The sequence below is a fragment of the Chenopodium quinoa genome, unplaced genomic scaffold, assembly GCF_001683475.1.
Source record: "Chenopodium quinoa cultivar QQ74 unplaced genomic scaffold, ASM168347v1, whole genome shotgun sequence".
NCBI lineage: Eukaryota > Viridiplantae > Streptophyta > Magnoliopsida > Caryophyllales > Amaranthaceae > Chenopodium > Chenopodium quinoa.
Genome location: NW_018744517.1, coordinates 796,162 through 868,104, shown reverse-complemented (window position 1 = coordinate 868,104; position 71,943 = coordinate 796,162). Strand labels below are relative to the sequence as shown.

The 71,943-nt window shown below is 39.2% G+C and overlaps 3 protein-coding genes and 1 long non-coding RNA gene across 11 annotated transcripts; 2 read left to right on the top strand and 2 right to left on the bottom strand.

The window, feature by feature from the left end:
* The first annotated feature begins 18,343 nt into the window (after positions 1-18,343).
* LOC110698360 lies at positions 18,344-25,109 on the top strand. 8 transcript variants are annotated; one of them, XR_002506713.1, is made up of 13 exons: positions 18,344-18,805; positions 18,914-18,988; positions 19,729-19,839; positions 20,032-20,579; positions 20,673-20,755; positions 20,911-20,957; positions 21,683-21,780; positions 22,263-22,354; positions 22,679-22,775; positions 23,439-23,514; positions 23,637-23,816; positions 24,862-24,925; positions 25,006-25,109. It is a non-coding gene; the product is annotated as an uncharacterized LOC110698360 (long non-coding RNA). The 8 variants fall into 8 exon arrangements; XR_002506716.1 differs by lacking the exon at positions 20,032-20,579; XR_002506711.1 differs by having other exon boundaries at positions 20,271-20,755.
* A 1,603-nt stretch (positions 25,110-26,712) lies between these two features.
* On the top strand, positions 26,713-27,849 carry LOC110698385. Its single transcript, XM_021875804.1, has one exon. The coding sequence runs from the start codon at positions 26,713-26,715 to the stop codon at positions 27,847-27,849; it is 1,137 nt and encodes a 378-aa protein (XP_021731496.1).
* A 6,944-nt stretch (positions 27,850-34,793) lies between these two features.
* On the bottom strand, positions 34,794-38,327 carry LOC110698359. The gene is made up of 5 exons (XM_021875772.1): positions 37,130-38,327; positions 35,803-35,924; positions 35,646-35,686; positions 35,472-35,570; positions 34,794-35,280 (listed from the first exon to the last, which is right to left on the bottom strand). The coding sequence occupies exons 1-5, from the start codon at positions 37,557-37,559 to the stop codon at positions 35,136-35,138; spliced, it is 837 nt and encodes a 278-aa protein (XP_021731464.1). The 5' UTR covers positions 37,560-38,327; the 3' UTR covers positions 34,794-35,135.
* A 1,455-nt stretch (positions 38,328-39,782) lies between these two features.
* Positions 39,783-47,198, bottom strand: LOC110698358 (RING-H2 finger protein ATL38-like). Its single transcript, XM_021875771.1, has 3 exons — positions 46,652-47,198; positions 46,178-46,275; positions 39,783-40,839 (listed from the first exon to the last, which is right to left on the bottom strand). Exons 1-3 carry the CDS (start codon positions 46,817-46,819, stop codon positions 40,437-40,439), a joined length of 669 nt encoding a protein of 222 aa, XP_021731463.1. The 5' UTR covers positions 46,820-47,198; the 3' UTR covers positions 39,783-40,436.
* Between the last annotated feature and the right edge of the window lie 24,745 nt (positions 47,199-71,943).

The window sequence follows — 71,943 nt, the reverse complement described above, 5'->3', positions numbered from 1 at the left end:
AAAATAGATCTAGAGTCATTTCCTCTCAAGTATTACAACTTCTCTCACAAAATTATCTTATACTAAATTAAGTCTCGTGCAATGCATGGTTGCTACTAAATATTACAGAGTATTATATAATAAAAAAAAATCATTAATAAAAAGTCATACAACATCTACAGAAGAGATTCGACTTTAACAAATACATAAGATAATGAATCAAATAAAAATTTCCTTCATAAAAACTATGATCCTCGAGTAGATCTTGCATTGTGGAAAATATCCCGCTTATATCTCTGGAAAGACAATCTAAGGACCCTTTGTAGCCTTGAGGATGTTTTCTTTCTTATTCATCTGATTGTATTCGAAAGCTTGATAACCCTTGCGATCTCGCATAATTTTTCTCCAACCAAATAATTTAGCGATAATCATTAGATCTAATATCATGGATCCAAACCTAGGAAATTTCTCCCCCGAAAAGAGGATATAAACCTTGTCTTTCAAAGGAGGTTGAAAAACCCTTGTCTTTCGAAGGAGATCGGAAACCCTTTCTTTCGAGGGAAAAAAGTTCCTCCCAAAAGGAGTAAGCATTATTATAAACCTAAATTTTTTTTTAAAGAAACAAAGATTGGGGCTTTCCACCGGTTAAAACTAATGAAAGCCCCTTCAAAAAACAAAAATGGAGCGAGGCTAGGGTTTAGGAGAGAGAAAGGAGGAGAGAGGAGATTTAAATTATTAAGTCATCTCCTTTTTATTTTGCTATTATTTTTTACACTTATACCAATGTCAAGGCTATTGATCGAAGTTAGGGGTGTAAATTAATTGAGCTGATATTTTCGTGAACTACTCGCGAACAAGCTAGGTCAAAGCTTGGTCAAAACTCGTGTGTTAAGCTAATAAACAAGCTTGAGCAAAAATTTTAAGCTCGTAAAATAGATGAACAAAGCTCGAACAACATCATGTCGACTCGTTAATGTTCATGAACAGCTCGTTTGAAGTCCATTTGTAAGTTTTTACACGCCGAATTAAGACTCGAACAATTTATATATCTTTTATTCATACATACTAATTATTTCATCAGGTAAAGGCATGAAAACTCCGTCATTATCATTTTCTATAGAAAGAATATAAACATCTTATATAAAATTACATGGATGTGTTAAAATTTGAAAGAAACCATTTTTTTAATGATAAATTAGGACTCGTTTATTTAATAAAGCCCGATTTCAACCCGTTCAAACTCGAACTTAAACTCGAAATGCAAACGAGTACGTTCGTAAACAAAGCTCGAACAAGCCAAATCGAGCCCAACTCGAACAAGTTTTTTAAAAGCTTGTTCAAGCTCGAGATGATTCGAACACGAATAATTCTTATCAAGCTTAGCTCGAACATACTAAAACTCGGCTTGATCCGCATCATTTGCAGTCCTAATCGAAGAGCTAGACTTTATTTTTTACAAATTTATAATAAGGTTATCGGATTTTATATTAAAAATAAAATAAAAGTCTAGTTTACTACCGGTGCTATTATTAGTACTACTTTTAAGTGTAAAAAGCAAAGGATATACTTGTACATATATATTTGTTAAAAGAATTTACCAACATAAATGTTTTGATCAGTGAAAGGAGGAGTAAAGAAGAAGTGAAAGAGGATGGGTGAAAATGTCGTAGTTTTACTACTACATCAAGACTTTATTCATAGTAAGATTTTAAAATAAAATATTAGACATTATTGTACTTTTGAGTATATAATTGAGAGCTATAATTGATCTAAATACCACATGTGAACTTTCACATTTGTATTTTTCTCAACACTCCCCCTTGAATGTTCACATGGAATGGGGTGTGAGTTGCCTTATTAAAACCCTTGCTAGGTAAAAACCCTATGGGATAAAAACCATAGCTAGGGAAAAAGGAGTACAACGATATTATTGTATTATATGCTTTGGTATACTGCCTCGTTAAAAACCTTGTCAGGAAAAACCCAGTGGGATAAAAACCTAATCGAAGGAAAAAAGAGTGTTGTGCATATAATGCTCCCCCTGATTTCAGCATAGTTCACGAAGATGTCGCATTCTAATTTTGAGAACTAATAGCTCAAATTTCTTGGAAGGAAGTGATTTGGTGAACAGGTCGGCAAGGTTGTCACAAGACTAAATTTGCTGGATATCTATTTCCTCATCCTTTTGCAGATCATGTGTGAAGAATAGTTTTGGGGATATATGTTTTGTTCTATATCCCTTAATGTATCCTTCAGTTACCTAGAATTTTTTCATTTTCTTCTCGTGGTCTGAATGGATCGTTTTTCATACTCAAAGAACGAACAACCATTGGGAAGTTGATTGGAGTTGCTTTGTCCATGAAGAATCTTTTCAAAACTCTTTCTGTATAGTTTGATTGATGGACAAAAATACCATGACTCAAGTGCTCGATTTGCAATCCAAGGCAAAATTTAGTTTTTCCAAGGTCTTTCATCTCAAATTCTTTCATCAAGTATTTTGCAGATTTCTCAAGTTCGTTTGGGGTTCCAATAATATTCAAATCATCAATATAAACTGCAATAATAGCGAATCCAAATTGTGATCGCTTTATGAAAACACAGGGACTAATTTGGTTGTTCTTAAACCCTTCTTTCACAAGGTATGTATTCACTGAGACGATTATACTACATCCTTCCAGATTGTTTCAATCCATAAAGTGACCTTTTTAGTTTTATGGAAATCAATTGTCTAGGTTTGTGGTTTTCTGGTAGTTTTAGTCCTTCGGGGACTTTCATGTAAATGTCTATATCAAGTGACCCATACAAATATGCAGTCACTACATCCATTAATCGCATTTGCAGTCCTTTTGTGATTGTCAAACTTACCAGAAATCTTAATGTAGTTGCATCAACTACTGGAGAATATGTTTCTTCATAATCAATCCCTGGAATTTGAGAAAATCCTTGGGCTACAAGTCTTGCCTTGTATCTAACTATCTCATTTTTCTCATTACGTTTTCTCACAAATATCCATTTGTATCCAACTGGTTTTACACCTACTGGTTTAAGAGTTATTTTTCCGAAAACTTCTCGTTTTTCAAGTGACTTCAACTCAGCCAACATTGCCTCCTTCCACTTTGGCCAATCACTACTGTGTCGACATTCTTCCACTGTTCTTGGTTCAACATCATTTTCATCAGACACAATGTCGATTGCAATGGAATTTGCAAATCTTTCATCCACGATAACATCTTTCCTATTCCACCGAGTCTTGGTGGAGACGTAATTCATTAAAATTTCATTGTTATCGATGTTTTGAACATCTTGTTCATTCCCCGTAGGGTTGTTTTCTTGTTCATCCCCTTTTGGATTATCATCATTTTCTTCATCCACATTTGGTCTTTCTTGACCTTTTGATGAGGGAACATCATTAGTCTCATTTTCTATTCCATCCAATCTTTTCAATTTCCTTGGTTTAGAATCTTTTGAACCAAGTGGTCTCCCGCGCTTTCTGTGTGCTTGAGATTCATTCTCAATGGCCTTATTATCAGTTGGGATTTCAATACGTGCAGGGGCATTTTCTACTGGTATATTAGATTCACTACAAAATTTTTCAAAATTTTTGATTAGATGACTGTCCCTTCTATTTTTCAAAATTTTTGAAATTACTGTTTCATTGAAAATTATTTCTACCACGTCCTCGGCCTCGTCCGCGATAATTTCCACGGCCATTGTGATTTCCACGTCCACCTATTTGTGTAGCATTTGCCTCAGGTGGATAAGAACTTGTTGCATTTGCCTCATGATGAGTGGCCAAAGACCCAGTTGGTCTAAGATTATGATTTTTCAACAAAAGATCACTATTTTGTTCCACAACAAGCAATACACTCATTAATTCATTAAACTTTTTAAAACCTCTTTCACGATATTGTTCTTGCAACAGTATGTTGCTTGCATGAAAAGTAGTGAGTGTTTTTTCAATCATCTATTCATCGGTGACTGGATTATCACAGTATCTCAATATAGATACTATTTCATGTATGGTTGAATTGTAATCAATTATGGATTTGAAATCCTGGAACCGTAAATTTTTCCAGTCAAATAATGCCTTAGGAAGGAGCACCCTTTTGTGGTGTCCAAATCTTTCATTAAGGCAATCCCATAATTCTTTGGGATCTTCAACCATCATGTATTTAGTTTTAAGGCCTTCCTAAGTAGTGACACTAAGGCTTTTGCCTTTTCTTGTTCAGTAACAGGTTTTTCAACCATCATTGCAGAAGTAGTAGTATCAGTTGTTTGACCATAGAGACTTTTATTATCTTTAACAGTGTGCTCCAACCCTTGAGCTTTTAAATTCCTCATGGCATCCACTTTCCATTCCAAAAATTTCTTTCCAGATAAATCAAGGATGCTGAATTGTCTTTTCATAAGATCTCCCATTTTAACTACAACAAATTACGTGATAATTAGTTTATAATAATAAATCATACGTACATCACATATGTTTAATTCTTCCATATTTTTAGTTTGTTAATGAAACACATGATAATTAAATTTATTTAACAATAATAAACCATAAATAATATAGTTCTTTCTCCCCATTGATTTATTATTGTGAGTAATTATATGATTAGGCAAAAATAAATCATATTAGTCGCATAAACAGCAAAACGACAACAACAACAATAGTAATAATAATTATAATAATAATGGTAATATTATACAATGATGATTAATAACAACAAAACAACATAATAAAACAAAAAAATGCTTTTAATCTACTAAAACGACAAAATAAACAAACATCACTTGTACATCATGACAAAAATTAATATTGCTACTAACATAACCACAAGTGCCATAATTAGAAGAAAATATTGTTTTATCTTCCTTAAATCACTACAAGAAAACAGCTGGATTCCGACGGAATTTTTCCGTCGGAAACATCGGAAAATCCGTCGGAAAATAGCCTTCCTACGGAATTTTATTGGAAACAGTCTGTCGTAATACCCTTTGTAGGAAATTCGATGTTTTCCGATGGAAACTCCGTCGGAAGCCACTTTTTCGACGGAATACATTCTGTCGGAGCTGGTTTTGACTTTAACCAAAATTCCATCGTAATTTTCCAACGGAAAAGTCCGTCGGAGTTGGAGAGGATTTCGACGGAAAATTCCGTCGGAAGAGGTATATTCCGGCGGAAAAGTCAATAAAAAAAAGCCTCCACCAGCCCCACCACCAGCCCCACCAGCCCCACCAGCCCCCCTACCACTTTAACCCACCTCCCCACCGTAACCCACCTCACCAGACCCACCTACCTATCACCTCACCAGACCCACCCACCTCACCGAAACCGACCTCCCCACCTCACCAGACCCACCCACCTACCTCACCGAAACCCACCTCCCCACCTACCACCTTAACCCACCTCCCCACCTCCTCACCTCACCAGACCCCCCACCTCCTCACCTCACCGAAACCCACCTCACCGCCGAAACCCACCTCACCACCCAAAACAACCACCGAAACCACCCAAAAAAAAAAATCCATATTTCACCAACACCATATGTTTCGGGGTTTTCTGATGTCCTGCGGGAGAGTTACAATTCCGAGACTGGAACCGGACGCCTGTACCTGCAAAATAACGGAGACTCCTGAGAGCTCCGCCTCCAACGGTCAAGTTAGTACCTGATTAAGGAGTAATTAATACGGAAATTAAAGCAATAAGATCTCTCTAGGTGAGAGTGTTTAATGTTGGTAATCTGCGTCGTTAGCGAGATTAGCCGGTTATTAGTGTTCCGTAATGTTTCTGTTCTTCTCTGCTTGATTTCTTGATTGCTTAATTAATGAGGATTAATTAAGTATTTATAGCCTTGAGAAGCGTGCCACTCTCTAGGTTTAGGGTAAACCTAGGGCTGACCGGGCCTCTAGACAGGATTGGGCCTTGATGGCCGGTTTTCCCATTTGGCATGGGTGGACACGTGGCGTGCCTCGATTGGTCCGTAGAGGACGTATCTGTGACTGACACGTGGCAGGCTCCTATTGGCCTTCGTGAAGGACACGTGGCGGAACCTGGTTGGTCCACTTGTCAGACGGTGATTGGTGGATAAAAATCCCCTAATCATTTGCCCCTCACAGGTGGCACGTGACTGGCCACGTGTCGCCTGTGACAGGTGTCGCACGGTGACAGGCGACGGCCTGCTACAGGTGTCACCTTGCAAACGGCCGAGAGATTTTCCCGCCCAAATTTTGAATTTGGAAGCGACCCTTCGCCTTCCCACTTTGCCTATAAAAGGAAGTGCTGACTTCGGTCATTTTCACATTTGAGAACTTTGCGAGAACATTCGGACCCCTGAACTTGCTCAAACATTTCGGACCTTTTCTGCCTACCGCCTGTTCTGACAAGCCGACTGCACCGGACTTCCAGAACTTCATCAACCGTCACTCGTTCAGGTAACTCAGTTCTCTTACTCTTAATTTTCTTTTTATTTTTTGAAATGGCACCACGGAAGCACACGACACGATCTAAGTTAGTGATCAGCCGGTCACCGGGGACGGCTGAATCTAGGACTAGGAGTGCCGCCTGCCCTTTTCTGGACCCATCTTTGCCCTTTATACAAAGTCCGACTGTATCTGTGTCTATGCAGAACGTGATGGCCAGAACAAAAAAGACTGCTATGATATCAAACTCAGACGGCTCCTCCCAAAGGGTGCTCCTTAGTGAAACATCTGACCAGGCGCCAGATGTAGAATTGAAACGAGGCGACTGCCAAGCCGACAGTTCTGAGAGAGGGGCCAAGGTGGTCCCTTCCCATCTTACCGTTGACATGTCTAATTTTCCTCCTGCTCCTTCTAAGGGAGAGGAGGCGGGCCCCTCTGGGAGAGGGGAGGAGTCGTCCTCTTCGGACTCGTCAGAGGACGAGTCCGAGTCCAGCTCTTCTGGCCACAGTTCTCCAGGCTCAGAAGAAAGACATAGCCGCCTACAAGAGGCGAGACTTTCTCATGCAGTTGAGAAGGGGGACAATTGGGCGGAGCCGTCCGCCTCTTACAGAGAGGAAAACGCCCCCTACTACTGCATGGTACCCCGGGGCCGGATCGCAACCATGCAAGACAACGTGGCGAGCTTTATTGCTAACCACAGAATGGGCCCGGAATTTTTACTGTTCGTGCCGGATCCAGAAGACACTGTCGTCTGGCCGGCTGGTACCAGCTATGATGACGGCTGCTTTGGCTGCTATGTGGCGGCCATCAAAGCTGGACTGCGCTTCCCATTACATCCGGCTGTTCAGCGGATTTTAGATGGGTATGATTTGGGGTTATGGCAGTTAGCCCCCAACTCTTGGGTAAACGTACTCGGCTATGTGGCCGGGTGCGAAATGTACGGGGTGGAGCCAAGCTTTGAGGCTTTCGCCCACATGAACTATCTCAGCCGGACCCCTAAGTCGGGAGGTACCGGCTGGTATCAATTAACAAGCCATAGGGGTTACCTCATGACGAGAGGTAAGGCGAACAAATGGAAGGATTGGCGGAACACCTTCCTTATCATTGAGGGTTCAGACACGGAGCTGAACCAACGTTTTAACAAGTGGAATAGGGATCCGCCTCTTCTCGCAGGCGGCCGCAGCATGCCGCCTGTTCCCCCAAAGGCTAAAAGAGAGATCCTAGACAAAGGACTCTTCAAAGTAGAGACTAGGGTGAACCCTACTTCAGGGGTACGAGAGCAAGTACCCCTAAACTGCGTCCCGAGCTTCAAGTGGCTCTATGATGAGTACTTTTTGGCCGCCTGTGGCCTCAGCAGTCGGTGCTCTAGAGGTAGCCGGCCTGACAAATACTCTGTTTTTTCACGCCTTGTTTACTTGGGATCTTTACTAATCTTTGCTGTTTATATTTTGCAGCTGACGCCATGAGTAAAATAACAGCATCCAAGACTGCGGCGGCCATGTTGCGGGCCTCTCTCATGCAACAGTCTTATGCCGACTCCCCCAACAAGGGGGCACCCTTGGTAGGCTTCGAAAACTCTTCCTCTTTTAGTTGTCTTATGCATATACTAACTCCTTTTGTTTTCAGTCTGGCACTCCAAGGGCTTCTTCCTCGCAACAGCCGGACCCCAAGGCCCGGAGGACGACTGTTGCAAGCTCTCCTGGGTCTTCCAGGAAAACAGTGGCGGCTGAGAAGCAGCCGGCCACTTCTTCTAAAACCCCGGCGGGGCCGCCTAGAAGTATGGACAATCACTTGTAAAAACTTTCACACTTGCTTCCTTCTTGACTAGGACTAACTTGTTTTTTCCTTTCGCTTAATGCAGCCGGCCCTCAGGGGCTTGACTTGGTTGAGGTAGCCAAGTCCATGGTCAAAGTAGTTCCTCCATCTGAAAGGGAGGCGGTCAGGGGTGCCGGCACCCTTGACCTTGATGGGATTTCAGGGGTCCTTGCTGAGGTATACTTAGCATATTTTTGAGTATTTGAGTTCCAGGACGCCTGTTATCTTTTTTGTTTGGAAACTGACGCCTGTTTTTCTTTGTACTTAGGCCCTGCTCCGAGTCAACAGCCTTCGCAAGCCGATTGATCGGAAAAACAAAGAGGTAAAGGCCGCAAAAGCTATGGCCGCCTCCAGCTGTGATAAGGCAATGTTTCAAATTGCCCAAAAGGAAGTACTGACCATTGATCTTCTTTATTATCAGGCGCAGGCTACCGCCGCTGTTCGGGCTCAGTTAGAGGCGGCCCAGAAGAAGATTGACGAGCTGGAGGCGACCGTCACAAATCTTAAGGCCGAGCTGAAACCTCTTCGCCAAAAAATGCACTCTTACGAAGCCATGGAGAAATCTTTGGCCAACGTAAAAGAACGCCTGGTGAGCCAAGAGAAGAGTCTTACCCAAGAGCTCTCAGAAAAGGCCGAGCAAGAGAAGAAAGAGCTCGTCCGGGAGATGGTGGAAGACTCCGCTCAAATCCAGCGCATGACCTGGGGCCGACTGTTCCCCAGTGCCGACTTTGCCTCATGGGAAAGAACGTACCGCCAGTGTTCGGAAACATATAATCAACAGATCCTGGCGGCTGCTGAAGAAGAGGCGTTGGAAGGTGCGTTGGAGGAGGAGGAAGAGCCGGTTGTGGCGCTTGTGCCACTTGGGGGTAAGGCATCAAAAGAGGGTGAAGCTAAAGCCGAGTCCAGGCGGCAGCTGCTGATACTGAACTTCCCCCTTCTTAAGCTTTAAGTATTTTTTCCACGGCCTGCGTGCCGTTTGCTTTGTAATTACCCGGCCAGGGGGCCGGGGTTTTGAATATTCTGCTGGTCTTTAATGTCCGGCTTATTTTTAATCAAATTTTTGTTTTGATTCAAATTTGTCTAAGTATTCCATATCTAATATCCCATTGTTCACTAGACCGACTGTTGTGTATGGCCGAACGTTGCAGACAGATACAAATAGTAAGTACGCCGCCTATGCCCCTGGACGACTGGTTGTCTGTTTCCAGGATAGACGATCAGTCGGCCATTTATTCAATCGGTATTCGAACTCTTTATTCAATCGGTCTGACCAAGTAAATAGTATTACCTAGTCGCCAAGGAATTAAGTAGGAAAACAAGCGGCGGGTACCGGTTGTTTCCCTTTATTGCCAATGTTGGCTTTTAACTCGTAATTTGTTAACCTAGCAAGAGTATTGGTTGAGAGCCCTTGTTTATTAAAAACAGGTGGACGACTCATACCTTTTAGGCTCCATACTAAGTTTGAGTGACTATTAAGTTAACATAGGAGTTACTTAGTCTTCGTCACAATCTAGATTGAGTAGTAGAGGTACCAGGTGGCGTAGGCCGGCTAGACCCCTTGATTCGCCAATGTTTGTTGGCTATTAACTCAATAGGTTACCTAGTAGGAATAGGGGTTTGAGTGCCCTTGTTTGTTTAAAACAGGCGGACGACTCAAACTTTTTAGGTTCCATACCAAATTTGAAGGAGTGACTATGAGTTAACGTTGGAGTTACTCAGTCGCCGTCACTTTTGTTTGAGAAGTAGAGGTACCAGGCGGCGTAGGCCGGCTAGACCCCTTGATTCGCCAATGTTGGCTATTAACTCAATAGGTACCCCCTGCATTTATCCCAAGTAATACAGGCGGTCATCTGACTCAGATGTCAACTGCTACCACTGGTTTGGTTAGTGATAGAGTTATCCTTGTCTCAAAAACGGCTACGTGGTTGCCCTTGGGGACAGTCGTATAGGTGCCGTGTAATTAGTTTATAGAACAATGTTCCACCCAAAAGGGAGCTGCTCTCTGCGACGAATTTCATCCGGATGGATGCCGTCGGACGCCTGCTATGATGTTGGGACAGGTCGTATTAGTTTTGTAGATTTGATCAGGTGGCTTGGCGCCTGGTCTGATCATTCGGCCGGTGGCCTTGGTAAGTTCTTGGTGAACGTAGGTGCTAAGTAAAAGAAGGGTAGCCGCCTGTTAGGCACAGGATCGGCCAGGCCCTAATCTTTTTAGCTAAGTATTGTGAGTAAAATACTCAATGGAGAGTAGCCGACTGTAAAGGAACAGACGGCATGCCCCTCTGAAGATAAAGAGTGAAAAACTCAATGGAGAGTAGCCGACTGTAAAGGTACAGACGGCATGCCCCTCGTAATACAAAATTGAATAGTAAGTGCAAACTTTATTAAGTAGCTCTTTACTTTACATCATTCAGAAGAAATATTTTTTAAGGTTATCTACATTCCAGGTTCGAGGCAACGGTTGTCCGTCTGGTGTTTCCAGACGGTAGGTACCGTCCCTGACTTCCTCATAGATTCGGTAGGGTCCTTCCCAGTTGGGAGTTAGTTTGCCAGACTCATTAGCCCTACCAACTGCTTCCATTTTTCTAAGTACAAAGTCCCCTACTTTGAGTGGACGCCTGTGTACTTTTTTGTTGTATGATCTAGTCATTCTCAGGCGATAGATCTCATGGCGCAAAACAGCATTGCCCCTCTTTTCAGGAAGTGAGTCTAATGCCAGGCGCATGGCTTCCCAGTTTGCCTCTTCGTCATATAGCATTACTCGAAGAGTCGGCTCGTAGTGTTCTATTGGAAGAACATCTTCCGCACCATAAGTTAGGAGGAATGGAGTTTCTCCAGTCGCCCCTTTTTCAGTCGTCCTAATGGCCCAGAGAACATGTGGTAGTTCATCCGCCCATAGGCCGCCTGCTCGTTCAATCTTTTTCTTGAGACCGTCTGAGATGATTTTATTAAAGGCTTCTACCTGGCCGTTTGCTTGTGGACGACCGACAGATGCAAAGTAGTGTGCAATTCCTTGGTCTCCCAACCAGCTTTTGAGAACAGGCGTCTCAAATTGGGGACCATTATAAAAAACCATAGACATGGGAACCCCGAACCGAGTGATGACGTTTTTCCAAATGAATGAAATTACATCTTTCGTCTTGATTCCCTTTATAGCCTCCGCCTCTACCCATTTAGTGAAGTAGTCAACGGCAACAAGTATATACCTTCTGCCGCCTGTAGCAGGCGTACATGGACCCAGAATGTCCATGCCCCACTTAGCAAACGGTAGTGGGCTGTGAATGGTAGTGAGGTCAGTAGCCGGACGGTGAATTAATTTGCCAAACCTTTGGCACTTGTCACATTTTTTCACCATCTCCATTGCATCTGCTTCCAAAGTAGGCCAAAAGTAGCCCTGCCGCCTTGCCCTTTGAGCAAGCATCCTACCACCTATATGGGAAGCACAGAAACCAGAGTGAAGATCATCTAGTATCTCTCGTCCCTTTTCAAGAGTAACACACTTTAAGAAGGGTTGAAGGTACCCCCTCTTGTGAAGTTCTCCCTGTATCATTTCAAAACAGGAGGCTCGTTTTTTCAGTGCTGCCGCCTGTTGAGGATCATCCCGCAGTGCACCGTTTGTCAGATATGCCCTGATTGAATCCATCCAGGTTGAGCTTCTGTCTAGGATTCCAATAGGGTTTTCCTCGATGCTTCTCTTCTCCATTACTTCCCAAAAAACAGTTCGAGGAGTATCGGAGGAGGCGGATGATGCTAATTTTGACAGTGCATCTGCCTGGTTGTTTTCTGATCTCGGCACTTGGATCAGATGGAAATCCTCAAGGGAGTCGACTGCTTGTCGGACCGCCTGTAAATACTTGATCATGGCCGGATGGGTTGCTTCGTATTCGCCATTGTACTACCTCACTATCAATTGTGAATCAGAACAGGCGTCTATTTTTCTTGCCCCTGCCGCCTTGCACATGCGGATCCCGGCTAGTAAAGCTTCATATTCTGCCTCATTGTTTGAAGCCTGAAAATTGAAGCGTAGAGCATACTCGAACCTGTCTCCCTCTGGAGATTGACATACGACGCCTGCTCCACAACCATTTGAAGTAGAGCTTCCGTCCACATATACCTTCTAGACTTGGTCTGGGACTTGAGAGTCAGGAGGACGAGTCATCTCTACAATAAAGTCAGCAAAGGCTTGCCCCTTCACTACTTTTCTAGGCTCGAAAGTAACTTCGAGGCTCTGTATTTCTATGGCCCATTTGATCATTCGTCCTGACGACTCCATGATGGTAAGGGGCCGCTTGATTGGTTGGTCGGTATACACGACGACTGCATGTGCCAAAAAGTAGGGCTTCAATTTTTTAACAGCCATGAAGAGTGCAAGGCCAAATTTCTCCACTAGGGGATACCTCAACTCGGCATTTTTCAGTACGTGACTGACAAAGTAGACCGGGAGCTGACAGCCGTCCCTTTTAGCAAGGAGCACAGCGCTTAACGCATGATCAGAGACGGCCAGGTACATGTAGAGATCCTCTTTGGGCAAAGGGCTGACCAGCCTCGGCAAGGAATGCAAGTGAACTTTTAATTTCTGGAAGGCGGCCTCAGCATCCGGCCCCCATTCAAACCTTGCCTTTTTCTTAATTGCCTGGAAAAAGTATAGGCATTTGTCGCCTGATCGGCTTAGGAATCTCCCCAAGGCCGCCAGACAACCTGTTAACTTCTGAACCTCTCGGATGGTACGAGGCGACTGCATGTCAATGACCGCCTGCACCTTCTCAGGGTTCGCCTCTATTCCTCTCTGATTGATAAGGAATCCGAGAAATTTCCCAGACTCAACTCCAAATACACATTTCTTGGGATTGAGCATGACATGGTGCCGCCTGAGTGTGGCGAAAGTTTCTCGGAGGTCCGTCAGATGATCTTTCTGAAGTTTAGTCTTGACAATCATATCATCAATATATGCCTCGACGTTTCTCCCAATCTGATCAAAGAACACTGTGTTTATCATTCGTTGGAAGGTAGCTGGGGCATTCTTAAGACCAAACGGCATGACCGTGTAACAGTATAACCCCTGATCAGTGACGAAGGCCGTCTTTTCCTGATCTTTCTTCCATAAAGGAATTTGATGGAAACCAGAATAGGCGTCCATAAAACTCATCAAGGCATGGCCGGCTGTTGAGTCGACCAGGTTATCAATTTTAGGCAGAGGGTAACTGTCTTTGGGGCACGCCTTGTTCAAGTCTGTGTAGTCTACACACATTCGCCAGGTGCCATTCGGCTTTTTAACAAGCACCACATTTGCAACCCAGTCTGGGAAGTAACATTGCCGAATGAACCCTGCATCAAGTAATTTTTTGACTTCGGCGGCTGCCGCCTGACTTCTTTCTTCGCCATGGTTCCGCTTCTTTTGCCGTACCGGCTTCTTTTTCGGATCCACAGCGAGTTTATGTACTGCCAAATCAGGACTAATGCCTGGCATTTCATGGACTTCAAATGCGAAGATGTCCTTGTATTCTTTCAATAGATTGTGAAAGTCGTCACCAAGGTTTCTCAGAGCAGTCGTCCCAACTTTGACTGTTCGGTCAGGACGTGAGTCGTCTAAGATCAGGTCCGCATGCTCACCAGCCGGCTGAGGGCGGAACTCATCCGGCCGCTCCTCTGCCAATGATTGCTATTTTCTTGCTTTTCTTGCGGACTCTGTCTGGGACGCCTTTCTCTTTTTGTCGCCTGTTTCTTGAACAGGCGCACTCTCCTTGACATTGTCAAGGTCTGTTTTTTCACCACTTGACCCAGTGGCCATAACAGTGGGCTTGACATCCGAGAGATAGCACTCTCGGGCCATCCTCTGATCTCCCCTTAGGGAGCCGACTGTTCCATTATCCCTCTCAAACTTAAGCAGCATAAGAGACGGGATTATAACAGCCTTGGAAATATTCAGGGTTGGTCGACCCAGAATCATGTTGTAGGCCGAGAGTTCCTCTACTACTAGGAACCGGACTACCATGTGTCGTCCTTCCCCTTTTTCGCCCAAGCGAATGGGTAAATCTACTCGTCCTAGTGGGTGGACGACTCCTCCTCCAAACCCTATTAAAGGGTGGGAGGCCGGATGTATGCAGTCCGTCTGATATTTCAGTTTTGACAGACATTTGCTGCTGATGAGATCTGAGGAGCTCCCGGTATCTATGAGGATTCGGCCAACTCTCTGGTTGGCCACTTTACATTCAATAACGAGAGGGTCGTCATGCGGCCCCCTTACCCCTCCTAGATCCTCTTCAGTGATGACAATCTCAGGAAATGTATATTTGGACGGCCGTTCTTGGTGAACGGAATTTACATCTAACCGCCTTATATTATCTTTGTTGCCTCTAATAGTGGGGCCGCCTCCTGAGAAGCCGCCTGCAATGGTGTAGACGACTGCATCATCTGTATCAGAACTGTCGGCCTGTTGATTCTTTTTGGCCGACTGCTTTTTTGAGGAAGTGTTCCCCGTAGATTTCTTGACATAAGTGTCAAGATCTCCTTGCTCAGCCAAGCGGTCTAGGTACCGCATGAGACTGATGCAGTCATTGGTGTGATGACCAACGTCATCATGATAAGCACAGATTTTGTCTTGGTTCCGGTTGTTTGCAGAACCCTTCATGGGGAGCGGCTTCTCAATTGAGAACCGTCCCTTTATTTCTTTCAGGATAAACTGGTTATCCTTGTTAAACACATACTTCGGGGAGTATGGTTTGAATTCTTTTTTCTTTTTCTGGGCCGGCTGTTTAGAGGAATCAGCCGCCCAGACCTCTTTTCTTTTCTCATCTTTACTAGACGACTGTTTCTGTCGTCCCTCTCTTTTGTCGAACCTTTTCCCGTCCGACTGTTTTATCGTACACAGATCAGTCGCCTGTATATAGGCTTCTGCTTCAATCAAGGCCTCTTAAAGAGTCGCCACCCTTTTTCGAACTAAATCAAATTTGAAGGTAGACCCGTCTTTGAGACCTCTAAAAAAGTCAGTATAAGCTACCTCATCCGGTAACCCTTGAATCTGTATTCTCATCAGGTTGAACCGCCTGATGTAAGAACGAAGCCCCTCCTTCTCGCCCTGCTGAATTGTTCCCAAATCAAGGGTCGTTTTCTTCGCAGGGATGTTCATAGCGAAGTTGGAGGCAAATAAGTAAGCAAGCGTCCTGAAGCTGTTTACACAACCAGTCGGCAGGTTGCCGAACCATTGCTGTGCGATTCCCTTGAGAGTCGCTGGGAAACACTTGCACCAAGTGGGATCATCCAACCCTTGAAGGTACATCAGGTTGGTGAATGCCATCAGATGGTCTTCTGGATTAGTAGTGCCGTCATAGGCGCCTACTAGTACATTTTTTACTTTGGCCGGCTGAGCGGCTTCAGTAATTTCCTTGGAGAAGGCCGACGGCTGTTCACCAAGTCTAAGCAGCCGTAGCTGCCAGTCCATAGGTTGGACGTTTTTTGCTGCAGGTCCACCAAATGGAGGTGGCTGCATAAAGTACTGTTGTTGCGGCACAAATGGTAAGTTTGGTACCGCCTGGGCACTATGAAAGCCGGACTGACGGGAAGTGCCGCCTGACTGACTCTCATGGTACGACTGAGTATGCCTCATCGAGGCATTTCGCAAACTGTCTTGAAAATTTGAAGTAGAAGCCGACTCTGACAATCGGTCACTCTTCTTCTGCTCTAGCAGTAGCCGAGCATCTGTGAACGTTTGCTTTAACCCGTCCGCCTGAATATGACGAACCGGTTTCCTATTTCCCGTAGGATAACGGAGTTTTGTGAAATCAAGAGCAGGTGGCTCCCGCTTCTTGGATTTAGGATGAGGAGTCGCCTCTCGCCCTTGAACTGGCTTCCTCTTCAGTGAAGTGAAAGGTTTCTTGGCCGACTGCTCTTTGACTGAAGCAGGCGGTTTTTTGTTGATCAACTCTTGAATCTCTCCCTTGAAGTCCCTCATGAAGGTCATGAGTTCGTTCCTTGTGATGGGAGCAGACCCATCAGTCGGCTGTTGCCGAGCAGGCGGTGCGCCTGCTGGCTCGCTTCCTGTTTGAAGATGCTCCCGTTCCCTCCTTTCGGTATGACGGGTACGTCGGGCCCTTAGGGTCCCGTCTGGAGCTGTATGAGTTTAAACTTCAAATTCACTTTCAGTGTCATGGTCCGACTGAACTTGAGGGTCGTCTAGGGGACGCCTCTCTTCTGGAGTCGGTACAGACTTGGATGCCATCTCTGAAGTACTCTCCCCACAGACGGCGCCAAATGTTTCGGGGTTTTCTGATGTCCTGCGGGAGAGTTACAATTCCGAGACTGGAACCGGACGCCTGTACCTGCAAAATAACGGAGACTCCTGAGAGCTCCGCCTCCAACGGTCAAGTTAGTACCTGATTAAGGAGTAATTAATACGGAAATTAAAGCAATAAGATCTCTCTAGGTGAGAGTGTTTAATGTTGGTAATCTGCGTCGTTAGCGAGATTAGCCGGTTATTAGTGTTCCGTAATGTTTCTGTTCTACTCTGCTTGATTTCTTGATTGCTTAATTAATGAGGATTAATTAAGTATTTATAGCCTTGAGAAGCGTGCCACTCTCTAGGTTTAGGGTAAACCTAGGGCTGACCGGGCCTCTAGACAGGATTGGACCTTGATGGCCGGTTTTCCCATTTGGCATGGGTGGACACGTGGCGTGCCTCGATTGGTCCGTAGAGGACGTATCTGTGACTGACACGTGGCAGGCTCCTATTGGCCTTCGTGAAGGACACGTGGCGGAACCTGGTTGGTCCACTTGTCAGACGGTGATTGGTGGATAAAAATCCCCTAATCACCATATATTTCAAAAAAATCAGAAAAATCAACAAGTTAATTAAAATCAAAATTAAGAAGAAAAAAAGAGACACATACCTTAATTTGACAAAAAAAAAAACGTCGAAATTGGGTTTATAAGGTCAAATTCGACCATGAAAACTCGAGATTTAGAGTTTTCATGGTCGAATTTGACATGAAAACCTTGATTTTCATTGAAAATCTTGAAATTACCTTGAGTTGATTCCAAAGAAAACGAAACGAAAAAGAAAAGAAAGAGGGGAAAAGGAAAGAGAAAGAGGGAAGAGGAGAGGAAGGAGAAGGAGAGGAAGGAGAAAGAGGGGAAGAGGAAAGAGGAGTGATGCGCCGAGGAAGAAGAGAAAGATGAAGGCTGGAAAGGAAGGAGAAAGAGGGGAAGAGGAAAGAGAGAGAAAAGAGGCGGGGAGAGAAGAGGATAGGAGAGTGAATAGGGTTTTTTAAGGGTTTTTTTTAGGTTTTTAAGGGGTTTTTTTTTTTATTATTATTATTTAATTATATTCTGATGGAAAATTCTGTCAGAAACTTAATTTTCCGACGGAATTTCCGACCGATATTAATTCTGTCAGAAATTTAATGTTTCGACGGAATATTCCGTCGGAAATTTTTGACGGATTTTATTTCCGTCACAATATATATTTTCCGACGGAATATTCCGTTGGAAAGCCCATAAACTCCGAAGGATTTTTATTCCGTAGGACATCCATTGGAAATTTCCGACGAAATATTAATCCGCCGGAATATATAGGATTTCCGACGGAATTTTGTGTCCGTCGGAATTTGGCCTTTTTCTTATAGTGAATCTTCCTCAAAGGTGAAGGTGTGGGTGTTTTGAGTGTTTTGGTTGTCGTCAGGGAACATATTGGAGAAGAACGAGTTAAAATTTTTGGGTGATTTTTGGATAAAGAATAAAAATGGGAAAGGATAAGATATTTGTGGTGAAAATCGGGAGAAAATCTACCTTTTATAGAGGTACGTTTATCTGTTACTGTTTTGTACAATTGTAAAAATATCATATAAAAGTTTAATGTACTCGCAAAATTATGGTCCAAATATAAGTATTTATAATTGTAAAAGGTTATCACACAGGGATAGCAAGCCATAGTGGTCCGAGCACTAGTAGAAAAAATGACAAAGGCACGCTACCTTTGGCACCGGTTTTTGAAAACCGGTGGTTAAAAGAACGGGCGGGATTGAAAAACAAGCTTTTGGCACCGGTTTCAGCCAAACCGGTGGCAAATTATCTTTTTGGCAAACCGGTGCCAAATAAAAAAAATATTTTTTTTAAAAAAAAAGGGGAGAAAGGGAATTGGCACCGGTTCGGTTCAAACCGGTGCGAAACCTATTGTAAAAAAAAAAACCCCGAATATACTCTTTCTTTCTCTTGCTTTCATTTCGTCGATCTTTCCTCCTCTCTCATTTGATTTAACTCTCTCTCTCCTCCATTGAAGCGTACTCGAATTTCTCCATTGAAGGGGCTTCTGAGCTTTCGCACTTTCCTCAAACTCCTTCTCTCTCCTTCGATCTCTATAACCGCCACTTTCCCTTTCCTTTCATCTCTATTTCGAACTCCTTCTCCTTCTCTCTTTGAGGTTAGGGTTTCTGGGTGCGTCTATTTTGAATCAATTCGATGTGCGTGCGTCTTCAACAACAACAACTTCGAATCAATTTCGAACCAAAAATCAGAAATTTGAAGTTAGGGTTTCTGGGTTATTTAGCTTTGCGTTATATTGTAGTAGTTCTGAGCTTTCTCCTCCATTGAAACAACTTCTGAGGTAATGTTTTTTAATCAATGAATATCAATTTCGCTAATTATTTGTGTTAGTATAGTTATTCTAGGGTTTTACCATTGCTAAAATTGTGCTATTGGCTTGTTTATTTAGGGTTTGATACGAATTGTTGGATTCTCTCTTCTGCTCGATTATCTGTTGAGTAATCACCCAAATCGAAAGTTTCAGGTATCAATTTTATTATTATATGTTGAGTTTCAGGTGTCAAATTCTTAGTTGTATTCTTTGATTGAACTAGTATTAGTATTATGAATTGATTGATTGATTTAAGGTTTGGAGGAATGTAGTTTTTTGGACGGACGGCTATGATGTTGATGAACAAATAAAGTTATAATTTTTCAAAATAGTTATGTATTTTGGATTGGCTTAAAAGAGATAGTACATTGAAGATTGGCTTAAATGTATATTTTTATGAATATTTGAGTATAGAATTTCACTCCTACAGGCTACAACCTTTCATTTCTCTGCTAACGGTTGTTATTGTGTTTAAAGTCGATATAGAAAACAACATTTCGCTTTGTTCTTGTTCTGGATATTGTTTGCCTCAATTCTCATTGTTTTGTTTGATTGGATGTTAAATTGTTTTAGTTTTAATTTGGATGTTTGATTGTTTGTTTTGGTGAGGATTAGCTGGGTTTGAATTTAGGGTTTTATTAGTGAATTTAGTAATTAGACCCAATATCATTTTTTGATGAATTTGTGGAACTGGAAATTAGGGTTGGATTTGGCTGATTTTTGCTAGAGACCAGTAACTGATTTTGGCTTGTTCAGCCTCTTGCAGTCCTGCTTTTCAAAGTTTAGCTTTTGAGATTTGAGAATAATGATGAAAAAGTAATAAGGATGATGAAAAAGTAAAGTTTGCAAATATGCTTATTTTGGTGGACCTATGGTTACTGTTTATCTTGCAGTTTTCTAAGGATGGTGTGAAGTATATTGAAGAGATAAAAATGAGAGTGAACCTTGTTATCCCAACTCCACCATCTCCAGAGTTGTTACCCCTCAACGGAACAGTGAAACAGGTAACAATTTCTGACATTTGAAGTTTCTGGTTACATTGACTTATTTTTGATATGTTATGCCCCCTGAATAATGATAACAAGTTTCATTTTATTGATCTTCTAAATATCAAGAAGTTTAGCAAGAATTTGGTGGTGTTTATTCCCCTTTTTTTTTTATGCTGCTGGTTGATGATCATGTTGAGTCTAAAACAGTAAACCAGGAGGATTTGAAGCTAGTTACAATCCGTAAGGATGTTCCTCGATCTCAAGATGTAAAATCAGAACCAATTAAGCAGATGACTCTAGTTTGAAGAAAGATGTTGAGACTCCTGGGCGAGAGTTTCTGCTCCGTGATTCTTTTATTAATCTTTTATTAAGTTTTCTTGTTCAAGTATTTATTTCAGGGTTTACTTATGAGTAGAATTGTATTTAACTGAATCCCGTGATTTCAGATTATCAATGATTTGCTTAATCCAACTGGTAGAATCTACGTGTAAGAGAAGATGCCCAAGTTTGTGTTGGTTTCAGTTATTGGCTAGAATATAATCTTTCCATATTATGTCTGTTTTTGGCTCTTAGTGTTATGTCTTTGCTGCTGCTCCATTATTTTACTACATTTATTGGAATCATTAGCTGGTTCGTCGTCCATTTGAGACGATCTCAGTAATCTAAAGTGGCTAATAAAAATCTCTCTAAGTAAGACCAAGATTCTCACTGCTGGTACATTTCTGATCTATAATTTGGTGTATGAAAACCATGAGGTATCTTTTCTAACCTTCTTGAAGATATGAAGTGAGGCTGCTTCAAGTATGTAATGTAAATTTAAATGTTTGTTATATGTAATTGAACGGAAGGGCCTTGATATGGTGCATTGTGATTGGAGCTTGTTATCAAAGGAAGTTGGGGACTACTGTTTGAGTCCGATACTTTCTAAAGGGTATAGTTATGCTTCTATCTTGCGTCAAGAATTCCTTTTATTTTTTCCTCTTCTGATTTTTGATATTATATTATTCTAATAGCAAAAAACAGAGTGATTGCACCTTTATAGAGTTTTAAGGTATCAGCCTAAATTATGCTTTTCCTTCCTTGCAGATCCCGTGAGGATGTTGTGGAGTCGATACATTAGTTATCTTATGAAGGTAATAGAAAGACCTAAATTTTTGTTTGCCAGTGTTTAAATAACGAAAATAGGAATTGATCTTCCAGATTCACTACTGCATTGACATATCATGACATATTATACAAAGTAAGACTGGTTGTAAGCCATTCCACAAAATGTGGTGTGCCTTAATTTTCTCCTTCCCTTCCCCCTCGCATGACTACTGGCTTGAGCAAAATCACTGGTTACATTTTTAAGCCAATAAGTTGCCTTATATAATATTTGGGTTTGCCTGCTTTTATGGGTGCATTTTATTTATTATTCCTTGCTTTTTACACTGCAAAATCCACACTTGGGTGAATCTTGAGCTAGGTAAACCCACAGTACTTTTTTGCTAATTTGGCAGCCATTACTATCTTCAATTAGATTAGGGCGTAGTTTATGGATGTCAAATAAATTATAGCTACTTTAGGTGATCTCATGCATGGATTTAAAGATGAAATTAAGTCTGAGTGCATTTCATATGGTAGGCCTTGCCTTACTGGGTAGATGTACTATTACTGCATATTGTACCCCTTGTTGAAGCACAGAGGAATTTAATTCTTTTGATACTTTATAGTTGTACATTGCTTCTATAGTTATCAGTTGAACGTGAGGTCCTTTATTCTTTTCAATTTTGTTCTGCTTTCTTATCAAATTATCAAATGTTGATTCCATATGACTGACTTTTTTTGGTTTTTCTCTGTTGTTCTTCTTTGATTTTAGTGCGCTCACCTGGAGCTTGATCCATCAAAAGAATTTGTGTGGATCACTAAAGCAAAGCTTGGAGTTGTTGCGCGAGAATTTTGTTCAAGTGTCTTCAGGTGTACAGACTATACTCTACAATTTACTACTGAAATCTTGATTGAATTGTGTGGGTGCATGTTTATAATATGATCGACTTTTAGGGGCTGAATAAGTAACTCTGGGTTATCCTTTTTATCTCATTGCTTAGTCTATGCTTTGTATGCTCTCTTTGTTTTTATCTGTTACAAATGACAACTCACGAATGCTTTCTTAGCTGGGGTAAGCATAAGTTGCTAATTATTAGCTTGTAGGAAATTGATGCTATTAAATTGAGAATTGAAGGTAATGAGAGTTATTTTCTCGGGAAGAACAGCTTAATGAGAGAAAAGGTGAATTTTATCATATTTTTGGTAATATATTCGTGTCCGAACGTTAGTGCCTATTTTTGAGTTTTTTCCCCCGGATTTATGATGTGGGTTTTTGCTTATTTTCTTTAACTTGTTCTTTTTGCTGTTTATTGACTGTTTTTTTTCCGATTATTACTGCTTTATATGTGTAGAGATCAACAAGGAAAGATGGGGAGCTTGAATGAAGATTGAAGTGATAAGCAACATTTTCCTCTCTTAACGATCAGTGAAAGAGCAACATCAAGTTAGTTCTAATGCTTGTCTGAGGCCTTCAGTTCTTTGTTTATCTATGTGTAATCCATCACTCATATTTATTTTGGTTAATTGAATTTTGGAATTTGGGTTTTTTTTTTTCCTTTCTTATCGTTTTTACCCTATAATTAAAAATTTAATTTGAGTAGTACTTGTCCTGCGATTTTTGATAGCTTAGGTAATCTTGAGATGCACTTTAATTTGATAGCTCAATGGTGCTACGGAGTAATTGGTTTAACTAGAATGCTAGAAGCAAGCAATATGAAGTATGAATGACCTTTTTGTTCTTATTATTTTCTTTCTTCCCCATTTGCAGGTAACACAATCTGCACTTGACAAAGCAAACTTAACTGCTAAAGATCTTTCTGCAGTAACAGTTACTATTGGTCCTAGATTAAGTTTTTGCTTGTGTGGTAATCTATTTGGTTGACTATCTGTGTTTCTGGTTTTATTTACAAAATAGAAAAATAGCTCACAGTTCTTATAAATTTGAGCAATGGGCATAGAGACCACGTGTGTTAAGCAAAAGCTTGGGAATATGGTTGAGCAGATTAGGAAAGGAAGTGATGACAAAAATCTGTCTATATAAAATTCTTACTTTTCTTTTTCTTCCAAAACAGCAAATATTGGTTTAAACGTGAAAAAAATTGTGAATCTCCTAAATTACTCTTTGTTTTCTTTGAAAGTCTATAGCAGTTCATCATTAGTTAACCAAACTAAGGAGCCATTTCCAGTGTAACCGATTAAACCAAACTATAAACTATGCATAACCTCTCTCTTTCCTTAATTTCCATTTTTTAGCATCTTTAAAAACCAAACAAGATGTTAGTTACCAGTATAAGTCATCTCTTAATTTGTTTCATAGTTGCTGTGTAGCAGTTTTGTATTATTTTCTTCATATTATATGTCCTAACATTTTTTTTTAATCATTTTACTTTGGAAGAAATAACAAGATTATGTGTTTTGTTTAATCCAGTGTCCGTCTCATATCCATTAAATTTGTTTTGGAAAGTAGTTTAGATATATTTTTCTTCTGTGAACTCTGTAGTAATGCAGCCACACAACTTTTATTGCAGCTGGAAACTATGGAATTCCTGGCAGATTGCATAGATATGTATTTGAAAAAGCAAGTGGTGTGGTTCCTCGTGTCAGGTAAGAATCACAAACCTTGCTGCTTATGATGTGATTATAATCAGTTACTGTTCATAAGCTACACATCAACTATCCTCGTGTCAGTTTAGATATATTTTTCTTCTTCAATTCAATGTTTACAGGTATTTTTGTCCAATTAAGAAGCCTTCTAATTTAGGAATTCCCAACTCTGTAAAAAAGTTGGGCTCGCTCCAAGTTATTTAACTACTTCATGTACCTCCATTCAAGTATACTCTCAATTCTTCATCAAAGCGTCTTCTGAGCTTCATCTCCCCCATCAGACAAGTTTTTGAAATTCTGAGGTAATCTGTCTGTTTTAATCAATCATCAAATTTCAATTTCACAATCTAGGGTTTTTTTTACCTCAACATGCTTTCAATTCGATTTTATTTTTCGTTATTCTGTTTATTTAGGGTTTTAGTGAATTGGGGAAATTATCATATGAAAGAAAATAGGGTTTTAAATAGGATATAGATTTAACCACTTGACAAAATAAGATTATAGAATTAAATTAATCATCTTATCTATAATTAGCATGAGATGATATAGGTACCACTGTTGTCGGTTTTATTTACTAGGTTTAGTTTTTTCATCATTTATTTGATTTTGGCTTTAATTGATGAGCTGATTTGATGCTGATTTTTTTTTTTATTTATCATTAATTTTTTTTTTTTTTTTTTTTTTTTTTTTTTTTTTTTTTATATTTCCATTGATAAGATAGGTTAACATTCAGATTAATTTTGTATCTGAATTGAAGTTTGAGTAGAATTGAATTTTAGCATTGAAAGGTTGTGTTGTATGTCCTAGAATAGTTTTTTTTTTTTTTTTTTTTTTTTTTTTTTTTTTTTTTTTTTTTTTTTTTTAACCAAAAAAATTAATAAAATTTTAAGGTTCTGGTGGAATTCGGTTTAATGGAAGGCTGTTATTTGGGAATTGAGCTATTTGAATCAAGCTAATGGGATTATGTGGAAATTTATGCATGACAAGCTGATGCTTGGTTCTTTTAGTTTTAATTTGATTGCTTGATTTATCAGGAAGTTGAGGGGAACTAAAACCCAGTGTAATTAGAAAATTGACGTGGGTGAAATTAGAGCTTGGGTTCTATAAATTAGGGGTAAGATTATAATATTTGGGCCTCAAGTTTTTTTAAAAAAAAATCTTGAAAATCTGGAGTTTTGGATGGAAATTGCAACAGGATTCCAGAAAATAAATAGGAAGGTAGGAGGGAGAAAGACCAGGGACAACGAAAAACATCAAAAGCTTAATTGAAACTGAAATTTCAGCTCATTAGTATTTTTTTTTGGTGGCTTTAAAGTTCAAAATTTAAGCTTAATTGTTGTTTTGCAGGATCTCGAATTCTTGCAATTCCACCCAACTAGTATCTACGGTCTTGGATGCCTAATCAATGAAGGTTGATTTTACTCATACAATATATCACTGGATGTCTTTTTGGTTATGTGATCTTAATTTATCTTCTGCATTTTCTGTCAGGTTCTTTGCACCAGATGCATAGATGGATACAGTCAAGTCTTATTTGGGAATTGCTACTGCCTCTTATCTTTGATTGTGTAGTTTTTTTTTTTTTTTTTTTTTTTTTTTTTTTTGAAGTGTAATATTACAAGTTATTGAAGAAAATATATGTGTTTTATGTATATTATGATTACATATAAGTATTTGGTACAATTTAAGTGAAAAAAATGCAATTTTTTTTTTATAATTTTGTTTGGGCATTTTCGGCACCAGTTTTGGAAAAGAACCGATGCTAAAAGTTTTTTTTAAAATTTTTTTGGGGACTTTTGACACCGGTTCTAAGTCAAAACCGGTGCCTATTGTATTGAAATAAAAAAAAAAGCGCGCCATACCGGTGCCAAAGAGGGTATTTAGCACCGATTAATCGGTGCCAAATCTTTAAATAGCCACCGGTTTTGAATCGGTGCCAAATCTTCAGAGATTTGGCATCCCTCAAATACTAAACGGTTCAAAACTGGTGCCCATAGGGTGGTTTGAACTGGTGCCTATTTATGTTTTTCGCCTAGTGGAGAACCCTAATATCTATAAAAGATCATGGGTTCGAAAACTGAAAGAAACACAAAAAGTACGTAAAAGAAAGAAAAAAAATAATAAGTATAAAAAGGCTGTATCTTTTTGTTAATTTAGTTAATAATATGTATGCAAAGTTACTACTAAGCAATTATAATAACTAAAATTAAATTTTACGTAAAAGGTGAGTACGTAATATCAACATGCATGAATATGGGCAATTATAGAGCATATACCTCAAAATATTTAGAAGTAGATAGTATTTATTTGTTATAATTTTGAGAAGTAGGTATAAATATACCTGACTAGAAATTGGTGCTGATAACGTGTTAAAAGAATTTACTGACAGAAATGTTTTGATCAGTGAAAGGAGGAGTAAAGAAGAAGTGAAAGAGGATGGGTGAAAATGTCGTAGTTTTACTACTACATCCAGACTTTATTTATAGTAAGATTTTACAATAAAATATCAGACATCATTGTACTTTTGAGTATATAATTGAGAGGTATAATTGATCTAAATACCACATGTGAACTTTCACACACACACACAACACACACACACACAAATGTTTAATTTGTTAATTAAAATAAACTTTATTGCTAAAGTAGTAACGTTGAAACAAAGAAAAAAAATGCTAATATCATAGGATAATTTTAGATAAAAGTATTAATTCAATATTCACTTAGGCCCCGTTCAATTCACCTTATTTTTGCTGATCTGAAATTATTTTTAATGAACTGAAATTATTTTTACTGATTCTCTACTATATTTCTTCTTTACAGTTACTGATTTTTACTAAATTGAAATGATTTTTTACTGAACTGAAATTAATTTTACTGAATTGAACTAATTATTTTTATTGAACTGAAACTATTTTTACTGAATATTATTTATTTAAGGTGAACTGAACAGAGCCTTAATCTTTGTTCAATTTTTTTTTTTCTAATACACAATATAATATATTTTAAAGATATGGTACAATATTCTAGTTGAGTTTATATGGAAAAAAATATGGTTGTCAAAATGCAAAGAATATTTTATATGTTTTTAAACATGTATTAAACTCCCTCGAAAGATAGGGCAAATCTCTCTCGAAAGAAAGACCGAATCTCCGTCTCGAACAAATCGCTCCGTCTCGAACGACTGTCTCTGGCATGATGGCTGATGAGTTGGCTCAGCGATACTCAGCTTTAAGGCTGGAGGAGGATGAAGGGGATTTGATTGACCTGTGTAGTATTGAAGGAAAAGGTTCGAAAGACAATATTGATTTACTGTTAATTGGGCGTCTCTGTACCAATCGTCCGTATAATGTTGAGGCTTTTAAGCGAACGATGCTGAAGGTATGGAACCTATCGAACAATCTTGTGATTAGGGTGCTTAACCCTAATTTATTTGCTTTTCAGTTTTTTCATTGGAGAGACAAGGAAAAAATATTAAGGGGAAGACCATGGTGTTGGGAGAATCATCTGTTAATTTTGGCAGAGATTGTGGGGGATGAACAACCCGATCGTGTGAAACTTAATCTTTCGCCTTTTTGGGTTAGAGTGATGAATCTGCCGTTTAATTGTCGTTCGAATGCTGTTGTGAAAGTAATTGTCTCGAATTTGGGGAGCTTATTGGAAATTGAGGTTGATGCTTTTGGTTTGGAACGTTATAGAAGGGTAAGGGTGATGATAGATGTTGAGAAACCCTTGAGACGTTACCAGTGGATGAAGGATAAAACTGGGAAGGAGGTGAGGGTCGATTTTAAATACGAAAGACTGCCATACCTGTGTTTTTCTTGTGGAATTATCGGTCACTCCGAGAAAGATTGTGTTAATGTGCCTGATGAAGAGAAGTTGCAAAAGTTGGGATGGGGTCTATTCTTACGTGCGTCCCCAAGGAAAGGTATATCGAAGAAGGTAGAGGAGGAAACCATAATTTTAGCTAGTAAAAAGCAATTGTTCATTACTAAGGATAATGATCCTTCTCTTAAGGGTGATATAGCAGGTGAGGAGGACTTGGGAAGGAAGGTTGTTAAGCGGCCTGGTGAGGAGGGGGAGGATCGTGAAAAAGGAAAGATTGATGAGAATGTGCAGGGTAACCAGCTATGCTCGATCACACGTATGAACACAACTACTATGAAGGCTCCTATTAAAGAGACTGGAATCGAAGGGCAACATAATAGTCTGGATGATTTGCCTTACAAGTCTTTTGCGATGGGTCTGACTAGCCCAAAGAAAAAAGGAAGGAAGGTTGTTAAAGTTGGAAGATCACAGGGGAAGGGGACTGCAGATATGGAGACTAATGAGTGAAGAAATGGTGTACTCGGGGAAAAGAAAGGCAGGGGGTCAGAATTTAGAGGATTTCGTGGAGCTGGAGGGGTGTTCTTTAAAGAGGGGTAGGAGCTCTCTGGGTGACGATGTGATGGCTGTTGACAGTTAAGTAGCGGTGGTTGGCGAAGACCAACCCCGCGAAGAACAATGAAAACTGTATGTTGGAACTGTTATGGGCTTGGCAACCTATCAACAGTTAAAGCTCTCCAAGACTGGTGTTGGAGAGATATGCCAAATATTGTTTTCGTAATGGAAACAAAAATTGACTCTCGTCGTCTTGAGTTGATTCGTAATCGGTGTGGTTTTGTGAATGGAGTGTGTTTGAGTAGTTCTGGAAGGTCGGGGGGAATGGGCCTTTGGTGGAGGGATTTGAATGCGGTCGTTGCCTCATATTCTAATCACCATATTGAGGCGGATGTTTGTGATGAAAATGGTTCTCCAATATGGAAATTCGTTGGTATTTATGGCTGGCCTGAAATGGTTAATAAACATCGTACTTGGGATCATATACGTGGGATTCATGCTGGGTGCTCAATTCCGGTGCTGTTTGCCTGTTTGGCGGAGATTTCAATGAAATATTGGAATTACAGGAGAAGCATGGAGGGGCGCCACGCGCAGAGAGGTGTATGGATGCGTTCCATGATGTTCTTGACACTTGTGGCCTGCGTGATCTTGGTTTCAAGGGTAATCGTTTCACATGGGAACGAGGATCTTCTATGGACACTTTGGTTCGAGAGAGCCTTGATAGATATGTGGCATCGGATGGATGGTGTGCTTTATTTCCCTGGATTGAGGTTATTAATTTTCCTATTTGCCACTCAGATCATGCACTAATTTTGTTGAAAACTAGCCAGGAAAATAATGGAGATAGAAGAGGGAAAGCGTTCCGATTTGAAGCTCTTTGGCTTTCGAATGAGGAGTGTAGTAAGGTGGTATCGGATGCGTGGGTGTGTGGGATGACTGATCATATTCACAAGCGAATTGCACGTGTTGGAGAGGACTTAGTTTTCTGGGCAAGGCGCAAATTTGGGAATACAAAAAAGAAAATAAAGAAAGCTGAGAAGAAGCTTCAAGAGCAGCAAGGGGGCTGGTTTGATGCACACAGGCTAAGCGCTGTAACAATATTAAATGTGAGATTGATGAATTGCGAAGACTGGAGGAATCATACTGGTACATGAGGGCAAGATCGAGTGAACTTCGGGATGGTGATAAAAATACAAAGTATTTTCATCACAAAGCAAATCAGAGAAGGGCCAAGAACCGTATTGTAGGGCTGTTTGATGATGGTGGGGTATGGAGAAGTTCGGTGACGGAGGTGGATGGGATAATAGGGGACTACTTTGGGTCTCTCTTTAGTTCTGACTGTCCGAGCAATATGGAGGAAGCTACGGCTGGTATTAATAGGTTGGTAACAGATGAGATGCGAGTGAAGCTGGAGGAGGAACCAACTGGGGACGAAATAAGAGAGGCCCTTTTTCAAATGCACCCAAACAAGGCGCCGGGACCGGATGGTATGCATGCTCTATTTTTTCAGAAATTTTGGGGCATAGTGGGTAGGGATGTGATTAATTTTGTAAAGGGCTGGTGGAGAGGGGAAGTCGAGCTAAGACTTATCACGGATAATGCCCTAATAGCTTTTGAGGTATTCCATGCTATGAAGAGAAGAGGGGAAGGGAAGGTGGGGTCGGTGGCTTTGAAACTAGACATGAGTAAAGCATACGACAGGGTGGAATGGTGTTTCATTGAGCGTGTCATGCACAAAATGGGATTCCCGCAGTCGTAGATTAATCGCATTATGCAATGTCTGGCTAGTGTCTCCTTTTCCTTTAAATACAATGGAGGTATTTCAGGCTCGGTGGTTCCATCTCGAGGTTTAAGACAAGGTGATCCAATCTCCCCTTATCTATTTTTGATTTGTGCCGAAGCTTTTTCTATGTCACTCACTAAAGCGGCCGATGAGAAATTAATCCATGGTGCACGTGTCTGTAGAGGAGCTCCACGGATTTCTCACCTTTTCTTTGTAGATGATAGTTTGTTATTTGCGAAAGCTACATTGAATGAATGCTCTAAGATAGCTGATATTATCAGAGTGTACGAGGGAGCATCGGGTCAAAGGGTGAATCTCAGTAAAACTGAGGTAGTTTTCAGTAAATGTGTATCTGCTGAAAGGAGAAAAGAAATCATTGATACGCTAGGGGTTAGGGAGGTGGAAAAACATGAAAAATACCTCGGTTTACCAACGATTATTGGTAAATAAAAAAAGGCTATTTTTGCGGGCTTAAAAGAGAGAATCTGGAAAAAGCTACAAGGGTGGAAGGAAAAACTGTTATCTCGATCGGGCAAAGAAGTACTCTTGAAAGCCGTAGCTCAAGCGATCCCTACCTATATGATGAGCATTTTTAGAATCCCGGATGGCCTGATTGATGAAATTCATTCCATTATGGCTAAGTTTTGGTGGGGTTCAAAAGGGAGGGAGAGGAAGATGCATTGGCGAAAATGGGAGGCCCTTTGCTTACCGAAGTGTATGGGTGGAATGAGCTTTAGGGATATGCGGGTGTTCAACCAAGCTCTGCTAGCAAAGCAAGGATGGAGGTTGTGCAACAATGTGGACTCCTTACTTTATAGAATTCTTAAAGCTAGATACTTTAAGAATTCTGATTTCTTGGAGGCTAATAGGGGGTATGATCCGAGCTATAGTTGGCGAAGTATTTGGGGCGCTAAGGCACTCCTTGATGGCTTGAAGTGGAGAGTGGGGAATGGTGTCTCTATCAATGTGTGGAAGGACGCATGGATGGTTGGGCAGGGATCGCATCTTGTGCCTACCCCAAAACCGAATAGCAATCCAGACCTTCGAGTAGACCAATTGATTGACTATGACAATGGGTGCTGGAATATTGACATGTTGAATGAGACTTTTGAGGAGGAAGATAAACAAGCTATCCTGAACATACCGTTATCCCGTGATGCACCTAGAGATTGCCTATATTGGTGGCCTAACCCGGATGGATGTTACTCCGTACGTAGTGGATACTGGCTGGGAAGACTTGGAGTATTGAGATCATGGGAAGTCATTTATGGTACTACAGAGCAAGAGGTTTGGAAGGTGATATGGAACCTAAAAGGACCTCCAAAATTAAGCCACTTTTTGTGGCGTGTGTGCAAGGGGCAGTTAGCAGTTGGAGCTGTTCTGTTTAGACGCCATATTGGAGAATCAAGTAGATGTAAGGTGTGTGGGCATAGTGCTGAAACGGTGGTGCACTCATTGTTTGAATGCAAGTATGCTAGAGAGGTGTGGGGTTATAGTGACTTTGGAGATCTACTCATTGAATGTGTTGAATCAAATTTTCCTGACTTACTATGTTGGATGGCGAAGAAAATGAGCAAAGAGCATTTACGTGTCTTCACAACCCTATGTTGGGCTGCATGGCACTGCCGAAACAAGCACGTATTTGAAGGAGAAAGAGGAGTTAAAGCTGTCGAGATAGCTATGGGCTTCGTCAGGCTCTCTTCTGATTATGAGTTGTATAACTCGAAGCTAAAAGGGGGAGGGGGAGGGGTGAGAACAGCAGGCTCTGCTAGCTCATGGGCTACACCCCCTGTTAGAGTTGTGAAGCTAAATGTTGATACACATATCAAAGAGGGGATAGGTGTCCAATTTGGGGCTGTGATTCGTGATGATAATGGGGCCTTAATAGCTGCTGCAGTTAAGCGCTGTGATGTTTGGTGGTCACCTGATATGGCGGAGGTTGGTGCAATGCAATATGGAGTGGAGCTGGCACGAAGGTTGGGATTTGATAAAGTTATGTTGGAGAGTGATGCCCTGGTAGCTGTTCGTGCAATACAGAGAAGGCAAGTTGGTGTTACTCCTATTTTTCTGCTTTATGATGATATTCTGAAATTGAGCAGTGAATTTTCGTTTTTCTCTTGCACTCATGTGAAACGAACAGGAAATACGGTAGCCCATATGGTAGCTAGATGGGATACGAGTACCTCCTCGGAAAGGGTTTGTATGAGTTCTTTTCCCCAAAGCTTACAAACTTTGGTGGATCTTGATTTAATATAGTTGAGCTCTTTACTTGTTTAAAAAAAAAATATTATATGTTTTAAATTGATTTCTTGAAATGTTGAAAAAAAAAAAAATTGGTCATAATTTTAGATATTTTCTATTATATAAAAGCATTATTTTTTTTACTACTTCCCTTTTTTTTTTCTTTTTTTTTTTTTTGTATGAAAAATATGGTGGTCAAATAGGAAGGCTATATTATAATAATATGGTAAATATTTCATCATAAAAATATATGTTATAATTTGAAGAAGATTTGACTGATAGAAAAAAAAGAAAAAAGAGGTGGTTTTGGAGGGTATAAACAGCACCAGAAAATGACACATGTTATTCCTGTTGTTTATTTTAATATTATGTTATTGATGTACTAGCTTCTTCAAAATAAATTTTTTAATTTGAAAAATCTTTGTCAACCCTCACTTAACAAATACTGACATTAGAGGTTTAATTTAGTCAAACGTTATCTTACCTAAAAGATCTCTTGTTGCCCAAAATAACCTTGTAGTCAATCCTCGCTCTAACCCAAGAGAAAGTTGTTTTTAGCAAACCCACAACCCATGCTTCTACATATGCGAGCATTGAACACAAATTCTTAATTAAGGTGGACTTTTATTAAATTATTGTAAGACGATTTAAAGTTACCCTAAAAATATTCCAAGTTACCCTTATATATTACAAAAGTTATCATTTTCCTTAAACCATCTTACAATAAAATTAACGTAAGTGAGTCTTGTACAAGACTTATTGTGTATAAATTAGTGTGAGGTACGAAATCGTTAGGGACAATGTAAATCAAAGTTGACATGAAAAAAGCTTCTCCCTCTTCATGGTAAATGTGCACTTGTGTACATGTAATAAAATCTTGTGTACAATTGTACAAGCACTTGTGTACATGGTAAATGTGTTGACATCAAAACTTTAAACTGGAATATGCTAAAAGAATTATGACATCAAAACTTTAAACTGGAATATGCTAAAAGAATTATGTGGATACAATTTGATCTCAAATTTTAAATAACACTCGGCTTAATTATAAGAATAATCCCGTACAAAAAAAAAGAATATTCCCTTTAATTCTTTTTATTTTTTATTTTAGAATCTTGACTCGCTCCTATGTTAATAAATTTCATTTTGAATCTTAAATGATCCAACTCAACCAATAGTTTAACATTTAACTATTAAATTTTATGCAACAATGATCTTGAAACAAACTCTTGGGCAAATTTGGTTTATGTGTGTTAATGGAATGAAAAAGATAAAAATACATGTGATGATGAGAGAGATAGAGAAAATGACAAAAAATAAAAAATAAAAAAAATAAAAAACATTTGTTGCACATATGTGGAACAACCATTCTAATAAAAATTGTACATAATATGAAAAGAAAGTTAGTATTTTAATATTAATAAGCAACTATTAATATACTTCCTCCGTTCCAACAAAATTGCAACAAGGATGAAATTACGCATACCAAAGCATATTTTATAGGTTAAATATCTATAATTATTGCTGAAGATGACAACAAGTTCCAACAAGTTCCAGAAGAACATGGACTACGGGTTCCAACAAGGAGCTGGAAGATGTAACAACAGATTATCATTAGAGTATAGTCTGTGGTTTCATTATTGGAACAAAGCCTCAGATCCAATGCTCAATGCAGAGTTCGAGAATTCAATAATGAAGTTATCCTTGAAGACTATATAGAGATTAAAGTTAAGTGATTACTTTAGCATGCATTGATGTAAACATAAGATTGATTGTTTTAATATGAAACTTATTAAAAACGTGATAAAGCTTCACATTTGGTAAAATTGGTGGAGTTAAATAAGATAATTAAATTTGGTTTTTTTTGGAAAAAAATTAAGTAAGGATCTAGCTTAGTTGAATAAAATCTGTTTTATAATATTTATCTTTTGCAAACTTATGTTTCTAAACGGTTTTATAGAAGATTTTTTTTCTTTTAAAAGATTAACTTGCTCGGCATGGTCAAAATGACGAATATGAGTTATACGAATAGTTTTTGGTATCTATCATTTTGTTTCTAAACCCTACTTTGAAGTAAAGAGTTTATATTATAAATATGAGCCTTTTGTTTCATAGAAAAGTGTGACTTTTATACGTAAAAACCTTACAAGTAAGTTTGCCAAATGAAGCTTTATCATATTAGTTTAGTTTCATATTACAAGTGTTGCTTTTGAATCCTATATTAGTGTTTAAATCATTGTTTTGTAATTGGTTTTTGGGGCGTGAGAATTCAAGATGATTCATTTTGTTACCTTAAGTTACAGTATGCTAGGAGAGCTTCTAGTTGTCTTCCCACCCCCTAACCTTTAGTTGGATACCGCCTTATTTAAAAACTAAAGCTTTGCGCCCTAAACGAAAGACTGTGTGAAGCTAGGAGAGCAAAACTCTGGGTGTAATCTGGGATTCAAATTAGTTAGGATAGATAGGTTAAGGTCCGATTGTAATAGGTTGTAACTATGAGTGTTTTGGCCTATTGTAATGAAAATATTGGTTAAGAAAATCCTTAAAGGGTCGAGGTTTTATTTCCAGTTAAGGTCATGAGAGGTTTTATTTCCAGTTAAGGTCATGAAAGGTTTCCTCGTAAATTTCATTGTACTCTTTAAATATTCTTTTAGTTTCTGTTTCTGTTTTATTCCGCAAAAATTGTCTTTATGGAAACTCACTTAATTCACCACCCATCTTGTAGTAGTTCGTCTCCTTTATTACACATGTAAAGCAAAATAGTTACGTTTCGATGAACATATAATATTTAGGTCCCTGCAATGCTAATTATCATGGCAAATAGAGAGAGGAAAAAAAAAGTATTGATGATTTTAATTAAATAGAGAGTATGTAAAGTAGTATTTATTGGTAAACAAATTCTACATACTAAGTACTATATAATATGAACAAGAAGTTCTTGCCAATTTGAATAAAGCATACATTATCAACTACAAGTCTACAACAACAAGTCTAAAGGCAAAAACTATGGCAAGAAAGGAAACCAACGGTCAATAACCTATAATAATTAACCAAAGAAAGGTTTATGTATATTTCAAAGATTTCATTTGTCGCCAACATATTCTTCAAAAAAATTGTAAATCCTTACCTATAATGGCTATAAACAATGATATTCTTTGATTATTTTTAAAATCATATTCTTTAGTCATAGTTTTCTTATCATGTTAGAAAAATTGGCTTAAGAATTCTCTAAGAGCTCATAGTGACCATACCCATGAAACAAAATATTTATAGGGTACTTATCATTATATTCATCCCCATAATTTGCTATGTTTGTCAATTTGTTTGTCTTCTGATCTTTCATAAAGACAGATATCAGCTTCCTGATACAAATAAAACATCAATTGTTACCATAAACACCATATTTAAGAATTTGAAGTTAGATAAAACGAGAGATTGTTATACAAACTAACCTTGAGTTAGTTGGATGCAGTGGATCCGGATGTTTATAAAAATATTTACACAAAAGCGACACGCTACCAATGCGAAATAACAGAAGTTATGAAATACTCACTTGAGCACATGAGATGCCATTCGTACTTCTGGTTCTCCGCCCCAAACATAAGGTTTTTGAATCCTCTCAACATACACATCAAAGTCTTCATCAATGAACCTATAAAAGAGTTTAGGATTACACACATGGATGCACTTCAAAGAAAATTCTTTTTGCAACAACAAAGAAACATACCCTTCCATTTCTTTGCGCCTCTTTAAAAGCTCTTCGACCACCTATATAGAAAACAAAAGAAATAGATTGAAAATCCAAAATTTGTTCTAAAAATTAATTACTCCGTACCTTTTATTTCATGAAATCACTTTACTATATAGTGTTTAAAACAACCCACCTGAGCCCTCAAATCATCAGCAAGCTCTCTCTTTCGGTCTTCATCAGGCACTTCCTCTCCGTTTTGTAAGCAAGCTCCGTGAGCTATTGCTCTAAACAAACATCGGCCATCTGATTGTACACCTTTGATCATTGGAAGAACAATATTTTGTTTAATTAGTTTCATGTGTTCTTAAAACTAAGCAATAAAACCCAAATGCAATATATTAGATTATCGATGATGCTAAATAATGTAAGTAACTGAAACTGTAAAGCTCATCTTGTATAGGAAGTGAATCACATTCATAATTTCACTATGAAAATAAAAAGTCAATGTTTGAAATTTGACTTTTTTGCTACTCCCTCCGTTCCATAATATAGTTTATGTTTGTGTTTTTTCACGGTATTTAAAAAATAGGAAGAGAAAGTATATGATGTACATTAATAAAAGTGAAAAGTACAATAGCCAAAAATTAGAGAGAGAGGAAATGGAAAAAAGTGCTCCCTCCGTTTTATAATGTTAGTCCCATATACTATTTTGGGCGTTCAAAAGATATATCCATATTGAATATGTTTCATTTTTAATTTAATTTTTTTGGAATTAATTGGTTGCGAATTGATAACATGACTCTAATTGAAGAAATCTCTACCTTGAATTATGCAATTATGACTTACGCTTTAAAAAAAAAAAAATCAAAAAAATTAAATAAGGTAAACTAATTATGAATTATTTTGTACGATTTCATATGGGATTAACATTATGAAACACGGAGGGAGTACATAGTATGTGCAAAATTCAAGGGTAATTTAGGAATTACAATGAATAAAGTTAAAAAAGTGAGTTTATAATAATCTTTACATACAATCCTAAAATAGAAATAGAATATTTTAGATCTCTAAAGTAGGAAAACAAGAACTATATTATGGAACGGATGGAGTAAAAAATAGGGTCAATGTCTCCTGAAACTTTGACTTTTTTCCGGAAAATAGAGTCAATAAAACTCTTCTAAGTTAGTCTAGTGAATTATTTTCCAAAACACAGGAATTATATTTCATGGGCAATAAACTAAATTACAGGGCAAGCAAATCTGTATAAAATTTCGGATAATCCACAACCACATGTTCCAATTTTGTTAAAAGATTATGGCACTAGATACTCAGATTGGTCCACTATTTTGTAACAAGATAGTCTGACTTGTGTACTGAGCAAATAATCAAGAGAAGATTAAAAAGTATAGAAAATGACTAAATTCAAGAAAAATATATAATTGAATATAATCAATTGAAGATTATGATTAAATATTGCCACTTAGATATATAAATGAAGGTCAACAAAAAATAAAAAATACCCGTAACCCGAAAATCCAATAAATCAGGAGAACCCTGTTCGCTAACAATGGTCTCCGTCTCATTGACAATGCCAATGGTCTCCGTCTCATCCACAACAACATCGTTGAAAGAAAGGTAAACACAAACTCCATAGAGAAGATAAGCGAGGTCGAGGCGATGAAGCCAACGAGCAGGTCTAGCATCACAAGCGACATTCCACGAGCCCTCGCCTCGTTGTTGGTGGATTGCAGGGCGGAGGTAATCCCTCCGCCAATCACCACTGGCAACAGCAGCTGGAACATTTATCCGCCAAATGGAGACCGAAGAGGCTCCATCGGCGACATTATTGGTAGGTTGAGAATGAAATTGATGGTGGTGGTGGTGGAGGGAGAAGGTTTGAGGGGAAATGTTCCAAGGCTTTAACGGGCGTGCGCAGAGTAATCCAAGCATCACCGTGGAGATTTTTTTTTTTTGGGTTTTGGTTGTTTGGTGTGGTTGGTGGTTTGTGTTTGGGGTTTAGGAGGGTTTATAGGTGATTTTGGATGGGTATTTTTGTAATTTATAGTATTATTGTAATTGGTAATAATCTGCTTCTTTCATTTTTTGTTCTCATGTTCTACCATCTTTGGTACTGGGGATTTCTTGAGATTGAGATCTCTTTTGATATTATATTATCCCAAATGATCTAGTTTATTTTTAGTTCTCTATTTAATTGGCCATGTATCTTTAAGACTTTAATTATCAACAAATACACTTTTAATTTTTTTTTTTAATTGTGATACACGGTGTTTTATCTGGGTTAGTTTGAATTTGCTATAATAATACGTAATTGCGGTTTGTTTTATTAAAAAAAAAAAAAAAAAAACACAAAATGTAAGTGCGGTTTGTTACTAATTTTTTTTTACTAATTTGCTATAATTTGACTTTTGTTTTTAGTAATTTAATGTTATAGTCATTGAAAACCGAAGGTATTATAGGTTTAGTATTTCTCCTTCATTCGATCCACCATTTTAAAACTATGTGTCAATCAAGCCGATGTATTTAAAAGAAAAAATAAAGCCAAAGAATTAGCAGGGATTACAAGATAAAGTTGGTAGAAAGTTTCTATTTTGGTATAAATGACCGTTTTAGTATAATATCACTTAAAATATCTGATAAGGTTAGTTATAAAGTTCCTCCTTATTCTTTTAATATTGTAACGTTTGCACTCTAAGAACTATCCACACACTACTCTTTGAACATGAAGGAAAAATTTAATCATATAAAACATTGTTAGATTTGTCTTGTTATTTAGGGTTTAATTTTACTTTGTTACGTGTAAGGTGGCACCAACAAATTAGGGCCAACCAGAAAAATGTCTTCTACCCAGTTAAGCTGCTTCTAGTACTCTGTGAAGTACTCTAGGATTAGTGTATGTTTTTGCCAATGTGAAAAATAAAATTAAATAAATGAATAAGGAAAAATTTATGGGAATAATCCCATCTTTGAGCCGTTCGTTTTTAATAATCCTATTTTTTAATAATCCCAACTTTACACCCCGATCTTTTTTAATGGTCCCATTTTACCTGACACCGGTTGAGTAGGTAATTTTTTTTTTTTTTTTTTAAAGTTTAATTTACATGTGTCGTTTCTTAGTAAAAAAAAAAAAAAAAAAAAAAAAAAAAACCAGCCACCCCTACCATTACCACCACCCCAAACCCCCATCTGCAACCCAGCCCCATCCCCACCATAACCACCACCCTAAACCCCCCACCTCGAACGCAATCACCACGAATCCCCAACCCCCTTCGCGAATTCACCCACCTCGAACCTAGCCATCTCGAAACACCACCATAACAATGGTGTTGATGGTGATGGTGAGGTGAATGTGATGGTGCTGGCCGAAAATAATCCCACTGGCCACCCTAACCCAGCCCGTCACCGTCAACAACCGCTCACCAGAAACAACCCTAACCCAACCCCTTACCATCAACAACCGCTCACAACATCAATCGAAATTCGTACCCCCACAAATCGCAACAACAAGCATAAATTCAGCCTAATTCAAAATTGGCAGCCCCATATAATCGACGGCCCCACATAATCGGATGGCCTGTGGTGTTTTCGGCGAAGAGGGAGTGGGGGTTGCGATGGTTTCGGGGGAAGAGAAGGTTGAAAATGGTTGCTTTGAGGGGAGTGGGGTTGTAGTGTTTTCGGTGAAGGGGGAGTGGGGTTGTGGTGTTTCAGGTGAAGGGGGAGTGAGGTTGCGGTGGTTTCATATGAAGGGGGTGGGGCTGTGTTGGTTGTTCGGTGGTTTTCGGTCGGATAGGGAAAGGAGATGGTGTTTCCGGCTCGGAAGGGTGGTGGCTTGGGCTGTTGGGTGGTTTTGTAATTAAATTTTTTTTTCTTTAAATAAATTTAACTTTTTTTTAAAATTTATTTTTGACCAATCACAAACCGCCACGTGTCTTGTAACCTGTTATAACAGGTTACATGACCGGTTGGGACCATTAAAAAAGATCGGGGGTACATGTGGGATTATTAAAAACGAACGGCCCAAAGATGGGATTATTCCCATGAATTTTTCCAATGAATAAAGGGCTTGTAAATTAAGCCAAATTACCATAATAAATCGAATATCTTGTCTGCTGGATCAGCCTTCACAATGCATGAAAATTAATGTCCATCCCATAGTTTATGTAGAAGAAAGGAAGCATTCTTAATAAAAGGGGAGAATGTAAAAGGTTTGTACAGGTTTTGCAACATTTCGACAACCCGAATAGTGTACAACAAAACAAAGAGTCATTAGCCCCGTGTAAGGCATGGCGGATTCAAGGGATTCACAATTTCCATCTATGCACATATCTATACATTTTTGCTATGTACATCATTGTTACTTCTACATCCTATTTGTCAATCGGAGCTATAAACTGAACACACTCAGCACAATGATGAAAAACGATGGCACCTAAACTTTAACTAGAATTGCTACTCTCGAACAGGGGAACTAATGAAATTGCCACTGATGCTTTGCTAAGAGCATACATGCTACATGGTCATAGACAGACGTGATATCCAAATACAGCACTGTCACTGAGCCGAACTTGAGGACATCAAACATCAGAAGGTGCTCGCTAATGACAGGTCTTTGCAGTGCTTGGCAATCGTCAATCCTCCCATAAGCTTGAACTGAATCAACAGAGAAGATATGTACAAAGCTATAGCCCATAAGAGGAGAAAAACCAGCTTCAAAGACTCCAAAAAAAATTAAGCAATGTACTTGGTTGGCAACACTTTCACATTGATAACATGGAAGCCCCAAAGGATGCTGGAGAATTAGACCAACAGCTATGCAAATGATGGGCTCTCCATATGCTTGCCGGTGGAATCTTTTACAATACCATTTTCTTCAGGTAACTGCGTGTTACCTCTTGTTTCGATTCCAATATGAGACAGTAGCTGGTCCTCTTGAATAGGATCTGTTCTATGAATTTCAGGAGTCGTTGATAAATATCTACAATGACGTGGGCTTATAGCTTGGAAACTAGTGTCAAGATGAGATCTAGAACTTGACATTAACTGCATGGATCGTTTCTTCTCACTAGTCTCACGCAATGAAATCCGGCAAACTGGGCAGGTGCAATGTTGTAGCAGCCATATATCTATGCACTTTATATGGAAGTAATGGCCACAGTAAGGGAGTATACGCAATACATCTTCTTTGTGATATTCAGCCAAGCAAATCGAACACCTACAAGTACAAGTAGTCAAGTCAGTTCCATAGACAAGTGAGGTAAAGATATTAGATAAACATCCACCACATAGTCTAGTAAGAATCAAAATCAATCAGATCAGAGCAGAATACAAGAATGAAGGAAAATTCAATGATGAACGAAACATGTTCCGTAGATAGTCAATACAATTTCTAATATGAAACATATTTGAAAGCCGCGTAAGAACACACGTTTAGCAATTTAAGATATATGACACCGTGATGACAATATCTAACATCTTCCCCCACATAAATCTAACAAGGGTTTGCCCCAGTTTAGGTTAGAAGAAGGTCAATGTGTTATGCAGGTAAAATAGACATAAACAATTACATTAAATAGTGAATCTCTAATTTCAACGTTTGAAATGGATGCATCTATTATTTAATTTCAAACAAGAGTTTGATGGAAGCCCTATAATATTTTAGGCCAAGGTCATCATATTTCGTCCACACATTCACAGTAATGATCTTCTCTGAAACAAACAGTATTCCCATCTCCTCCTCCAGTCATACTAAAGGAACTAAAACTTCCACCATTGCATTCTCCAGATTCTTCATTAGTTCCTCTTTTCTGTTTATTAGCAATCAGTTTCTTTCAGCTTTAATAATCATTAGTTCCTCTCTCTCCACACACACACACACACACACACAGCTATTCTAAAGAAAACAAGATAAACCTTCGGAGACATTTTCAGTAGACTATGAATCAGTGATTTATTAATATACTCCCCTGGTAACATTGATCCCTCAATAGGACATTAGAGTTGTATAGCTACTTCATTTATTCTTATAGCTTATAACAATTACTTCATAAAATTCAATTGAATTTCAGAAGTTTCAGAAAACAATATTTTCCAATATATACCTGGAAGAATCAGTCACCACTTATATATAAAGTCCGGCAAATATAATGTGGTGTTTTAGCCTTATGCAAGAGATCAGGTCCTCGGTGGTGACGTCATATGCACGCAAGGCCACGGCAATTGCTACTCTAGTAATTAGATGGTTGCTTTATTAAATACATTTAAATAATATCTATTTAGTTAATTAGTTCATAATTCAATAATTCTGTTATTAAGGGAATCTAAGTTTGTTAGAGGGAAGAGTGTAGAATGGAAGCTTGTAGAAGCTCTAAATAATATAAATATAGGTGCATGGGTATAGAGGAAGATATCCAGAAATTGTATTAAGGAGCTTAGGCTTGTTTTGGGAGATTATCCTTCTTCTCGAATTGAAGGAAACCACCATTGTCGAGCTGCTTAATAGCTAGCCTAACAAATATCACTAATTTAGTTCCTAGCACCTTAAGAGTTGCTCAAAGAAAAACTAATTTTGAAGTCATTACTAAGACAATCATTTATGAAATTGGGGGACAGATGAACAATTGTCAACAGCCTACTAGGCTACTACATTTCAGAGGTATAGAAACGAACTTAATAAATAAAAAAGTCAACATATCCTAGTAACTGCTTGATTCATTATTTGAAGTTAATATGGGATTTATGGGAAGCTCCATGGCACCCAATACTCTCAAAAAGTAAGTTATCACCATATCAAGTAGGAAAAGTATTGGGTGAGTTGGACGCGGTATACTATAGACAACATGTGCGATTATAAAATGTTCTACAAAAACAGAATTTGAAAGAAAGAAAAACAAAATAGGAAAACCGGCAGACAAATTATTCTTTGGTAAAAGGTGTAAGATGGTAAAGGGGGTAATGCTTAAAATAAAATAAAGCACAGTGGGTAGTGGGAAAAAAAAAAAAAAAAAAAAAAAAAAAACTAAACGAATAGAGGGAATACTTAATAAATGACATCAAATGTCAAAATATTTTTATACAACGTAATTATACAATTTTTTAAAAATGACATTAGATTCTCAAAAGATGATATCAAACATCTAAAAACTAATAAAAAAGAACATCAAAAACTGATACTAAACCCTCAAAAAATGACATAAAAATTCCAGCATTTTAAGTGGTTCATTTGTTGAAGCTATGCTTTTAATTAGTTGTAATTAGTGGTTTGTTAGCTTCCTAAAATTTAGAGTCATTAGTCAAGTTCGTTTTTATTTAATCATTAGCATGTTATTCAATTAATTAGAAGTGGATTGAAGTGGTGGGACACTAACATAGCCACTTACTTCATGTTTCTAGCATTAGTTACTTACTTTCAGGATGATTTGGTTATGTTGAAAGCTTAAATAATAAGTTGTTTCCTTGTCTTTTCATATGAATAATAATGCAGTGATATTTTACTTTATAAATTATAGCCTTTTGCTTTCTTATTCCTAAAAATATTGCATCAAGAAGCATTCAGTCTTGTGAGCTGTGAGCATTTGAAGGGAAAAAAAAAAAAAAAAAAAACATTATCTTCCATCTTTTATCCAATGGCATCAAACAACTTTTAATTTCCATTCCCATATTCAAATGACAGAACTATCATTCATGGGCTATCAAAATGAAATCATACTTGAAAGCCTAGAGCCTATAGGAAGGAATTGTGAGCGTTGATGACCAACCCCTTTTCCAGTAAATCCATCTGCAACCCAAATTATAAAACACTATGAAGTAGAAGCAACTATAGCAAAGGCACTTTTGCGTCTACTAATAGGGGTCGTAATACTCCCAAAAAGGAAGGGGAGAAATTGAAGAATTTGAGGGAAATGATGAGAATTTGAGATGATGGGGGTGAAAAGAATTGAAGGTGTCAAAGAGTACGAGAATCGGTTGATGAACATTGTGGTACTAGGTGGAGGATTTACTAGCCAAGAGGGGTGGATATGCTTTCAATTACTCTTGCAGAAAGGTATGAATCAAAACATTCCTCCCTTAAAATACTAAAGACCTATCAAAGTTAACATTTGTGAGTTGACCAATTCACTACATGTGGATCAAAGAAAAAGCATGAGAATTGGAAATGATGAAATGTTAGAAAGTGCTCTATAAGACAAGTCCTAGTATCGGAAGGGGAAAGAGAAAACCCTTAAATATAACCATTGTACCAAAGATGGTCATAGGGAAAAAAATTGTTAGCACAAAGGTAAGCCAAAATGCTTTAGACGTTAGAAATTTGGCTGTTTGGCAATATATTGTAGGTTCCAAAATGATGAACAAGTATGTATGTCATCACAAAATGAAGAGAAGTGCTTCATGATGATCTCTACATATTTGAAGGGGGCGCGATGAACTTATGCTTCAAATTAATTAAAACTAGCGGGTTATTAATCTCTTTATTACTATTAAAGTAGCGGGACACTAACTTAGCCACTTACTCCATGTTTCAAGCATTAGTTACTTAGTTTTAAGATGATTTGGTTTTCTTGGCAGCTTATATTTCCTTGTCATTTAATGTGAATGACAATGCAGTGATATTTTCATTTATAAATTTTAGCCTTTTGCTTATTTTTGCTAAAGTTTTTTCAAACTATTATGTTTTTCAATTGCACATTTTTACCACTCATTTAACACTTTCTTAAATTTTATTCTTGGTACTCTTTTGAAGCTTGTTTAATTTTTACCTTGATGCTCCTTTTTCTCCCTTTATAACTTTTTTTCAAACTTTTTCAGTTGTCTATCTTTTTATGTCCTTTTTATTTGTCATATGGTTAATTATGACAATTTATTTTAGCCGACCCCAAATCATTTTAGGATTAAGGTTTTGTTGTTTGATGTTTTCTTATTCCTAATCACCTAGTCATTTAAAACGAAACTAGCTTTCAAATGATGATATCGGACATTCAAACTGATATAAAGAAGGCATCAAAGTATTAAACATCAATTTTATGACACGTCCAAAATTTTTGTATGAAGTGTCCAAAAACTTATATCTAAATCCCAAAAATTGATATGTTCCTAAACTTACACAAAATGTTAAAAAACTCATGTTTGAAGTGTAATCAACCTCTACTGAATAAAGGTTTCTAAAAAAGTCAGCTCTAAATAATCATACTCCCTCTGTTCCTAAATGATCTTCCAATTTGCCAAATTTCATGAGAATTAAGAAATGAGAAGAAAAAAAGTAAATAAAGTACATTTAAAAAAAAAAAGAGAAAAGTACAAGAATTATGAGCGGGTCACGAATAGTAAGTACACACACATGGGTAAGGCACATATATTTAGAGGTAATGTGAGGGTATTTTAGGTAGTTGGGTGAATACAAACAAAAAAATGAGTATAATTTGGTCTTATTATAATGTCCAAAAATGGAAAATCATGAAAATGAATAACATTTTAGGACGCCTAAAAAGGAAAAAGGAAAAAGGAAAAAGGAAAACGGAAAGATCATTTAGGGACGGAGGGAGTATTAGAAATGCATGTACTTCCTCCATTTTAAATTATGAGGTCTCCATACCTAGGTCACCCATAGTTGTCGACATCAAATTAAAAATGCATGTACTTCACTCCCATCCTTTTTTATCTTCCTACTTTCTGTTTTAATATGTACTTCTTCCTATTTTTGCTTTCTTTAATTTTTTTTTTTTTGGATTTGTTGCTTTATTCATTTGATGTTAAAGAAAATCTACTTACCCCACTATATGATCCACATAAAACTATTAAATAACTTTCTCTCGCTCGCCTAAAAAAAAAAAAAAAAGACCCACCTTCCACTTACCAATTCATTTTATAAGCACATTAAGTAAAGTAAATAAAAATAAAAATAAACGGAGGGAATAATAGTTACAAATAGCACTAAAACCTAGTGCCAAAGAATCTATAAAAAAAATTAGAAGCTTGTTTGCAATGTCAACATTTTGACAATATTCTTTTTGCTTAACTCTGATTCAAATAATATGACCAATTAAATTGGTTAACCAGTCTGATTAAATCAGATCAGATTCAAAACATAATCATTGCAATATGAAAAATCGAATTTCCAATAAGGTTTATATAACCTGACTTGATATCTGGTATTGATCACCCCTAGATGTACCAATCACTTACTTTACAAACTAAGAATACAGCAAGCGTTTTTAGATATGAGCACTAGTCTAATAGACTAAAGAGGTACATAATGTTTCAAGTTTCTAAATACTACGTAGAAAAAATTAGCAAACAAGACAGAAATTCTTGTACTCATATCTCTATACAAAAAAAAAAATCCTTGTTTCCATAGGACATACAGATGAATACACATGATAATAGAATACACATAATAATAGAAATCTAATTGCAAAAGAACTCAAAGGTAACCTTCATGATGTCATCAATTTCCAAAATTTAAACAAAAAAAAAAAAAAAAAAAAAAAAAAAAAAAAAAAAAACCAAAAATATCCCAGTTACAGACGAAAAAAAAAACATAAAATTGAAGATCTTACTGTCCACTTTCAGCCGAGGAAAAATATGTGTCACCGTACTTTTTCGCCGGGAAATTGGCAACAATCGGAGGGTCAACACCGTGCACACCCCGCTCCAACTACAACACAAATTGATGTTTATTCATCTGTCTGTAATTATTTTTATAATTTTCATCTAATTAATCAAACAAATTGAACTACTTATTCAACTATCAACTAAAAGCTCAAACGTTTTCAACCCAAAAAGTATTACAAACCAATCATGAGCTAAAACTAATTTACCTAAAACAGTAAAAAGAAAAAAAAAAAAACAAAAACAAAATACACAATGATTGAAAAAACAAGACTCAAAAGAAAGACATACTCATGCCAAAACCCATTAACTAGTCAACTTCAGATGCGACGATGTTACTCGAAATCCGACACTTCAAATCAATGAATGATTGATTAATATACAAAACAAAACAAAAAGGACGGAAAAGGATGCTTGCTTACAGTACTGAGATTAGATCTAGACGACGCAAAATGGCGACGAAAATTTCGACGAGAAGCGCGTAATTGAATCCGAGCACATATGAGTCTAGTACAAATGAACACTATGAACAAAGTGCTAACTACAAATCCAATCACTGTCATAACCAAATTTGTTTTTGCAGATGCCATTTTTTTTATTCTTCGAATTGATTCTTTTTCCAGCTCAAATTCTCTAGCACGAAGAAGAATTTCGGTCAATTCTCCATTTTTATCGATTGCGATTGCGATTGCTCAAAACCCTAATTAAGAAAAGGGGTGCTAGATTTCTGCAGCAGAATTCATCAAAGTGTGATAATTTTGAGGATGAAAGTAGCACAAAAATTGGGATCATCAAATTAAACAAGCAAGAAATTCGAACAATTGTTATGATACTAAATCAAAATCAATGGGGAAGAATCTTTGAGGTTGAACAAAGTGGAAGTTGTGTTGGGTAGAAAGTGGAGTTGACGAAATGAGGAAATATTATTAAGTTGTCAATTGTAAGCTTAACACCAGGTTCCGAGGAAACACAAGTTTATTTCCGTATTTATAACGAGGATAAAACTGTAATTTTTGCGATGAAAATGAGGCAAAATCGCTACTTGCCTTAAAACCGTTACTTGAATTAGCACTACTTGCCTCAAAATCGCTACTTTAATTAACCGCTCCTTAAGGTAGCAATTTTACTTCGTGATAAACGAAATTTGTTTATCACGGAGATTAACTAAGTCAGCCTCCCGGTTTCCACTACTTAAGCTTGCGCATACACAAACTGTAGACACCTAAAAATGTCTTCCCAAAACCAAACCCGATGATGAACAACCTTTCACCGTCATTATTTGGCGGGTCGAGTATTTAATCTCGGGAGTGCTTAAAACCCATGTTCAGTCAAACATATTCAATCTACAAATCAGTCCAAGCATTTATTCAAACTCAATCCAACTCACATTTTAGCCCAAACCCTTTTTAATTCATTTCATGTTATTTATTAATTTTCCAGTTAATAAATAATAAGTCTAATAAGCCCGAAACTCTAAAACTGACACCTAAAAATCACGTACTTAATGATTAAGAATAATAATTAAAATGAATATGGACGAATTTAGGGCAAAAAAGGACACCGTGTCATGGCAGACATACCGCGTGACGGTATTGTATACCGTGTCACGGCATCCTGCACCGTGTCACGGCACACATGCTGTGACGCGACGTTCAGTTAGGGTTTTTCCGTGGCGCCTTATCATTTTTTGGGTTTCGTGCATCACCCTGCTCATTTCCTCTATAATACGAGACTGATTTCCTCAGTTTCGAGGCACCAAAAATCATTCTCTTTCTCCCTACACCAACAATCATTCTTGTTTCGGGGTTTTCTGTGTCCCTCGGGAGAGTTACAACACCAAGATTGGATTCCGAGCGTCTATACCTGTAAAACAACGGAGACTCCGGTTGGGTGAAGTTTCGCCTCCGACGATCAAGTTAGAACGTGTTCGGAAGATGTAAAAAGTTTGGAAAGTAAAGTAGTATCTTCTCGGATTCCGAGATCGGGAATATTCTCTGATGTGAGAGTTAATTATTTGCAATCATTGACTGCTCTGGTTTTTTCGTGTTGAATGGAATGTGTGTTCCCTCGGTGGAACATCTCCCTTTTATAGGGTCTTGGGATTCGTGCCATTCTCCTAGGTTACGGAAACCTAGACTTGATGGGCTTTCACGGGAATCGGGCCCGAAGGCCGTCTTTTTCCCTGTTGACTGGGAATGCCTCGTGTCAACTTGGGATTGGTTCATATAGAACCTCTCCTAGGGTGACACGTGTCACCTTCTGATTGGGCCACGTGGCCTGGGTATTTTTACCCAAAACATTTGCCCCTCACAGGGGTGACGTGGCATACCACGTGGCGCCTGTGACACTTATCACTTAGGCGTTGGTGAACAGGTCCAAATGTTTACCTTCTGGAGAAATTACGGGGATGCCCCTGAAATTACCCTTCCATAAACAGGTTTTTACCCTCCTTTTTTTTCGGACATTTCCAAAATTTACAGAGTCAATTGTTTCTAGAGAGAGAACATCTGACAACCGTCTATGTATCTTCCGGACAATTGTTTCTTTTTACCAGCTAGATACAACCGGTATAACATCTGCTTTTAACAAATAGAACTTTTGAGAACCGCCTGGGTATTCTCCAAACAATTCTCTCCTTTTCCAAGGGATTACATCCGGTTAACCGTTTGTGCATCTTGCAAGCAACTGCTCGATTTCCGCCTGCTAGTTACACCCGGTCAACGCTTAACTCATTTTCAGCACATTTTAGAGGTACCGTCTCTCCCCCTCTCAGCTCTTTCATACTTTTTCCGTTTGTGTACATATCAATTCAAAAATGGGTTCACCAACAACACACATGGAACAACCTAGTTCAGTAGGCAGCCGTTCCCCTGGTACGACTGAGTCTAGGACTGGGGGTGCCGTCTCTAGGTGTTTGGATCACCCTTGTTCATCTCCAAATCTCACCGTCTCCGTGTCTGTGCAAGACACTATGGCTCAGACTAGATGGACGGTTGTAGATCCGGATTATAGGGAAGAGAATGCAGAAGGTGTGCCGCATGAGATAGAATAGACTGAATAGGCAAGAGGATCCCCTCCGGGTGCACCCATCACTCCTAGCAATGGGATCCTTGAATAAGAGAATGGAGACGGTGAAGAGGCTGCCTCTGTGTTTGGCTCTGAGGAGGCGGGTGAGGCTGTCCTTGAGAGAGAAGGAGATGAGACCGTTTTGGGTCTAGCTCTAAAGAGAGCAGCAACTCACTATCACCGGTTGAGGATAGTGAGGCAGAGGAGAGATTAAAATGGAATAATGAGAGGGATCCATTCCGGATCCATGTCTCTGCCAGAGACAGGGCAAACATGGAGAAGCACCTAGAGGCCTTCAAATTCAAACATCCTCTTGGCGAAGGTTATGTCATCCAGGTGCTGCCTGAATTGGGGACCATTGTCTAGAAAGATGACCAGCCAAATGCCAACTACTATTTTGGCTGCTATGAGGCGACTTTCCTAGCCGGTCTCCGCTTCCCCCTTCTTGACTCAATTAAGGCTATCCTGCGAGGATACGGCCTGGGCGTGTGGCAATTAGCCCTAAATTCTTGGGTTAACATTCTGGGCTACATCACCGTCTGTGAGATGCAGGGTCTCCATCCCGGCTGGGAGGCTTTTGCCCACATGCATTATTTGAGCCGTAGCCTAGGCGGCTGGAGAGCGCGGTACACATTAACCACCTACCCCAACTATTTGATGACCCTAGGCAAACCGTCTAAGTGGTCTGATTAGAAGAACCGTTTCTATGGTTTCTGCCCCCAAACAACGAGAGAACTATGAATACCGCTATTATAATAAGAAGCCGGATCTATTGGGGCAGAAATGTAAACTTCCACAGGTCTCAGATGAGGACTATGAAAAAATAATAGAGCCGGGGTTTTTTTGAACTTACAACCACCACTCTCTCAACCGGGGAATTAATAAGTAAACCCAAAAACTGGGTACCCAAACACGAGTTCATGAGGGACGAGGGGTTCTTGTCCACTTGCGGTTTAAGCACCATGTTTGACAGACGTATGTAGAGCATGCATCCGGCAATGTTATGCTGTCTTTATTGTTTCTAACTTGTGTTTTATTCTTGCCTGCTTGATGGTCTGATAGGCAGTTCTTTTTGCAGAAAACGCTAGAAGGATACTTCCATAAAACAAAATACCTACTCGTTCTGCAGCAGAAATCTACAGAGAAAATGCAGAGAAGAAGAAAGCCGCACTGGCGGCTATAGGCCAGGTATAAACCGCCTGCCCCAGCTTCTCCCCCATTGCCTTATTTATGTATACAGAAGGTTATGAACCGGCTGTATGATTGATGCCTTGTTCTGACTGTATGCATAACATCTGGTTCGTTTTTCAGACGGAGGCCGGGTGACGAGGTCACAAGCTCTAACAAATCCAGAAAAATAACTTTTGCTCAACGGCTTCTGAGCTTCCGCTTGGGAAGGGCCGTCTGACCGTTGGAAGGAAGAGTATTAGAAATGCTGGTCTGGGGATAGACCTTTCTAGCCAGCCGGGTGCCACTAAGGTGCCGAAGGGTGGCCAGCCACCCAAAGCTGCAAGCGGTTCTGCAGCGGTTGTAGGCGATCTGAGCCTTCAACCTTATCCCCAAGGTACGACTAATCTCTTCAACTCCTCCTTTGAGCTTGGTTGGCCCATGCGGGTCAAGTCACATTCTCAGCTACACTCAGAGGGTTCTTTAGGCAGCCGGCAGTCTGTTGGTGGCGCCTATGTAGCTTTCTCACCATATTTAACTTCTGGTGCAGATCCATCCCCCCGGTGGTCGGATGTGCAGCAGTTCACTAAAGCTATGCTAAGGGCTATCCCAAAGGAGGATAAGGAGGCCATCCCTAGGATCCAAGCGTTCAATGTTGAACGCATCCTTTCTCTGCTGTCTAAGGTATAATAGCTTTACTCACATTTTTTCAAGTATATTCCCGGTTGCTTTTCTAACACCGTTTGCATGTATACATATGATGCTGCGAGTAGAGGGGTTGAAAATGTCGTATGCTCGAAAGCAGGAAGAGGTAAGGCGAGCCAAAAGAGAAGCGTCCGAGTCCACTGATGTTGCTCAATATTCTATGTTAATACATGACCTTGAGACTAAAGCTGAGCTCCTGTCACACGCGAATTCCATCAAGCAGCTTACGGCTGTCCTTGCTGAGGCTAACCTGAAGGCCTCAAATCTGGAGGCGAAGCTCAAAAGTGCTCAGGCGGGCCTTAAATCCCTGTAGGAGACCAACAAGGAGAACGCCACTCTTAAAGTAGACGTCGACTGTCTGAAGAAGGAGATGACCGCCTCCTGGGGCAACTTCAGAGCAACCCATGAGGCTGAGCAAAGCGGGCTCATTGAGGAGAATGAGGAAGACTGCTAAGACTGGATGAAGATGGCTTGGGAGCTTTTGTATCCGGATGCTGAGTATGACGTCTAAAACATGACCTACAAATATGCAGACCTTGTCCTCTCAGTAACGGCTGAAGGGAAGCCAGAGCCTGAGCCGTTTTAAGAGTGGGTCAAAAAAGAGCTCCCAAACGGCGAGGAGGCTGCTGATGGCGTAAGAGAGGACGAAGAGGAAAAGCAACATGAGGATGAAGCCCAAGTGAATTCTTCTCTTGCTCCTCATGCGAAGGATGCACCCACGGCCCCGCCACAATAAACATAAGCTTTTGGTGGCCGTATGTATTTCCGACCTGTGTGCCGAGTATTTTTGTTGTATTTAATTTGTTTGACAATATTTCTCTTTCCCGAATGTAGATCCGGTTTGACAATTACTCTCCCAACCTTTTGGTCGGTTTTTATTATATGCTTTGCCGACTGAGTCGGCTTTGCCAAATTTGCTTCAATTTTTTATTTTGCCAAGTACGTAGCCTAATACATGCGGTTTACCTGATGCACCAGGTGTATTTGCCCCTTGATGGGTGTATGCTTGGTTTTAAAAGTGGTGTCTGGGTCAATCAATCACCAAAGTGATTGCCCCAAACCAAGCGGACAATCGTCCATTAAGCATCCGGACTGAATATCAGACGGTCATTGACCGCCTCTGAATCGGCTAGCGTCAATAAGACGTGCGGTTTTTGCTATGCCTCCTAGGTTCCATCTTAGATCATTCAGGTTAACCGGTTGTGAGTTTATCCTCATGGGGTTAATCAGTCTTTGCCAATTATTTTCTACGACGAATTCACCCGGAGGGGCTTCGCCGGATGTCTTACTCTTGTTGGAGCAGACGAATTATCGTTTAGTAGCAGACGACCATTGGATGTGTGCAATTTCTTTTAACGAGTATTTTATAACTGCTAAGTTTTTGCCCTAGCTTAGATCCTCAAATTTAACTGTTCGTAATGCCTCTGAGCAATAACAGGTTATATCCAACCATAATAGCTACCGGTTACCGGTTGTTACAGACGGTAACCTATGTTATCCAGGTCTCACTTGATCATTCAAACACCTGCGAGTTATCTTAATCCAGACAATTGGTAGGGTCGTTTGTTTTTAAGTTTATAGAGCAATGTGCCACCCGAATGGGAGATGCTCTCTGCGACGAATTCACCCGGATGGGCGTTGCCGGTTGCCTACTCATGTTGGAGCAGACGGTTTTAAATTCATCTGGCCATTGGCCTAATCAGGGTGTTCTAAAAGGAACAACACATAGCTGCTAAGTTTTTGGACTTAGCTTCTATCTTCTTATGTTTGAGTAGACGTAAAATTTTAACAAGCTCGTTTGTACATTGCACAAACGGTGTTTATATATAAAGCAATAAATATGATTGAAAATAAAGAACAACTTTTCATTGATAAACTTTATTTACAAAATTTTTGGTCTTAGAAGTAGTACTTTTTTAAGTTGTCCACATTCCAAGTTCTGGCTAGGTGCCTGCCGTCTAGAGTTTCCAGGCGGTAGGTGTCGCCTCTTACTTCTTCATAGATTTGGTAAGGGCCTTCCCAATTGGGAGTCAGCTTTCCTTTCTCATTTGCCCTACCGGTTGCCTCCATTTTCTGTAGCACAAAGTCCTTTACTTTCAAGGGTCGTTTGTGTACTCTTTTGTTGTAGGCTCTTATCATTCTCAGACGGTAAATCTCATGACGCAAGGCGGCATTGCCCCTGCGCTCCGGGAGTGAGTCCAATTCTAGCCGCATGGCCTCCCAGTTAGCCTCTTCGTTATAAATCATGACTTGAAGAGTCGGCTCATAATGCTCAATAGGAAAGACGGCTTCTGCGCCGTATGTCATAAGAAACGGGGTTTCAGCGGTTGCCCCTTTTTCAGTTATTCTAATGGCCCATAGGACATGAGGCAACTCATTTGTCCATAGACCGCCAACCCTTTTAATTTTCTTCTTAATGCCATCTGAGATAAGCTTGTTGAAGGTTTCAACCTAGCTGTTTGCTTGGGGATGGCTGACTGATGCAAAGCAATGTGAGATCCCTTGATGTCCCAAACAATTCTTGAGGGCAGGCGTCTCAAATTGAGGGCCATTGTCAAAGACCATAGAAATAGGTACCCAAACCGGGTGATAATATTCCTCCAAATGAAGGAGATGACATCCTTTATCTTTATGCCTTTGACCGCCTCTGCTTCTACCCATTTGGTGAAGTAGGCAACAGCAACTAAAATATATCTTCGTCCACCTGTAGGAGGCGTATACGGACCTAAAATGTCCATGCCCCATTTGGCGAATGGCATTGGGCTGTGAATAGCTGTTAGATCAGTAGCCGGACGGTGTATGAGTTTGCCAAATCTTTGACATTTATCACATTTTATCACCATTTCCATGGCGTCTACATCAAGAGTAGGCCAAAAATAACCTTGCCGCCTGACCCTTTTTGCTAGAGACCTGTCACCTATGTGTGATGCACAAAAACCCGAGTGCAAATCCTCTAGAACCTCTTTCCCCCTTTTGGGGTGATACATTTTAATAATTGCTGCAGATAACTCTTCTTGAAAAGTTCTCCATTATGAATCTCAAAGTTTGCAACACGCTTTTTCATTGTAACCGCTTCTGGGTATGCATCCGACAAAGTGTCGTCTACTAGATAAGCCTGGATGCCATCCATCCAGGTTAAGCTTCGGTCCAGAATTCCAATGGGATCTTGCTCTATACTTCTTTTTTCCATAACTTCCCAAAAGACCGACCAAGGCGTATCATAGGAGGCGGATGATGCCAGCTTAGAAAGGGCATCCGCCTGATTGTTTTTTGACCTGAGCACCTGGCTTAGATGAAATTCATCAAGTGTCCCAACCTCTTCTTTGACCGCCTGCAGGTATTTGATCATGGCCGGATGGATGGCCTCATAGTCACCATGGATTGCCTAATGATTAGTTGCGAATCAGAACATGTGTCAACTTTTCTTGCCCCTGCCACCTTTCACGTGCGGATACCGGCTAACAAGGCTTACTATTTTGCCTCATTATTTGAGGCCTTGAACTTGAAATTAAATGTAGTGCATATTCATACTTTCCCCTTCAGGAGATTAACATATAACGCCTGCACCACAGTCGTTCATAGTAGAGCTCCCATCTACATACACTTTCCAAACCTGGTCAAGATTCTCCAATTCAGCTAGTCTTGTCATTTCAACAATGAATTCGGCAAACGCCTGACCTTTCACTGCCTTCCTTGGTTCGAAAGAGATTTTAAGACTTTGCATTTCAATAGCCCATTTAAGCATCCTATCGGATGACTCCAAGGTTGTCATTGGCCGCTTGAGGGGTTGATCTATGTAGATCACAACCGGATGTACCAAGAAGTATGGTTTTAACTTCTTGACTGCCATGAAAAGAGCAAGGCCAAAATTTTCAACCATTGTCAGCATTTTGAAGAACATGGCTAATGAAATAGACCGAGAGTTGAATTTTGTCTCTCTCAGCCAGGAGAACTACACTGAGGGCATGGTCTGAAACGACTAAGTACATGTAAAGAGCCTCCTTTGGCAGAGGGATAACAAGCCTTGGCAATGAGTGCAAGTGTTCTTTAAATTTTTTAAAGGGCACCTCAGCATCATCCCCCCATTAAAACATAGTCTTATTTTTTATTTCTTGGAAGAAATAGAGGCACTTGTCACCTGACCGGCTAAGGAATCTCCCTAATGCTGCCAGACAACCGGTTAATTTTTGAATTTCTTTGACAGTACGGGGTGACTTCATGTCAATGACCGCCTGTATCTTTCTTGGGTTGGCCTCTATCCCCCTTTAATCAATTAGAAATCCGAGAAACTTCCCAGACTCAACGCCAAAGACACACTTATTGGGATTGAGCATGACATTGTGTCGCCTGAGTGTGGTGAAGGTTTCTCGGAGGTTAGCAAGATGATCCGTCTGTAACTTGGATTTGACTATCATGTCATCTATATACGCCTCTACATTCCTCCTAATTTGATTAATGAAGACTGTATTAATCATTCGTTGGAAAGTAGCAGGCGCATTTTTCAAGCCAAACGACATCAGGGTATAACAGAATAACCGCTGATCAGTGACGAAGGTCGTCTTCTCTTGATCTTTCTTCCACAAGGGTATCTGATGAAAGCCTGAATAGGCGTCCATGAAGCTCTTCAAAGCATGTCCGGCTATAGAATCGACCAGACTGTCGATCTTTGGAAGTGGATAACTGTCTTTTAGACATGCCTTGTTCAAATTAGTGTAATCGACACACATGCGCCAGGTACCATTCGGCATCTAACAACTTTTTTACTTCGGTGACTGCCGCCTGACTTCTCTCCTTGCCATGATTTCTTTTCTTTTGCCTAACCGACTTCTTTTTGGGATCCACATCGAGCTTGTGAACAGCTAGATCCGGGCTGACGCCTGTCATCTCTTCAACTTCAAAGGCAAAGATGTCTTTGAACTCTTTCAGCAAATTGTGCAAGTTTGCACCCAACTTTGCAAAAGCAACCGTCCCAACCTTAACAGTACGCTCCGGGAGGGTGTCGTCCAGAGCAATATCAATTTGTTCACCAGCTGGTTGGGGACGGAGTTCGTCTGATCGTTCCCCGGTCAGTGATTACTATTGCATCTCTTTTTTGATGGCCAACAATTGGTCAGCCTTTCTCTTCTTGCTGGCTGCTGTTGGAGCAGGCACGACTTCCTTGACTTCATCAAGGTTTATTGGCTCCTTACTTTGGCCAGATGCGGCTACTGTGGGCTTGACGTTTGAGAGGTAGCACTCTCTAGCCGTCTTTTGATCTCCATTGAAGGAGCCGACATACCGTCATCCTTTTCAAATTTCAGAAGCATGAGGGATGGAATAATGACTGCCTTGGATTCGTTCACTGTTTGATGACCCAATATCATATTTTAGGTGGTCTACTCTTTAACGACCAAGAACCGGACTACCATGTGGCGTCCTTCTACCTTCTTTCCCAGCCGGATGGGTAGGTCAATTCGTCCTACCGGATGCACTACTCCGCCCCAAAAACCAACTAAGGGGTGAGATACCTTGTGCATACTGTCGGGCTTGTACTTTAGCTTTGCCAAGCACTTGTGGTTGATAAGGTCAGATGAGCTGCCAGTATCAATAAGGATACGACCTACTTTCTGGTTGGTCTTTTTGTATTCAATGACTATGGGGTCATCATGTGGTCGCCTGACCTTACCCTTGTCCTTCTTAATAATAATGACCTCAAGAAAGGAGTCAGTAGACACCTAGCCCTCTCAACTAAGTTGACATCTAGCCGCCTGACATGGTCCTTGGTGCCCCGGATGGTTGGACCCCCACCAGCGAATCCGCCTGCTATTGTGTAGATCGACTTTTCGTCAGTGTCCGAATTACTAGCAGGATGGGCTTTCTTTTTGGATGGCTGCCCATGGTTAGTTTGCAGGGTCACCTTGTAGGGTTTCGTAGTGACCCACACTACGCGGAAAGGAAATCCCCCAAGACCCGCCCCGATAACCAAAGCAATTAAAACAAGCATAAACATAATTAAGCAATAATTAAAAGAAGAGAGAAAGAAATTATACCCTCGATGCATGCTTCACTCGTAAATCGAGCTCTTACTTCGAAAGCTCTAGCCTCGCAAGTGCGACGGCCTCCAACGGAGTCCACCCTCGAGACCTGACCCGAACGGCCCCTACCCCGAAGGTTAGTCGGGGCTAGACCAAGAAAGACTAGAATATTACGAACTTAGAGGTTTTCTCACCTTAAGGGAGATACCTCATTGAGTTCAACTCAAGTGGTTTTTCCCAAAATCCAAACTTGGGTATTTATAGGGAAAGGAGACTTGAATCTCCCTTCTCCCAAACATGTGGGAGAATTGCATTTTCCTACTAATTATTTTTAATCAAAAATAAATTAATGAACAATGCAATCAATGAGTTACAAGTGTCAAATGGAGGAAGAATGATTAGGTGAGGACCATTCCAAAAAGGGGGGGGGGGGACCATTGCCTTGATGCCCAAGGCAATGCCCACAAACCTTGGTCCCCTCACCCAAACCGTATCCACCATGTGGCTGGGACAGCTGGATGCCAGCCAGCCTTAGCTTGGCTGCCAAGGCAGCCTTGCTGGCGCCTGGTGCCTAGGCTATGCTAGCAAGCCAGCCAGCACAAGCATGCGCACAGTTAGCAAGCTACGCATAGCGTGCGAGCTGCTGCTGTGGCATGGCGGATGCTGGGCGCTCCAAGGCTGCTAGCCCACGCCACCATTTTCTCGCAATGTGCCTGGCCCCAGCTCTCGCATGCACAACACGTAGGGGTGGGACTTCGGTCTGGCGGTTCGGTTTGACCTCGGTTTGAGTCGGTTTCGGTTTGGAGCGGTTCGGATTGAAACGGTTTAGTTTAGCTGGCGGGTCGGTTTGGTTCGGTTTGGGTTAGTCATAGCTCGGTTTGGTTTCGGTTTATTTCTTTGCGGTTTAAAATTCGGTTTGGGTCATAAGCGGGTTGGTTTATAAACGATTCGGATTATGTCGGTTCGGTTTGATACGGGTCGGTTTAGGGGGCGGGTTTACCCGGGTCAATGTCAGTTCGGTTTACAAACGGTTTGGATCAAGCCGGTTTGGTTTGAAATGGGTCGGTTTAGGGGCGGGTTTACCCGGGTCAATATCGGTTCGGTTTATAAACGGTGCGAATCATGTCGGTTCAGTTTGAAATGGGCCGGTTTAGTGGAGGGTTTACACAGTTCAATTGGTTCGGTTTATGAACGGTTTGGATCATGTCGGTTCGGTTTATAAGCGGTTTGGGTCATGAATTCATGATTGTTTTCAAGATCGCGTCATGACCATGATTTAATGAGTTGATACTTATAATACGATAAATCGATAATTAAGAATGTACAAGTATTCAATTAGATTGATCAACAAGTGTTTTAAACTTTTAAGTTTTAATAATCAGATATGTAAATATGTTTATCGATTGTAGTACATACCAATAATTCAATGAGGCAATGATACTTATGATAGTATGATAATGATACCAACCGTACATTCGTACGATATGATATACATAATAATTAATCTATAATTACATATACATTAACAATATCGTATTGAATCAATTTCCATTTCCAAACATTGCATTTCTTATAAATTATAACTTACACGAGATTAAATGGATTCGTTATTTAGTTTGTTACTTTATTTAGATTACTAACTCAAACAACTTAATAAGTTAAATGGACGAAATCACGAAATCACTAATTAAAGTGGTGATGAAATCATTATGCAATACTAATGTACGAATAGTCAAATATACAACGGTTAGATTGAATGCCCATGAAAAACAATGGTTAGATTTTCATTACTTTATTAGTTATTAGTATTATTACTTATTAAGTTATTATTAGTTTATTATATATACTGATATACAGTCACAGACTCACAAATATATATAATATACATATAGAGATGTCAGATATTGATGTGCATTAACTCATTAAGTCATTAACTATGTCGTATTGAATCAATTTCAATTTTGAAACATTTGCGTTTCTTACAATTTATAACTTATAAGTAATAAATTAATAATTATAATAATAGTAATAATAATAATAATAATAATAATAATAATAATAATAATAATAAATAATAATAATAATAATATTAATAATAATAATAAATAATAATAATATTAATAATAATAATAATTATAATAATATTATAATAATAGTAGTAGTAAACTAGTAATAATAATAATATTAACAAATAATTATACTAACAATAATAATAATTATAATAACAATAATAATAATAATAATAATAATAATAATAATAATAATAATCCCTCAAAATAATAATAATAATAATAAATAATTAAAAAAAACGGTCAAAAAGACCTAGAAAAGCACAAAGAAAAATCTAGACCATTAGATCTAGATGAAATGACGAATATTCTGGAATCTACAAAAAAAAAAAAAATGAACGGTTAGATGTTGAGATTGAATATGGACGGTTAGATCAACTGAACAAGTAAAACCTAAACCTATAATCTCAAGCCCACTCTATCAGCCATTCAGCCGTTTTACTCACTCTTCTATTCTCAATCTGTCTTAGTTTCTCTCTCTAACTTCTCAGTTTCTCACTCTTTCGTTCTGAAATTCTCAAGAATCTTAAGCTCAACTTCTCAACTTTTAAAAATCCTAATTAGGGTTTTTGTTTTTGTTTCATTTGTGTTTTGGATCTACATTTCTGATTTCTCGCTTTACATTCTCATTTTTTTGTTTTTTTAAATCTTCCTCTCCTTCAATTTGAAGGCTTCAAGCCGTCAAAAGTTCAAAACTCAAGGTAATTTTTTGTTAATTTTTGTTGTTTTCGTTTGATTTTTTTCGTTTTTGTTTCGGTTTGTTTATTTAGGGTTTTTGTTTTCGTTTCATTTTTGTTTTGGATCTAAGTTCTGATTTCTGACTTTTTCATTCTCGTTTTTTTTTTCAAATCTTCCTCTCCTTCAAGCCGTCAAACCTCAAGGTAATTTTTTGTTAATTTTTGTTGTTTTCGTTTTGATTTTTTTCGTTTTCGTTTCGGTTTTTTACTTTTTTTATTTAGGGTTTTTGTTTTCGTTTCATTTTTGTTTTGGATCTAAAGTTCTGATTTCTGACTATTCCATTCTCGTTTTTTTTTTTTTTTTCAATTCTTCCTCTCCTTCAAGCCGTCAAACCTCAAGGTAATTTTTTTGTTAATTTTTTCGATTTTTTCGTTTTCGTTTCGGTTTTTTTTTATTTCAAGTTCTGATAATCTACATTCTTGATTTTTTCTTTTGATCTCCAGTTCAGGCAGTTCTCCATCTTCAAATCTCCTTCAAGCCGTCAAAGGTAATTACTTTTTCCTTTTCGTTTCTTTTTTAATACAGTTTTTCTGTTTTTGTATTTGATTATTGTTGTTGTTCTTGCTTGAATATAGTCGAAATATAGTCGAAGTTCAAATACATTTATCTACTTGCAACTTTTTATGTTTTCACACTTACACTACCTTCTGCCGCTGCTGTCTACCTTTTTATGATATGAGGATTTTTTTATTTTGTTTTTAGAGGGATGTAATTTTTGTTCAAATTTAGTTTTTGTGTATATGATCATGATGTTGAGTGTTCATGATATTTAGTTACCATTACGTACTTAAAATGTATACTTGTATGATTGGCTTAAAGTTGGCTTAAAGTTAGTACTTAAAATGTACACATATGTCAGTCACATGAGATAATGCATGCTTAATTGCTCACTATTAGTAGAATCTGTCACTTAATTTGGTACTTATAAATGTTGTTTTTTTTTTGTTTCAGTCATGTCTTGCGAGTATGATGAATTTGACTATGAGAGGTAATCAAATTTTGATACTGTTAGCTCTCAAGCTGCCTCTGTCTCACTCCCGGTTGATGATGCTAGTAATACCGGCACTATCAATCCTTCTGTTAATAAACGTCAAAGAACCGCAGGTATATGGAAGCATTACACTTTTTTTGTAAAGACGATAGGTAATGAAAAGGTAGATTATGCTCGTTGTAATTTGTGTGGCAAAGAATATAAAGCACCTGGTAAAGAGGGTACTTCAACTTGTAGAGCTCATATTAATGCATGTTTGGAAAAGCATGGTCTCCAGTCTGGTAACGAATCACAATTTGATCAAAAAACTTATTTACAAAAGTTTGCTAAAGCTATTATCTGCCATGCATATCCTTTAAATATTGTAGAGCATGAATATCTTAGGGAACTTCATGCATATTTGAATCCTAAGGTGCAGCATGTTTGTAGAAAAACTATGTTAAAGTATGTTATTGCTGAGCATGATAAATATAAATCCTTGTTGCATGAGTCTTTGGCTAATGTTTCTGGTAGAGTTAGCTTTACATGTGACTTGTGGATTGCATGTACTAACCGAGGCTATCTCACTTTGACTGCTCATTATGTTGATAACAGTTGGTCTCTTAGGTCTAAAATTTTAAATTTTAGATATTGTGGCCCTCCCCATATTGGTGTTGAGGTTGGAAAGTTTGTGTTTAAACTGATTAAAGAGTGGAACCTTCAAGGTAAGGCTTTTTCAATGACCGTTGATAATGTTCGTTCTATGGATGTTATGGTTGAATATTTGAAAAAAGAATTAATGCAATGCTCTCCTCTTCCTTGTAATGGGAAATTCTTTCATGTTCGATGTTCAGCTCATGTTTTAAATCTTATTGTTCAAAGAGGTTTAAAAGAAGTTCATGAAAGTGTTGAAAAATTGCGTGAGGTTGTTAAATATATTGATGCTTCTGATTCTAGATTAACTCAATTTGAGAATGCTTTGTCTGAGTTAGACTCTGCTTTTAATGGTAAGTTATGTCTCAATGTTGTGACTCGTTGGAATGCCACTTATACAATGCTCCGAAAAGCCTTAGAAGCTAAGGATGCCTTGATTCTATATACTAGTAGGTTTTTGGGTATTTCTTATAGACTTGATGCTGATGAATGGGATACCATTCAAAAAATTTGTGATTTCCTTCAGCCATTTAATGATATAACTGTGTTATTTTCTAGTACCGAATATCCCACTTCTAATTTGTATTTTGTTAGTGTTTTAAAAATTGAGTACGCTATTACTCAAGCCTTTAAAGACCCTAAACTTGCACCCATGGCAACAGTTATGCTTGAGAAGTTTGAGAGTTATTGGGAGGATTATAGTTTGATACTTTCAGTTTCTATTGCTCTTGATCCTCGTTATAAGTTGTTTTGAGCGAGACATATGTTGAACTCGTTGTATAATGATGAGGCATGCGACGAAAAGATTATGATGATTAAGGAAGATTTTTATGACCTTTATAAATTTTATTCTACTGCATCTAATACAAGCTGCAGAAATCCTGCCTCTTCAAACACAACTCAATCTGAAAATTCTAATCGCACGTTGAGATCTCAAAATATGTTCACGGTATTTATGTTATACAATATACTCAATATTAATGGTAGTCTTCTATTTTTATTTGTAATGTCATAATTTAACTTTTATAATAAAAAATCTGTTTCAGTTGCGTGAGGTTGATGATGAATGTGATGATTCAACTAGATGCCCTCTGGCTGATCTTGAGGCATATTTGAATGGACCTCGTTCGCGATTAATTCAAGGGGAACATTTTGACGTTCTCAAGTATTGGGAATCTCAAGCTTCTTCTCTTCCTATTTTAGCTAATATGGCAAGGGATGTTTTGGCCATTCCTATTACATCGGTGGCCTCTGAATCTTCTTTTAGTTTGGGTGGTCGTATTTTGAACAAATATAGGGGTAAACTTTTGCCAAAGAATGTTGAGGCATTGGTTACCACCCAAAATTGGTGCCGTGGTTATCAAGCGGATGTTGAGGAAGACGTCCTCCTTATTGGTAAAGAGATTGAAGCCGAAAGTGCTTCATCTGCATAACTGGTATTTGTGTCTCATTGTGGTTTATTTTATCTTGAAAAATCGTTGCCCTTGTCATTTATTTTCAGACTTGCTGGTAGCATTTTTCAAGACTTTTAAAATCGTTGCCCTTGTCATTTATTTTCAGACTTGCTGGCAGCATTTTTCAAGACTTTTAAAATCGTTGCCCTTGTCATTTATGTTGAGACTTAAAAAGTTAAATGTATTTTGGTACTTGCTGGCAGCATTTCTCAAGTTTTTATTAAAACAACCATTGCTCAGTGATGTAAATCTGAGAGCAATTTTAAAAAACAAAAGCTATAATTTTGAAGTTGCTTGAACTTGTTATGAGCTGCTGCCTGCTGGTAGTGCTTTTGCCTTTTGGTTGTTGTCTCTGCTGAGTTGTTGCTGCTGCTGTTTTGTTGCTGCTGTTTCTTATGCTTGCTGCTGTTTCTTATGCTTGCTGTTTTAATTTTTCTTGAATCATCATTGCCCTTGTCATTTATGTTGAGACTTCAATGTATATGTACTTGCTGGCAACATTTTTCAAGTTTTAAGTTAAAACAGCCATTACTCAGTGATGATACGATAAACGTAAATCTGAGAGCAATTTTGAAAAACAAAAATAAGTTCCTGCTGAGTCCCTTCTGCTTATATTATTCCTTGCTTCTGATAAGTTGCTGATCTGTTATTGCGTGTGCTGGTTCCTGCTTGTTGCTGCTATTTCCTCTGCTCTTGGGTGGTGTGCTACTGCTTCAAGATTCTGCTTCAAGATTCTGCTCCCAAATCACTCACATTCTCACTCCTCCCTTCATCTTATCATGTATCATTTTTTGCAACCCTAAACTTGATGATATTTCAGTTGATAAATCTGAAATCTAATATGGGTAGTAGTGATAGTAGTTTCATTATGTATTGGTATATGTATTGTGAATTTTAATCAATGAAAATGGTGACTTTTTTAATTGCTTGTTGATATTACTCTAATTTTAATGCTATTTATCTGCTGGATTTGTGGTAATGTTATGAAATAATTGTGGCTACAAATTTGGGATGCCTCCGTATTTATTAAAATTCTTTTACTTAATATCTGGTTTAATTTAAGAAAAGCTAAAAAAATGTGTTTTATAAACATTTTAGTCCTCCCCTTTACAAAATACTTGTATAAGAAAGTTTTATAAAGTGATAATGTGAATGATTGTACGCCTTATTGACTAGTACAGTAATATTCTAATGCTTATTCCACTTGTGTAACGCAATCTCATACATCTCCAATCTTATGTTACCTTTGAGGCTTTGAGTGTTATTGGATGATCATGAATATCAAGGAACAATGAAGATAATTTGGGTGGACTAGCATTATTACTAGAATGAAAATGATACAATTATACAAATGATATATCTTGTAATTAAAATAAATAAGTAATCTAAAACGATATTAATAATGTCGTTGGCCTAGATCTAGGTGATATAAACCTTTGTATAAACCTAAGCCGTTTGATTAGATCTACATTTATTAACATTAATTGTATTTACTATTTAGCCATTTAGGTTGTAAATAATTCAATTTGAATTAAGCAGTTTGTAATCGGATCAGTTTAAACAGGTTGCGATTTGAAAACAGTTCGATTTTAATGGTTTAACGGGTTATGGCAGTTCAGTTTAGACGGTTAGCGGATTTTAACGGTTCGGTTTATACGTGCGGTTTAAACGGTTTCGGTTCATAAACGGGTCGGTTTAAACGGTTAGCGGGTTACAAATGGTTCGGTTTAAACGGTTTTTTTTTTCGGTTTAAACGGTTTTGGTTTATAAACGGTTCGGGTCATTAACGGGTTTATAAACCATTCGGTTCGGTTTCGTTTCGGTTCAGATTTGCGCAGTTTGGTTTGTTATCGGTTTACGGTCCGTAACAGGTTAACATTGAGCGGTTCAATTTGGTTTCGGTTTGATATTGAACGGTTCAGTTCGGTTTTCGGTTTGTATTTATTGGTTTATAAACGGATCGGTCCGTGATGGTTCGGTTCGGTAACGGGCGGTTTCACGGTTCGGTTTGAAAAGTCCCACCCCTAACAGCACGCATTGCTAGCAAGGCCCAGCCCTGCGATGTTGCGTGCTTGCGAGAGGCTGGTTGTTGAGGCGCGCCATAGCCTAGAACCACGCACATCCATGCATGCTGAGCACGCTGCTATGTGATGGCTGCGATGGCTAGGCACTGCTGTTGCCCAACATGCCAGCAAGGCTGCTAGCGCCTAGCATGCTAGCAAGGCTGCTAGCGCCAGGCATGCTAGCAAAGAAGCTAGCGCCAGGCATGCTAGCAAGGCAGCTAGCGCCCAGCATGCTAGCAAGGCAGCTAGCGCCCAGCGTGCTAGCAAGGCTACTAGCGCCCAGCGTGCTAGCTAGTGACAAGCGCACTTTAGGGCGCGCTTTAGAGCATATTTTAGGATGATTTTGGATGTATTTGGGGCCGCTTTGGCCGATTATTACCTTGTTATGCTTACGTTCCCCATATTACGTGCTTCACGGGTTTTCGGTTTGTTTTTGATGTGTTTTCAGGTAATATCAACCGAGTTTAATCGGATCCCGAGCCCTTGATGCGTAACCGAGCTAGCCTTGACCGGAGTCCGAGGAGTTAAGGAAGTTCAAGTGTCGTGCATTGATTACATAGCACAGGCAGCACGACCGTGTTACCATAGGCACACCCGTGCTGGCCTATAAGCAAGCGACCCCAGGCAAGGCAGCACGGCCGTGCAAGCCAATAGCACGGCCGTGTCAGTATCCACGCACCCGCACGGCCGTGCAGGCCATTAGCACGGCCGTGCCAGATGTTGCCCGTGCCCGTGTCAGCTTCAGTATGAGCCCCGTGCTAGAGCATATTCAGCACGACCGTATCATTTTTAGCACGGCCGTGCCAGGAAGCTGCACGGCCGTGCCATATATAGCATGGCCGTGCCAATTTGAAGAAGAAATCCGGTTTACTTACTGACAAGCTAGCACGGCCGTGCCAAATACAGCACGGCCGTGCTGATCCAGGGTTAACTGCGCGCTTGACTTCTCCGCATTAGAAGACGTATATAAGGCCCAACTTTAAGAGGATTCCTCAGACAGTTTTTTTTTTTAGAGATAGTTTTGAGAGCCTTTGTAGAGAGTTATTGGAGAACGTTCTTAGTATTAGAGATTCATTAGTTTTCTTAGAGATATTTCTAGAGATTTTAGTTTTCTTGGATTGATTTGAAGCAAGATTTGCGAAGATTCTTTGTATTATTCATTGACGACGGATATCAAAATTCTAAACTTTTCCATTGATTCGCATCAATACAATTGGTATTATTCATTCTTGTTTATTAATCAAGCTTTATTATTCCTTAATCAGAATTCATGTTTATATCTATTATGCTTTTGGAATTCATTATTGCTTTGATTATGAATATGTTTGAGTAGTCTCCTAGCTAGGGTTTCGGGATGAAACCCGGCCTAGGTAATCTATGTAATTGAGGATTGATTTTGATAAACGGATTGTGATTAAATTGATTATATGCGATTGCATGTTAATTCATTATAATAGGAGTAGCTAACCTAGAATCTTGAATTTGATTGCATGATATTCTTGATTTGAACAAGAGATTGTGAATTGAGTATTTCATTATTGAATGTGGTTTGATTATGTATCGAGTAATGTTAAGTGCATGAGAAATCCAAGCTTACTATTGCCCGTTGTCTTCCTATCACATGATATTGATCAGACTTATAGTCTTTGCATATCCCGTTTGTCTCTGTGATTCCTTGTTGCTTAGTTACCAATGGTTAGGCGGATTCTCGTTCTCCCTAGTGTCTTAGTTTATTGATCTATTCCATCTTATTAGTAGTATTTTAGAACACCATTTTCCATTGATTTTGAACTAGCTTAGGTTTAAGATTGATTTGCAATTACTCTCGTTCCTCGTGGACCGAACCTTTATTTGCCATTGTACTTGGTTATAGGGTGTTCGTATAAGTATTGTTTGATTGAGAGCTAGATTGTAGCGACCGATTTAACCCTCGTCAAAATGGCGCCGTTGCCGGGGAGCGGTGTTTGTTAATTGTTTTTTGATTTCTTGAGTCTAGTTCATCATAAAAAAAAGCACAAAAAGATTTTTCCCTTTTGGCTACACTTGTAGCCCTGCTATTTAATTGGTTTGGTTAGTGTGTATGCGCAGGTCTAAACAGAGAGAATTAATACCCTTCGATCCAGAAATCGAAAGAACTTTGAAGAGCAATCGTAAATCTCGATTGACGTCATCAAACTCTCAAGGAAAGGAACACAACACACAACAGGTTCCAATGGACGACATACCGCGCCAACCTTATCGACCAACACCACGACCCCTTAAGGAGTTGGGAACTCCTGGGGTGTATAGAGCTTCAAGTGGGATTGCTCCACCCACTACTGAGGCCAATGATTTCGAGATCCGGCCGGCTATGATCACCCTCATCGAGAGAAGGCAGTTTACTGGTGCCAAGCATGAGAGCCCTTTGGCTCATTTGAACGAATTTGAGAAGTACTGCAATACCATCAAGGTTAATGGGGTGAATCAAGAGTTCGTGAGATTGAAGCTTTTCCCCTTTTCACTTATTGGGAGAGCTCTCGAATGGTTAGAGAAGGAGGTGAAGCCGAACTCTCTACACACTTGGGATGATGTCACGACAACATTCTTGGGAAGATTTTATTCCCAAAAGAAGACAGCCGATGCTAGAGCTTTGATCCAGGGATTTCGGCAAAGGAGTGGGGAGTCAATCTACGAAGCATGGGAAAGGTACAAGGAGTATCAAAGAGAGTGCCCACACCACGGAATCCCAACATATCAAGTTTTACAGATTTTCTATGGAGGATTGAGTCCTCAAGGGAAGACCAGTTTGGATGCGGGAGCAGGTGGCCCCATTATGAACAAAACCGAAGAAGAAGTCATTGATATCATAGAAGATGTGGTACGACACCACATGGATTGGCAAGATGGAGAGCGAGAGGCCACGAGCAAGAGTGGAGGAGCGGTCTATTCGGTAGACCATCTTAATGCAATCGGGAATTTGACATCGCAAATTGTAAATCTAGGTAAGGAAATGTCAATTATCAAAGAGAAGCTCAACGCTCCACCGCATCAAAATCTTCCATCCTATTCTAAGGGAGCAGGTACGCACTCTAACTCTAATAATATGCCTGCTGGATGTATATTCTGTGAAAACTGTGGGTCTTATGACCATGATACCTCTGCCTGTAACGTAGATTCCCAATTTCAATCCAACTATAATGATGGTAATGAGTGTGATAATGAACAAGTCAATGCCTTGTCTTATGATAATAGACCTAGGAATGACAATAACAGATATTTACCACCTAATCAAAGAGGGAACAATTATAATCAACAGGGTAATAATTCTGACTACCAACAGCAAAACCAGTGGGGAAACAGGAACCAAAGGGACCAAAATCCCCAAGGGTCTTATAATCAACATGGTAATTTTGGTAATCAGAATAATTACCAACAAAATGCAGGTAATCAAGGGCAATACAATCAGAACATGAATGCCAATAACAGGGGAAATTGGAATAACAATGGTAACAGGAACAACTTCCAAAATCAAAATCCCCAACAGTCTAATGCGCGTGGCTCTCGAGCCTCTAATGACAACTACAATGCTCAAGGACCATCGTAAAGGACTAGTTTGGAGGAGATGATGGAAGCACAGACCAAAATGTTCAACACTTTCATGGCCACCAGTGACAAAAAGTTTAATGAAGTGATGACACATAATAAAATGCTTGAAACCCAGATTTCTCAGTTGGCTAGTGCTATAAAGGATGGGGTTGGAGTGTCAAAACTCCCACCTCAAGGTATTGACCCTAAAAACTCTGTAAATGCTATCACCACTAGGAGTGGAAGGACATTTAGGGGGAGCGATGAAGTAGTACCCCCTAGGAGTCAATCTGTGACTACACCTACCACTGATACTGTTATAGAGAGTGAGGAGGAGAGGACCGGAGAGAATGATAAAACTGTAGAGGTCCTGAATGAAAAGGAAGTAACACAAGTCAAAGAACCCAATCTATTGCAAAAACTTCCTTACCCCCATAAGTTTGTGAGACATAAGTTGGATGTTCAATTCGGTAAGTTTTTAGATACTTTGAAGCAAATTCACCTTTCCATACCATTCACCGACGCTATAAAACAAATGCCTAACTATGCTAGGTTTTTGAAAGATATTTTGAGTGGCAGGAGGAATTGTGATGGGGTGGAAACTGTTAACCTCACCGCGAATTGTAGTGCAATCATCATGAACAAGATGCCTCCCAAATTGGGAGACCCAGGTAATTTCTCAATCCCTTGTGCTATTAATAAAATGAAAATTGATAATGCATTATGTGATCTTGGGGCTAGTGTTAGTCTTATGCCATATTCTGTATATCAAAGATTAGGGGTAGGAGAACTTCTTCCTACCAACATTACCCTACAGTTAGCTGATCGTTCGATCAAATTTCCTAAGGGTAAGGTAGAAGATGTTCCCCTACGAGTTGGGAAATTTGTGATACCTGTGGATTTTGTAGTTTTGGAAATGTATGAAGATAATCATATACCTATTATTCTTGGGCGACCTTTCCTAGCTACCTCTGGTGCTCTCATTGATGTGAAGAGTGCCAAGATTTCTTTAAAGGTAGGAGAGGAGGTCCTTGAATTTGATCTGAACAAAAGCATGCAATATCCTTTGTCTACTTTCGAAAACTGCATGATGATTGACACTGTTGATTCGATTGTCTCTAGTATGCATACACTATTGCTTTCTACTAACCATGATCTTGAGCCAAGTGATACCGATGAGAGCAGGTACATAGAGGAGCAAATACTAGAGGAAGATGATGGTGATAACGGTTTCAAGGAAATTACACCCATGTATGCACTTGCTAAGGCCACCACAAAAGAGGTAAACGAGGCCCCTAAGGTAGAATTGAAACCTCTACCATCACATCTAAGGTACGAATTTCTTGGCCCTGATTCAACTTATCCTGTCATTGTGAATTCTTCTTTAGATGCGGATCAAACTAGGAAGTTGTGTGATGTATTGAGAGAGCATCAAAGTGCCATAGGCTATACCATTGATAACCTCAAGGGTATTAGCCCCGCTATATGTATGCATCACATAACTCTCGAGGATGGTGCGAGGCCTTCTATTGAGAGGCAGAGGAAACTCAATCCTCAAATGGGGGAGGTGGTGAAGAAAGAGATCACCAAACTTCTTGATGCAGGTATCATCTTCCCCATTTCAAGCTCTAGATGGGTTTCCCCTGTGCATGTTGTCCCTAAGAAGGGGGGAATGACTGTAGTTGAGAATGAGAATGGTGAGCTCATCTTAACTAGAACGGTGACCGGTTGGCGGATGTGCATAGACTATAGACGTCTAAACGCATCTACCAAAAAGGACCATTTTCCCCTCCCTTTTATTGATCAAATGCTCGAAAGACTAACTAGGCACAAGTATTATTGCTTTCTTGACGGTTATTCGGGGTTTTTCCAAATACCTATAAACCCGGATGACCAAGAGAAGACGACTTTTACTTGTCCATATGGTACTTTTGCCTACAGGAGAATGCCTTTTGGACTTTGCAATGCACTGGGCACCTTTCAACGGTGTATGATGAGCATTTTTGGGGACATGTTGGAGGCCGAGATGGAGGTTTTCATGGACGATTTTTCTGTTGGAGGAGCCTCCTTTGATGATTGCCTAGTGAACTTGGGGACGTGCCTACAACGGTGTGAGAGAGTGAATTTAGTCCTGAACTGGGAGAAGTGTCACTTCATGGTTGAAGAAGGTATTGTCCTCGGTCACAAGATCTCAAATGCAGGCATAGAGGTGGACAAAGCAAAGGTTGAAGTTATAGCAAAGCTACCACCACCGGTCAATGCAAAAGGGGTAAGATAATTCCTAGGGCATGCGGGGTTCTACCGGCGATTCATAAAAGATTTCTCTCTTATAGCCAAGCCTTTGACTGCCTTATTGCAAAAGGAATTCGACTTCAAGTTCGACAAAGAGTGCCTACAAGCTTTTAACACACTTAAGAAAGCTTTGATTTCGGCACCGATTGTGCAAGGACCACGGTGGGATCTACCTTTTGAGTTGATGTGCGATGCTAGTGATACGACTATTGGAGGTGTTCTTGGGCAACGAGTTGAGAAGAGGGTTCACGTGATCTATTACATGTCCAAGACCTTAAATGAAGCACAAAGGAACTACACCACTACAGAGAAAGAGTTCCTAGCCATTGTTCATGCATTTGAGAAATTTTGGGACTACCTCATTGGTTCCAAAACGATTGTTTATACCGACCATGCTGCCATCAAGTACCTAATTTCAAAGAAGGAATCCAAACCACGCCTCCTCCGATGGGTCCTCTCTTTACAACAATTTCACGTGGAGATCCGGGACAAGAAGGGAGCCGAGAATGTGGTTGCGGATCATCTTTCGCGCATGGAGAGGGAGCAACAAGAAGATGATGGGCTTCCCATTTGTGATGAGTTGAAGGATGATGTTTTATACCTCCTCAAGGAGAAGATTCTACCATGGTTTGCGGATTTGGTAAACTACTTGGCTTGTGAGGAGTTTCCCCCCGATTACTCCAAGAACCAACGGAAGAAGATTAGGAGAGATGCAAGGTATTACATATGGGATGATCCAATTTTGTTCAAGAGAGGTGTAGATGGTCTCCTAAGAAGGTGCGTTCCGGAGGAAGAAGTTCATAGTGTGCTGAAAATGTGCCACTCCGACCCTTGCGGAGGTCACATGGGGGCTAATAAGACAGCCCAAAAGGTTTTGCAATGTGGGCTATGGTGGCCCCATATCTTTAGGGACGCGTGGGCATTTGTGAAGACTTGCGATGCTTGCCAACGGAGTGGA

Coding starts and splice junctions, on each gene's coding strand:
- LOC110698358 (XM_021875771.1), bottom strand. CDS start 46,819: ATGGCATCTGCAAAAACAAATTTGGTTATGACAGTGATTGGATTTGTA. Junction 46,276..46,651: donor CTAGATCTAATCTCAGTACT/GTAAGCAAGCAT, acceptor TTTGTGTTGTAG/TTGGAGCGGGGTGTGCACGG. Junction 40,840..46,177: donor TCCTCGGCTGAAAGTGGACA/GTAAGATCTTCA, acceptor TTGTACTTGTAG/GTGTTCGATTTGCTTGGCTG.
- LOC110698359 (XM_021875772.1), bottom strand. CDS start 37,559: ATGCTTGGATTACTCTGCGCACGCCCGTTAAAGCCTTGGAACATTTCC. Junction 35,925..37,129: donor ATTGGATTTTCGGGTTACGG/GTATTTTTTATT, acceptor CAATGATCAAAG/GTGTACAATCAGATGGCCGA. Junction 35,687..35,802: donor CTGATGATTTGAGGGCTCAG/GTGGGTTGTTTT, acceptor TTTTCTATATAG/GTGGTCGAAGAGCTTTTAAA.
- LOC110698385 (XM_021875804.1), top strand. CDS start 26,713: ATGGCTGATGAGTTGGCTCAGCGATACTCAGCTTTAAGGCTGGAGGAG.